Source organism: Staurois parvus, unplaced genomic scaffold, assembly GCF_062004578.1.
Source record: "Staurois parvus isolate SC_StPar_1 unplaced genomic scaffold, SC_StPar_1.0 ptg002463l, whole genome shotgun sequence".
Classification (NCBI taxonomy): Eukaryota; Metazoa; Chordata; class Amphibia; order Anura; family Ranidae; genus Staurois; species Staurois parvus.
Window position 1 is genome coordinate 63,693 of NW_028320259.1, and position 72,089 is coordinate 135,781.

A 72,089-nucleotide genomic window follows, 5' to 3' on the forward strand; every position below is an offset into this window, starting at 1 on the left:
GGGGGGTGATGTGAAGGTGGGCAGAAGAGATTACTGTAGGGGGGGTAATGTGAAGGTGGGTAGAAGAGATTACTGTGGGGGGTGATGTGAAGGTGGGCAGAAGAGATTACTGTAGGGGGGGTAATGTGAAGGTGGGCAGAAGAGATTACTGTGGGGGGTAATGTGAAGGTGGGCAGAAGAGATTACTGTGGGGGGTGATGTGAAGGTGGGTAGAGGAGATTACTGTAGGGGGGGGGGGGTAATGTGAAGGTGGGCAGAAGAGATTACTGTAGGGGGGGGGGGTAATGTGAAGGTGGGCAGAAGAGATTACTGTGGGGGGTAATGTGAAGGTGGGCAGAAGAGATTACTGTGGGGGGTGATGTGAAGGTGGGTAGAAGAGATTACTGTGGGGGGTGATGTGAAGGTGGGTAGAAGAGATTACTGTGGGGGGTGATGTGAAGGTGGGCAGAAGAGATTACTGTGGGGAGTAATGTGAAGGTGGGTAGAAGAGATTACTGTAGGGGGGGTAATGTGAAGGTGGGAAGAAGAGATTACTGTGGGGGGTGATGTGAAGGTGGGAAGAAGAGACTACTGTAGGGGGGTGATGTGAAGGTGGGCAGAAGAGATTACTGTGGGGGGTGATGTGAAGGTGGGCAGAAGAGATTACTGTGGGGGGTAATGTGAAGGTGGGCAGAAGAGATTACTGTGGGGGGTGATGTGAAGGTGGGCAGAAGAGATTACTGTAGGGGGGTGATGTGAAGGTGGGTAGAGGAGATTACTGTGGGGGGTAATGTGAAGGTGGGCAGAAGAGATTACTGTGGGGGGTGATGTGAAGGTGGGCAGAAGAGATAACTGTAGGGGGGGTAATGTGAAGGTGGGTAGAGGAGATTACTGTGGGGGGTGATGTGAAGGTGGGCAGAAGAGATTACTATGGGGGGTGATGTGAAGGTGGGTAGCAGAGATTACTGTGGGGGGTAATGTGAAGGTGGGTAGAAGAGATTACTGTGGGGGGTGATGTGAAGGTGGGCAGAAGAGATTACTGTGGGGGGGGGGGTAATGTGAAGGTGGGTAGAAGAGTTTACTGTGGGGGGTGATGTGAAGAGAGCAGAGGAAACAACTGTGACACACTATGTGTTCTTCATGCTGTCTTTTTATTGGGGCCTAATAGATATTTAATGGGTGCCTCACAGCAGGGATCTTTGATCTCTTCCATGTCGATCTGCTACTCTTCAACGTTGCATACCCCTGGCCCTTAATGTGGTCGATGTCATCCCAGCTGTGGAGAGCAGGGAAGGGAGATCTGGTGATGAAGCATGGCAGGGTAAAGGACTACAAGAACACTGCAGAGGATGCGGCTGGCTCTTGTTACAGGCAGATTGAATCCTTGGCAGAAATACAGGCGATGGTAGTTAGTAATGAAGTGGGCACAACTTTTTGTTCAACATAGAGCCAATCATTTATTCATCAAGATCCATCTCTGTTTCTCATTTTAGCGGAGGATAAACTCCGGTAAACTATTTTCCTAACAGCAGTTTTTACTTCCTGATTTCGAAGGCTGTAAATAAATGGATTCAACAGAGGAGCAATAACAGTGTACATAACAGCAACCAACTTGTCCTCATCCTTTCCATAACTTGATTTGGGCCTCAAGTACATAAAGAAGACTGAGCCATAAAAGATTGTGACCACTATGAGGTGAGAAGTACAGGTTGAGAAGGCTTTCTTCCTCTGGGACATTGAACTAATGTTCAGGATTGTTGATATTATTTTAGCGTAAGAGATTATCGTCAATATAAGTGAACCAGAAGTCATCCCACCACCGAAGATGAACACGATAAGTTCATTGAGCCATGTGTCCTTGCAGGCCAGCTTTAATAACACGGGGACATCACAAAAGAAGCTGTTCAGTTTATGAGAACTGCAGAACGGGACTGAGAAGGTGAATATAGTGTGGATTAAAGCATTTGATGCTCCAATAAGCCAAGATCCGGCAATGAGTTGAGTGCAAGTTTTCTTGTTCATAATGATGGTGTATAAAAGTGGTTGACATATGGCATTATATCGGTCATACGACATGGTTGCAAGAATGTAGAACTCAGTGCCGGCCAAAAACAAGACGCAGTACAACTGAGCAGCGCATCCGTAGAAAGAGATCCATTTATATTCCGATAGGAGATCTGATAACATTTTGGGAGAAGTTGATGAAATGTAAAAGATTTCTAAAACAGAAAAATTAGCCAGAAAGAAATACATGGGCTTCTGGAGGGTGGGGCTTAATTTATAGATCAGTATGATGAAGATGTTTCCAGCCAATGTAATTATGTACATACAAAAGAAGATAATAAAAAGAAAAATTTTAACTTCAGGAATCCCAGAAATTCCTGCGAGGTAAAAACCTGCCTTTAAACTGTGAGTTTCATTAGTCATGGTTGCCTTTTCTTCTGAGAAGGTAGAAGAGAAAAAACATAACAATTACATGCCTAAACATTAGATATCATAAACCTATGTATTTCGGGTCAGTAGCTGTACATTGACTCCCCTCAGGGCCAAACCAATGAAAAGCCAAGGGAGAAGCCCCCCTGTGATAGGAGTAGAGGGCACAGCTGGGGCAGGAGCCTCTCCTGGATTTACATTGCCAGGACTATCTGCTTTGCTCTGCAGGACTAGATGGTTAAAATGACAGCTCAACCCTTTCCTTTACACCGTGAGAGCACACACAGTTCACACAACTCTCATCCAGGATTCACACACTTTTCTAATGGATTTATTGGAAAATGGATAAAAGCTGTGTGAATCTTGTGTGAAAACATTTACAAATAGATCCCATTGTGCTTTGTTAACTACCACAGGAAAAATGTTATTGTAGAAAACAAAGAAGAGAATAGCGCTCTGTCTGCTATGAGTAGCAAGGATATAGAATGGCACTGAGAGGCCAAAGACAGCTATAGCCAGCAGTAAGAAGAATACGTCAGAATGATAGAATGTGATTAAGGAGGAAGTCAGGATCGAGTGTGGTGGAGTCTTCCTTACCTCTATACGTCCTTCAACATGTGGTGCCGCTGGCCAATTTTACCTACCTAAACCCAAGGGCTGCAACTCACATTTGTTTTTATTTTAAGACGCCTTCTTGTGTTTCTGGTTTAGGCTGATTGGTGCTGCCAAAACAAAGATGGCTGCCCAAAGTTTCTGTCTTTGCATTTGGGTCATTGGGACTGTTATCAAACTGTAATGCCACCGGCCAGGTTTTAACCACCCATACCTCAAGGTTCTAATTTGTTTGAGAAAAGTTGCAGATGGGGGGGGGGGGGGGTGAGTTGGCATTGCTCTGGTGTGTGTTTTTTTTTTTGGTGCATGTGGTTTTTATTATCCCTCCGAATTAGAACTCTTTATTGAATAAGGCCTTTTGTCTCATAAACAGATTTAAAGGGCAATTGTAAACTTTCATCTCAACATGTTTCTTGGCTGTTCCAATTCTCTTGGTGTCCTTGGAGCTTTTGTGCTCGGGTGTTCACTTGTGTCTGATGTCCTGAGAAACCCATTAAATGCAGATCAGCAGCTTCCCATTGAACTCAATGGTACGGTATGGATGGCAGTTTTGAAGCTACCTTAGATCTGTTTTGAATTGTGTTCCTTAAAGTCAGCAAGTTCTACTGGAGATGAATTTTCATTGAAGCCTTTGTGTTTGAATGCAGAGATTTGATCTTTGTTAGGTTTGAATGTATGCAATAAACAGCAATGTCCATATATACAAGCTTTTGTTTATAAAAAGTGTGCTAAAGAAAATCCCACCAATCCCATCTTCTTTCACTAAAATAATCCATATTACAGTGAGGAAGCTTTCATTTAAAGAAAGGTGAACAGCACAGACATCTGTCTCATGACCAGTTCCCATTATACTGAGTAGACAGCTGGAGCCATCTTCAGCAGCTTTGTCACAGGGCTTTACACCAGACTACATACCTTCGTCTCTTTGACTTACCTCTTATGTACATGAGCAAGGCTGTCGAGGGTTTTCAGAAAGAGGGAGAAGCTTCAGTCACAGAATACCAGGATCACAGTTTTCATTCTCAGATTCAGGATGAACAGAAGGATTTCATTAAAAGCAGAAAATCTTGATTTCAATAAGTGGGCTGCTTGGCCAAACTTTGAAAAACGTTTTACTTTTATTTGTTCTTTGGGGGGTTGTTCAGGGTAGTTTATTTTCTTTCCTTTAGTGTTCCTTATATTTGTGTTTTTTTCAGTTTTGTGTATTCATTCATTATTCCTATGTTGGTGCTTATAATGGTTTTATTTGATATTTTCCCGTCTGTGATTTCTTTCTATAAAAAGAACACTTCAAATTACAACAATAACAATGGTCTATTTGTACCGGCACAACATCAGATCTCCAATAACTAAAAGGAGCTCAAGTAAACCTCAGGCCATTTTTGGAGGACATGCTACCCTCAGAAGCCACTTTCATTTCACCTTCCTTTTGATTCTAATGTATTTTGACATATTGTTAAAATCGTCTGATTTTTTGTTTTCTGAAATTTTGGGAAAATGAAAACTCTCACGTTTTTTCATCATCCCTGATTCAGAGCATTTCTAAGCAGATGGAACTGCAAGGATTTGGCTGGTAAGGCAATTATAAATGATGGATTCTGGAACAGGAATTAGGGACAATCATCAGGTAAGTCCTGGCTCTTCTAGTCCTACTTCTATTAGACAAACCTGTAAGCTGAACATTTTCTGGTAAAGGTTAGAAAGTAAAAAAAAAAGTTTAATGCCGTAGACAAAGGTGTTGTTTTACTAAAACTGGGGGGTGCAAAATCTGGTGCAGCTCTTCATAGGAACCAAACTGCTTCCAGGTTTATTGTGAAAGCTTAACAGAACAAGCTGAAGTTAGAAGCTGATTGGCTCCCATGTACAGCTGCACCAGATTTTGCACTCTCCAATTTTAGTAAATTAATCCCAAAGTATTATCATGATCTCAGCAATCTTTGATCCACATGCCCTAAAATCCAGATATCTCACAGGGACCACAGGGGACAGGAGGACACAGACCCCAAGTTACTCCCATGACAATTACTAATGCATGTTGAAGCCTGAGACCAAGAAATCCTAAGAATGAAGCCTAGATTCCACCTCCATGTCCTGCCCGACCTATAGACAAATGATGGCTGAACAGGAGCTGTCCTGTGCCTTGAACATGCCCTTGGGACTGTGCTGCTGCCCCATCTCTCATCTGCTGTGTCCACCAGACAGTGAATGACAGATCGTTGTACCGCGACAGCCCCGGTACAATGTGATTGCTGTAAGCAATCGCAGCAATCACATGACAGCTGTACACAAATATATAAACTAAAATGGTGCGCTGTCTCTTTAAATGCACCACACTAACTGTGCAATTGTGTGCCAAACCAAAGTGCTACTGTGCCATGAGGTGATATCAATTTATGTCACAAAAGCACTTTGGGTTGGCACATATTTAGTGTGTTGCATTTAAAGAGACAGTGCACCATTTTTGTTTATTAGTCTGCATTTATCTTGTATTTGGATATAGAGGTAGCTGCAGTCTAGATTTGCAACAGGCACCATGCACAGGTTGTTTTTGTTTTTTATTGTAGACAATGAATGGCTTTCATTCGTAGTCATTCATTGTGAGCTATTTTGATGATCTCTGTTACTGGTCACAGTGGTCACATTGTACACACAGGGCATCTGTACCATGTGATAATGTGACAGCTGTGGCCAATCACAGCTATCACAATAGTACACACTGGCAATGAATGGATGTCCTTCATAAAGATGATTGCTTATAACAGTGATCTGTTATAAGCAATTATAGTGTAAAAAAAATCTTGATTACTTCCCCCCGATCAGTACAGGGTCACTATGGTAGCACTGCACTGCTCTGGTGACAACATGTATAAAAATTTTGAAAAAATGTATTTATACATTTCCAAAAAATTTAAAAAAAAATGAAACTTCAAAAAGCTCACCATGCCTCTTACTAAATACCCTGGACTGTCTACTTTCCAAAAAAGGGTAATTTGGGGGGATTTGTACTATCCTGACATTTGGGGGGTATTTGGGCTGTCCTGACATTTAGGGGGTATTTGTGCTGTCCTGACATTTGGGGGGTATTTGTACTGTCCTGACATTTGGGGGGTATTTATACTGTCCTGACATTTGGGTGGTATTTGTACTGTCCTGAAATTTGGGGGTGTTTGTACTGTCCTGACATTTGGGGGGATTTGTACTGTACTGACATTTGGGGGGGTATTTGGGCTGTCCTGACATTTGGGGGTGTTTGTACTGTCCTGATATTTGGGGGTGTTTGTACTCTCCTGACATTTGGGGAGGATTTGTACTCTCCTGACATTTGGGGGGGATTTTTACAGTCCTGACATTCAGGACATATTTGTACTGTCCTGGCATTTGGGGGTATTTTTATTGTCCTGGCATTTGGGGGTATTTGTACTGTCCTGATATTTTCAGGCCTCAAGTAAGGAGATTGTCAGTACATCAAGACTGATCAGTTTTCAGATATATATCCCATGGCTTGTAGACTCTATAACTTTCATACAGAATAATAATAATAATATACTGGGCCAGTGCTAAACTATTTTGCACCCCCCCCCAAAAAAAAGGCAAGACCAGCTACTTGTACCCCCCAAAAAAAGATAAAGCTTCAAATGTTTTTTAAATACCAGCAACATCGGTGGCAGCCATCATCAGAGTAAGTGCAGTATTAAATGACCAAATTAATAAGCAAGCGATGTTGTTAAACACTCACAAGAAAGAATTAAAATGTCACTTCTCATTGACAATGGTCACTGACAGCCCTTCCCATCCTAAGAATCAGCCGGAGTGGGTCTGGAGCTGTGGATGGAGTGAGAGTTGCCAGGATGCTGCTGGATGACTGTAAGTGCCTGAGGTGGCTTGGAACGCACACGAGGTGGAAGTGACGTCATAGGGGGAAGGTTCTTGGTGCCTTGGAGGACAGACTTTGCGCTCAGGGCTCTCTGCTCCTTCTAGAGTCCTGGAAGCACACTGTTGTATTCCACCACCTAAGGGCACAGCAGCGGCTAGCGGACTACAAATACCAGCATTACATTTTGTGCAACAATTAAATTAAATAAGTAGAAAAAGCAAAGTGAACATAAATCCAAAGGTAAAAAACACTCTGTGTGACACAATTCTCAGCAAGCAGGAAAGTAGGGAAACCAGCGGCCATGGCTGCGCCCGAGACAGCAGTGCGCCCTAGGCAGCTGCCTAGTTCACCTGGTGGTAGCACTGGCCCTGATAATAAAACATTTGGATTGTGTTTACTAAAAAAATGGAGCAGGATACAGTTTGGCCTAAATTTATCAAGAACGATTATTTGTTTGCAAGTTTTATAGCAAAAAACAAAGAAAAACATGTTTTTCAAACTTTTCGCTCATTTTTTGTTTATATACCAAAAAAAGAAAACCCAGTGGTGATTAACCGCTTCCTAACCGCGTTATAGTCAAATGATGGCTACAGACTGGTTATCCAGTACACCATCCCATCCCCTCCATATACACCATCCCATCCCCTCCATATACACCATCCCATCCCCTCCATATACACCATCCTACACCCTCCATATACACCATCCCATCCCCTCCATATACACCATCCCATCCCCTCCATACATACCATCCCATCCCCTCCGTATACACCATCCCATCCCCACCATATACACCATCCCACCCCCTCCATATACACCATCCCCTCCATATACACCATCCCATCCCCTCCATATACAGCATCCCATCCCCTCCATACACACCATCCCATCCCCTCCGTATACACCATCCCATCCCCTCCGTATACACCATCCCATCCCTTCCATACACACCATCCCATCCCCTCCATATACACCATCCCATCCCCTCCGTATACACCATCCCATCCCCACCATATACACCATCCCATCCCTCCATATACACCATCCTATCCCCTCCATATACACCATCCTATACCCTCCATATACACCATCCTATACCCTCCGTGTACACCATCCCACCCCCTCCATATACACCATCCCACCCCCTCCATATACACCATCCTATACCCTCCATATACACCATCCTATACCCTCCGTGTACACCATCCCACCCCCTCCATATACACAATCCCATCCTCTCCATATACACCATCCCATCCTCTCCATATACACCATCCCATCCCCACCATATACACCATCCTATCCCCTCCATATACACCATCCTATACCCTCCATATACACCATCCTATACCCTCCGTGTACACCATCCCACCCCCTCCATATACACCATCCTACACCCTCCATATACACCATCCCACCCCTCCATTTACACCATCCCACCCCTCCATATACACCATCCTATCCCCTCCATATACACCATCCTACCCCCTCCATATGCACCATCCCATCCCTCCATATAAACCATCCTATCCCCTCCATATACACAATCCCCTCCCCCCCTCCATATACACCATCCCATCCCCTCCATATACACCATCCCATCCCTCCATATACACCATCCCACCCCCTCCATATAAACCATCCCAACCCCTCCATATACACCATCCCATCCCCTCCATATACACCATCCCATACCCTCCGTATACACCATCCCACCCCCTCCGTATACACCATCCCATCCCCTCCGTAATACACCATCCCATCCCCTCCATATACACCATCCTACCTCCTCCATATACACCATCCTACCCCTCCATATACACCATCCCCTCCATATACACCATCCCATCCCCTCCATATACACCATCCTATACCCTCCATATACACCATCCCATCCCTCCATATACACCATCCTATACCCTCCATATACACCATCCCATCCCTCCATATACACCACCCCCTCCATATACACCATGCCATCCCCTCTACATACACCATCCCATCCCTCCATATACACCAACCCATCCCCTCCATATACACCATCCCCTCCATATACACCATCCTACCCCCTCCATATACACCATCCCCTCCATATACACCATCCCATCCCCTCCATATACACCATCCCATCCCCTCCATATACACCATCCTACCCCCTCCATATACACCATCCCATCCCTCCATATACACCATCCCATCCCACTCCATATACACCATCCTACACCCGCCATATACACCATCCTACACCCTCCATATACACCATCCCATCCCCTCCATATACACCATCCCATCCCTCCCATATACACCATCCCATCCCCTCCATATACACCATCCCATCCCCTCTATATACTCCATCCCATCCCCTCTATATACACCATCCCATCCCTCCATATACACCATCCCATCCCTCCATATACACCATCCCATCCCACTCCATATACACCATCCCATCCCCTCCATATACACTATCCTATCCCCTCCATATACACCATCCTACACCCTCCATATACACTATCCTATCCCCTCCATATACACCATCCTACACCCTCCATATACACTATCCTATCCCCTCCATATACACCATCCCATCCCCTCCATATACACCATCCCATCCCCTCCATATACAGCATCCCATCCCCTCCATATACACCATCCCATCCATATACAGCATCCCATCCCCTCCATATACACCATCCCATCCCCTCCATATACACCATCCTATCCCCTCCATATACACCATCCCATCCCCTCCATATACACCATCCCATCCCCTCCATATACACCATACTATACCCTCCATATACACAATCCCATCCCCTCCATATACACCATCCTATATCCTCCATATACACCATCCTATACCCTCCATATACACCATCCCATCCCCTCCAGATACACCATCCCATCACTTTCATATAAACCATCCCATCCCCTCCATATACACCATCCCACCCCCTCCATATACACCATCCTACACCCTCCATAAACATCATCACATCCCCTCCATATACACCATCCTATACCCTCCATATACACAATCCCATCCTCTCCATATACACCATCCCATCCCCTCCATATACACCATCCCATCCCCTCCATATACACCATCCCATCCCTCCATATACACCATCCCATCCCTCCATATACACCATCCCATCCCCTCCATATACACCATCCCATCCCCTCCATATACACCATCCTATCCCCTCCATATACACCATCCTATGCCCTCCATATACACCATCTCATCCCTTCTGTATACACCATCCCATCCCCTCCGTATACACCATCCTACACCTTCCATATACACCATCCCATCCCACCATTTACACCATCCCATCGATTCCATATAAACCATCCCATCCTCTCCATATACACCATCCCATCCCCTCCATATACACCATCCCATCCCCCCCATATACACCATCCCATCCCTCCATATACACCATCCCATCCCCTCCATATACACCATCCCATCCCCTCCATATACACCATTCCATCCCTCCATATACACCATCCCATCCCCTCCATATACACCATCCTATACCCTCCATATACACCATCCCATCCCCTCCATATACACCATCCCATCCCCTCCATATACACCATCCCATCCCCCCATATACACCATCCCATCCCCTCCGTATACACCATCCCATCCCCTCCATATACACCATCCCATCCCCTCCATATACACCATCCTATATCCTCTATATACACCATCCTATACCCTCCATATACACCATCTCATCCCCTCCAGATACACCATCCCATCCCTTTCATATAAACCATCCCATCCCCTCCATATACACCATCCCACCCCCTCCATATACACCATCCTATACCCTCCATAAACATCATCACATCCCCTCCATATACACCATCCTATCCCCTCCATATACACCATCCTATACCCTCCATATACACAATCCCATCCTCTCCATATACACCATCCCATCCCCTCCATATACACCATCCTACACCTTCCATATACACCATCCCATCCCCTCCATATACACCATCCCATCCCCTCCATATACACCATCCCACCCCCTCCATATACACCATCCTATACCCTCCATATACACCATCCCATCCCCTCCATATACACCATCCCACCCCCTCCATATACACCATCCTATACCCTCCATATATACCATCCCACCCCCTCCATATACACCATCCTATGCCCTCCATATACACCATCTCATCCCCTCCATATACACCATCCTATATACACCATCTCCTCCCCTCCATATACACCATCCTATATACACCCTCCATATACACCATCCCATCCCCTCCATATACACCATCCCACCCCCTCCATATACACCATCCTATACCCTCCATATATACCATCCCATCCCCTCCATATACACCATCTCATCCCCTCCATATACACCATCCTATATACACCCTCCATATACACCATCCTATGCCCTCCATATACACCATCTCATTCGCTCCATATACACCATCCCATCCCCTCCTCCATATACACCATCCCATCCCCTCCATATATACCATCCCCTCTGTATACACCAACCCATCCCCTCCATATACACCATCCTATCCCCTCCATATACACCATCCTATACCCTCCATATACGCCATCTCATCCCCTCCATATACGCCATCCCATCCCCTCCGTATACACCATCACATCCCCTCCATATACACCATCCCATCCCCTCCATATACACCATCCCATCCCCTCTATATACACCATCCCATCCCCTCCATATACACCATCCCATCCCCTCCGTTTACACCATCCCATCCCCTCCATATACACCATCCCATCTCCTCCATATACACCATCCCATCCCCTCCATATACACCATCCCATCCCCTCCATATACACCATCCCACCCCCTCCGTATACACCATCCCATCCCCTCCATATACACCATCCCATCCCCTCCATATACACCATCCCATCCCCTCCATATACACCATCCCACCCCCTCCGTATACACCATCCCATCCCCTCCATATACACCATCCCATCCCCTCCATATACACCATCCCATCCCCTCCATATACACCATCCCACCCCCTCCGTATACACCATCCCATCCCCTCCATACACACCATCCTATCCCCTCCATACACACCATCCTGCGTTGATCCAGAGGAGGCAATTGGATATCTGTAGATTTAAGTAAAATAATACCTGGTGATCCTGTTAGGAAGGTAGTCCACGGAACATCCTGTGATGGGGTGACCGCACTGTCCCCCAATTGTGCTCCAATTGTTTTCCACCCCAGCTGAGTTTCATTAGTAAAAGCTTCAAAAAATACAAGATTTGTTTCTGTATAATTTATTTTCTAAGCAGAAATACAGATTTCAGTACAGAGTGGAGTATAAATAAAGTGGAAGATTCATTGTTGTCTCTGCATTTAATGGACAGACGGTGGAGTGTAGATAAAAGGAATAAATAATGAGAACATTTGTCAAGCAGTGGTGCTGCATGCGTTGCTGACAGAAGCATGTCTGTGGTTCCTTTTATTAGGATTCTCTCATCTGCTGGGAGATTGTAAATCTGCTTGTTGGCAAATCCCGAGTGTGACACTTTGCTATTATCACACTATCTATGTATAATAATAGCTCTGTGTGTTTCCTTCTGTTTCCCGAGGGAGCGGTAACAATAAGACGGCGTATGAGACTTGACCTGGCAATGTGTTATTATAAGTCTGCCATTAGCTGTAATTAGGCCTTTGGCAGAGTTGGGTGGGTACCGAGCCTGACTTTACAACCCCTGTCAGTTCTTTATTTCCTTTCAGGCCTCCTTTTGCTCAGAAATGTTAAAGTAGTTGTATACCTTATTTTATTCCCTAAAATATTAAACATGTCATACTTACCCGCTCTGCAATGGAATTACACAAAGCGGCTCTGAACCTCCTCTTCTCAGGTTCCCCGCTGGACTCCTGGCTCCTCCTCTTTTCAGGTTCCCTGCTGGACTCCTGGCTCCTCCTTTTCTCAGGTTCCCCGCTGGACTCCTGGCTCCTCCTCTTCTCAGGTTCCCCACTGGACTCCTGGCTCCACTTCTTCTCAAGTTCCCCGTTGGACTCCTGGCTCCTCCTCTTCTCAGGTTCCCTGCTGGACTCCTGGCTCCTCCTCTTCTCAGGCTCCCCGCTGGACTCCTGGCTCCTCCTCTTCTCAAGTTCCCTGCTGGACTCCTGGCTCCTCCTCTTCTCAGGTTCCCCGCTGGACTCCTGGCTCCTCTTCTTTTCAGGTTCCCTGCTGGACTCCTGGCTCCTCCTCTTCTCAGGTTTCCCACTGGACTCATACCTCCTCCTCTTCTCAGGTTCCCCACTGCACTCCTAGCTCCTCCTCTTCTCAGGTTCCCCACTGCACTCCTAGCTCTTCCTCTTCTCAGGTTCCCTGCTGGACTTCTGGCTCCTCCTCTTCTCCGAGTGCCCCCCTAGCAGGCTGCTTGCAAGCTCGATCCTGTGCTGGGCTGTGTGCATCCATTAACACACAGTGTTGCTTGGCCCAACCCCCTGCTCCCTCATCTCTGGTTTTGACTGACAACATCAGGAGCCAATGTCTCTTGTTGCTGTCACAATCTCTAGTGAGACCAAGAAGGGCAGAGAAGATCTGTAGCAGATGGACACAGCGCTGGATCAAGAATGGACTCCGGTAACTGTTTACCCATTTCGGCTCTCACACCTGATCACCCCCTACGGAGCACAGGAATTGTTGTAAAATTATTAATGAATAAAACAAAAAAGTTTAAATATTATTAGTTAATAAAACAAAAACTAAAAAAAACTAATTTGCGTAAACTAAGGGTTAATAAGGATGATCATGAGAAAAGTGAGGGATCAGCCCAGAACTACATGGGAGGAGCTTGTGAAGGATCTCAAGGCAATTGGGACCACGGTCACCAAACAAACCATTAGTAACACAATACGCCGCCATGGATTGAAATTCTGCAGCATCTGCAGGGTCCCCCTCCTCAGGAAGGCACATGTACAGGCCCATCTGAAGTTTGCCAATGAACATCTAAATGATTGAGAGAAGGATTGGGAGAACGTACTGTGGTCAGAGGAGACCAAAATTGTGCTTTTTGGCATTACCTCGACTTGCCGTGTTTGGAGGAAGAAAAATGCAGACTATGACCCTAAGAACACCATCCCTACAGTCCAGCATGGAGGTGGAAACATTATGCTTTGGGGCTGTTTCTCTGCTAAAGGTACAGGTTGACTTTGCTGCACTGAGGGGCCAATGGACGGAGCCATGTATTGTAAAATCTTGGATGAGAACCTTCTTCCCTGAGCCAGAACACTGAAGATGGATTGTGGATGGGTCTTCCAGCATGACAATGACCCAAAACATACTACCAAGGCAACAATGGAATGCCTCGAGAAGTAGCACATTAAGGTCATGGAGTGGCCTGGCCAGTCTCCAGACCTTAAACCCATAGAACATTTATGGAGGGAGCTGAAACTTTGAGTTGCAAAGTGACAGCCAAGAAACCTTAAGGATTTATAGAAGACCTGAGATGTGTGTGCGATACCCCCGAAGGGGCTGCTTAAGTTTGTTCACTCCGCCACTCTGCCTCTCAACCCCAAGAACTGTCTCAGCCCCAACTGACACACCTGGCAATAGTGTAAGTGCAAGGACCAATGAAAAACACACACGTTATAATAAAACACAGAGATCAGCTTTACTGTAAGACCTCTATGGGAAGTAATAAACATTAACAACAGGTATATGTTAGGTGAATCAAGTGAACAGCAAATACTGTGACCGAAAGCAATATAGCTCACTTTTACACTCAGGCTGCTTTCAGGGGATTCCAACTGTGAATAACCCCAAGAGCAGAGGAAACACTTAAATGGCAATCTCAAAGTGGGTCTAAACCACTTTACATAAATTTGGCTCTGTGATGTCCAAGCAGGAGGAGAGCAGAAGAATGACTCTCTGTTGTGTCAGACTTCTCCCTTCCAACCCCCGACACCACAAACCCATTAATCAAACACTGTACCCAACTGATGCTTAATAGCTACTTTCCAAGGTAAAGCTATTCCTTCACACACCATGCAATATAGAGGCCTGAATACGCATGCGCATGCCCGTATGGCACCAGTAACGTCAGTGTCTTGGTAACAGGATGAATGTTGGGATCTTCAGCGAGCCACTTTCGTTGGTGCACTTAAACTCCTATGGTAAAGTATATTTGTAATCCTGTGGCAGTATTTGTATAGCAAAGCAAACACTGTGTCTGTTTATCAGGGCCATCTACACAACCCCGTGCCTGGTGAGTATGGGCAAAGTGTAATGTCTCTTTGTGCAGTGTTCCTGTCAGGGCCTGGACTTGAACCCAGGACTTCTACTGTGTCAGGCAGTAACTCTTCTCACTGGGCTACCTGGGATGCTGGGCAACACTCTGCCTGATCTATTGGACAATCCTGCCTTGTGCCTTGTTTTCTGATGAACCTTGAACTCCTTGCTCCTCCCATGAACTTCCTCCTTGCCAGATTATTGTGCCTTCCAGCAAATATCCCGCTTATTCTTACTGCTGCCGTCTGTATCGTTTGTGACCGACCCTTGGCTTGTGACTGACTCCGCTTCTGTCTGATCCCTAAACTGTTTGATCCGCTCTTGGTTTCCAGCTTGTTCATTCCCTGGTGGGGTGATCCTGAGATCTGTGACCTGGTATTTACATGCAGCCAAATCCATCTCCATCATTAGGAGCTCTGTTGAAGACCAGTTAATACTTAGACCCCTCACCTCAGGTGAACGTTCGTCATTCCCAGGGTGACCCGCTGGTGTACCTATCCTTCTGGTTTCAGGTAAGCCTTACACTGCTCTAACAACTGGTCTCTGAACCTGACCTCACACCGTGACAGTTCCTGTCATCTACCAGTGGGTAAAATCCCTCTCACCAGATCCTGTGACTAAGGCCCAAACGATTGTCCTGGAAATGACAGGCTTCTCTGGTCACCTCATGATGAGCGCTTCACCCTGTCGGTGTAGGCACTGTATTGTAGGTCCACATCTCTCAGTTTGGATGTTCCGCTGACTGATGCAGATAACTCAGCCTGCTGTGAACTGACCCTAAGCACTTCTCTGCTAGGTCCAGCCTGTTCCCTTGCCACATGCAGACTGCTTCCCCTCAGGAAAAAACAAGATAGAGTCCTTCACGCTGCTCTCACTAAGCATTTTGGCCTTTGTAGTTCTATTTCTATATAAGCCTATCAGGCCTTTTCTGTTCAAGACTGCATATTCCACAATGCTTTGCAGCTGCACCTTCTGCTTGAGAAAGTCCCTGTCATTGGTTCCTTTAATGGCTGTTCTGATTGTCTCTCTCTCTATTACAGTCTGAGTGGAGAAGGGAGGGGCTGAAATCCCTCACGGTGTTGCTTGTGTCAGGGTTCAGAGGGGATGCAAGTCAGCAGGTTACAGCAGTCACAGATAGGATTAATTTCCTCCACTACACACTCCCCCCACCAAAGAACCCTTGGTCCTCCAAAGGCAGCAACAATCCTTGACCTGGTACATGCTTGATATATACACGAGGAGAAAAAACAAGTTAGTACACACAGGAAACCAAACAATTTACATTCTCATAAAATCTTGGCAGGGGAACCTCCCACCAGTTAATAGCCTATAAGTCACCTTAATTGGAATTGCCCAGCCAGATGTGTGGTGAGTGAGTCAGGATTTTCAACCACCAAATCTGTGGTGGAAGGATCAGGTGCTTCAAGAGTATTTTTTGCGTTGAGAACAACCTCTTCAGAGCTCTCACCCAAAGTATCATATTTAAGTCTCTTTGGCAGGTGAATAACCCTACGCTCTCACTGTTCTTTATGCTCTGGGGTTGCAAGCACACTGGTCCTTCTTCCTGCATTTTAGCTTCATCACTAACTTCCTCTTCAATGAAGGATGGGAAGTCTGCAGGGTCTACTGTCAGCAAAGAGGACTGAGAGTCTTCCAGCACTTCAATTAATGTACTCTGAGTCACAAACTCAGGAGCTTCTGGCCTGAGTATCCCAGTGTTGATCACCGTGGAAGGAGAAGGAGGGATAACAGATTCAGGCATCTGAGACAACCACAGCCAATCCATTCTAATCTCTTCATCTTCGCTGTCCCCATCTTCTGCAGGCTGGAGCACAGACTGAGACCGAGTCACTGGCCGAGATGTCTGGGAGGCCCTTGATGATGACTGTGGATCTGGCTGTAGTGGCACACGAACTGCTTCAGATAGTGGCAACAAATTATTATGATGCCAAGTCTTCAGCAGGCTTGTGCTTCTCTCTGGCCGGATCTGGCACACTGGGAGCCCTGGCAGCTGTTTGCAGATGACATAGGGCTGCGAATTCCAATGGTCAGCCAATTTGTGTTTTCCAGGGACACCCAGGTTTCTGAGCAGTACCTTGTCACCGGCTGTAAGTCCTGCACTCGCACCCTGAGGTCAAAGTTTCTTTTGTTTCTCTGTCCTCAAGCATCTAAGGCAGCTTGGGCCTTGTCATAGGCAGCCTTCAGACTTTTCTGCATGCGGTCCACATATCCTCTGTGTGAGGCTGCAGAGGTATGGTCTATGGACATATGGTCTATGGACAAAAGCCAAATCTACTGGCAGCCGGGCCTCCCGACCGAACATCAGACGATAGGGAGAGTATCCTGTGGCATCGTTTATGGTGCTGTTATAAGCATGCACGATAGCTGCTATGTGCTTGCTCCAGTGCTGCTTTTTCTCAGAAGTCAGAGTCCCAAGCATATCCAAGAGGGTTCTGTTTAATTTCTCTGGTTGGGGATCTCCCTGAGGATGGTATGGGGTAGTTCTAGACTTCTTGATACCTAATAGGTCTAGCAGTTTCTTGATGAGGCTGCTTTAAAAGTCCCTTCCTTGATCAGAATGGATGCGTTGAGGTAGACCATAGTGTACAAAGAATTTCTCCACCAAGATCTTGGCCACCATGGATGCTTGTTGGTCTCTCGTGGGAAATGCCTGGTCATACCTAGTGAAGTGATCAGTTACTACTAGGATATTTCCCTGTCCACTCAAATCAGGCTCCAAGCTCAGAAAATCAATGCACAACAGCTCCATGGAGCTCTGACTCTGAAGGTGGCCCATTGGGGCAGCTCGGTGAGGCAAAGTCTTCCTTTGGATGCACCTAATGCAGGAGTGACAGTAACCCTCAACTTCAGCCCGCATGCAGGGCCAGTAGAATCTGTCCCTTACCAGGTGGAAGGTCCTGTCGGGTCCTAAGTGACCATGACTATCATGCAAGGCAGTTAATACTGTCTCATTGTGTTTTTCTGGCAGAAACAACTGCCATCTTTCTTCAGGATCACCAGAGGGGCCCCTTCGGTAGACCACCCCGTGGTGCAACTGCAACCGATCCCACTCTCGGTGTAGTAGACGGGCTTCCTTAAGGGAGTCAGTGAGGAGCAAATCAGGGTGTTTGGCTCTCCAAGGCTTTCAATGCCAAGCTACAGAGAGGGTCTTCCAACTGATCCCTTCGCAAGTCTTTTTTGGAGAGTTTTGGCAGGCCTTCATCCCCGACTTGGGTGACGTTGCAGTAACATCTGGGAACACCAGCGGCTGACACTCCAACGTCTTTGGCCCTGGATCCACCTCCAGCTTTGTGTTCTGCTCCTTGACATAGGGCTCGTACCCCTTCAGGAGTTAGCTGAGTCCAGTCTTCAGGATAGTCCCTGGAACAATGAGGTCTTCTTGACAATGCATCCGCATCTTTGTTTCCAACTCCTGGTCGATATTTCAGACTGAAAGTGAATTCAGATAGGGCAACCAGCCATCTGTGACCTGTGGCATCTAACTTCGTTGTACTGAGGATATAGGTGAGAGGGTTATTGTCGGTCTTGATCACGAATTCAGCCCCGTACAAGTAATCTCTCAGCGTATCCACTACTGCCCACTTTACTGCCAGAAATTCGAGCTTGTCTGTGGGATAGTTCTTCTGAGTGGGTGACAAGCTCCAACTCACATAGGCAACAGGCCGAAGGTGCCTATCATGCTCTTGATACAGCACCCCGCCTAACTCATCTCTGCTAGCATCAACATACAGTTTGTATGGCTTGGTTGGGTCCGCATAGGCTAGAACTGGAGCAGTGGTTAGATGCCATTTCAGCTGTCTGAAAGCCTCTTCACACTGAGCAGTCCACTGTTCTTGAATGGACTCTCTGGGTTTCCTGGGACCTCCAGCTGATCCGACAGGTTTAGTCAGATCTGGGTCATCATCTTCCTCTTTGCTCTTCATATCAAGGTCCTACCTTTCCTCAGGGCTTGTGCTGCTCCATCTTAGGTCTGCAAAGCATTGTGGGATCCTTTATGCTTTCAGCCCTCTGCGGCTCCTCCCAGGAGGTGGCGGCTTATCACATTTAAGTCTGCTGTTTGCAGCTGTTCATTGCATTCGTGTCCTGTCTTTTGCACAGCAGCAATCTCCTGTTCAGTTAACTCTTTGCTCTCCTGGATACCGACTCAGCTTTTGCTAAGACTCCTCCTGGCTTCTGACCCCGGCTCTGGCGACCATTCTTCCTGGCTTCTGACCCCGGCTCTGGCGACCATTCTTCCTGGCTTCTGACCCCGGCTTTGGCTACAATTCCCTCTGGTTCTCGACTTGATTATCCTGGAAGACGACCTCGGCAGGATAACTTCTGTCCTACCAAGTCATCCGCTGTTGCCGTCAGACTTGCACAGACTCTTGCCTTGTTTCTGTGTAAATAAACCTACCTTTAATTGCACCTCCTTGTGTGTCTGGCTCCTCGCTCCCTGACACTTCAGTAGTTCATTGAGTGGGTGAGCTATTTTAGCGAATCCCTTGATGAATCTTCTATAGTAGGAACAGAATCCCAGAAATTACCTAAGCTCGGTCACATTAGTAGGCCTTGGCCAAGAAGTGATTGCCTCCAGCTTCTGGAGGTCGGTGACTACTCCATCAGCAGACACAATGTGGCCAAGGTAGTTAACCGAGGGTTGATAGAACTGGCACTTCTCCAGGGATAACTTCAACCCCTCGTTGTGGAGTCTCTTCAGTACCTTCTCTAGATGCTCTTCGTGCTCCTCCAGAGTCTTGCCAAAGACAATGATATCATCTAGGTACACCAATACCTCTATCAGGTTCATGTCACCCACCGTCTTTTCCATAAACCTCTGGAAAGTGGCTTCGGCACTGGACAGGCCTTGTGGCATGCGGTCGAATTCAAAAACCCCACCGAGGTAATGAAAGTGGTCTTCTCCCGGTCTTCAGGGTGCATGGGAATTTGGTAGTATCCGCTCTTCAAATCCAACACGCTAAACCACTTGGCTCCTGATAAACTCTGCGAGGCGTCTTCTATTCTTGGGGTGGTGTATTGGTCAGGAATGGTCCTCCTGTTCAGCATCCAATAATCAATACACAGCCTCAATGCCCCATTCTTCTTCCGTACCACCACAATTGGAGAAGCGTATGGACTCCGGGACTCTCGCATGATACCTGCCCCTTTCAACTCTGCCAGTTGCTCACGCAGGTCTTCCAGGTCCCCTAAAGGAATCCATCGAACTCTCTCCCTGAATGGCTTATCCTCCTTTAAGACGGATTCGGTGTTTGGCACTTTTTGCACATCCCACATCGAATTCACTCTTGGAGAATGCGACCTTCCATCCCTGAAGCTGAGCCTCTTCCCTTTCCTTCCATTCAGGTGGAAGGGGAGTATTTCCAGATAAAATTCCTTGACAGGGATCCCACCTTTTGTGCTCCCCCACCAAATCAGATAGTGAGACTGGGGTGGCTGGGTTAACTTGTCCCAACAACATTCGTGCTAGTATTTTCACAGGCAAGGCCGTTATGTTGCAGACACTATCTGAGATTTTTCCATGACTTCTTTGTAATGCTTTAGTTGAAACAACTTCAGGAATTATCTCTACTCCCAAACCTTCTGCTTCGACGACGATGAAAGGGCCTGGTTGCTTCCAGTTCAACTTGATGGATGCTTGTAAACAAGCCACTTCACCAGGCAGTAACATCTTCTCCCTTCGGTCCAAACGCCAGATCTTCCCCACTCCCTCAGCTGGAGCCTTCTGTTCTTGTACCAGGCGCTGATAGGCCTGTCTCAACATGGGGTGCACACTTGTAGTTAAAGTGCCTGATTCCAGAACAACAGGCGTCAACAGTCTTCTGACCAGATCAGTATTGGTTCCTATGATGAGGGAACTCGTACTGACCCCTGGAAACGACAGGAGCAGGTCCCACCAGCCTGTCTGGAAGCTTGGGGGTGGTGGGGATCCGAGTCTGTTTGGTGGCCTGAATCCACACTACTTTCTTGTGGAAATTCTGATCTGGTTTGAGTCTCCTTTGAGTGCTGGGCATCTGGTGTGCATTGACCATCCGCTGCTGGGCTGCAAAGGTTTGGACTTCCGCTGCTGTCTCCTTGCATCTTTTTTTATGAAGCTCACTACTTCAGATGGGCACCCGGTTTGCTCCTTTACCGGGGCCCTCTGAAGGTTTTTCCAAGAGACAGCTTCTTTAATGCTCTCAACAACTCTGCTGTAAGGTCTGTCAAGTTCTCTTCATTTGGGCAATGAGCGATTAAATGTCCTACCTCTCCACAGCAATAACACTTCTTGCCGTTAGAGGAGACAACACCCCTTCTTTCCTTCATCAGGGTGGACACTGTCTGCTTCACTTCCTCAAGTGATTGTTGCATATCAGCATGGGCTTCCATCACTTGTCCTACTGTTTTCTGAATTCCACAGAATGTTTGCTGTAGAATAGTTTGTGCCTGTGCCAACTGAACTATAGTTTGTGTCAAAGTGTCAATAGAGGTGCCGGGCCCTCCATCTGAGCTGGTCTCCGATGCAGACCCAGACTGTATGATGTAAGCTGTAGCGCCATGTTTAAGAGCCTTGGCGGACTCAGGTCTCGGTGCCTTGGCTGCAATGAGAGCTTCCTCCTCTCTAATAGCCTTCATAAATTTGGAGTAAGTAAGGAGGTCATTTGGACTCCTGGCTCAAAGCTGTAGCACAATGGGATCCAGTGGCTGGGCTCCCCCTTGCACCTGTAGCATTAAGGCTTGATTGGCCTCTTCAGCTTTCATCCCACCCTTCATTAAGAATTATTGAAGGGTTTGATCCAGCCGTGTGCCATAGCTTATTAACTTCTCACCCTCCATTTGATAAGTGTGATGAAAGAGAGAGAGATTCATTCCGTGCAATCTTCAACTCTCCCATAAATCTCACAGAGTGCTTCTAGACACTCAGAAACTGACAGGTGGGTTTATCCCGTTTCAAGTTTTGATCTACACCAGAAGCTGGTGCCCACAGGCTCTCTACCACCCTCTGTCTCTTTACCATGTCAATCACATCCCACTCTTCCACTGCTTGGATGGCTTGATCCATCCAAGTATCAAAGTCATCTTCTCCTGAGGGTGTGGGAACTTTCCCCGAGAAGAACTGTAGTTTACGATACCCGTAATTGGTTTACCCTACTGAGTTCTTGAGAAGCCCTGTGACAAGTTTGCCAAACTCAGCCATTAGCAGAGAAAAGGATTCTTCTGAGGATATCACTGGCTTTGAGGTGCTGACTTCTGGGTCCAGCATGGCGCTTCCTGAGTTCACCGGAACAGAGTTTGATTCATCTGGATGAATTAGTATAGCACTGACATCTGCGGTCAGTTGGAAACTGTCTTTCTGCAGAACATCAGGAACTCCCTTCTTCCACTCAGTTAGGGCATAGGTATGATTTGAGCTAAGATCTGCCCTCACATCCAGCACAGATGTTCTTTTGTCTATGCCTGAGGCAGCCCGTGCTTGACAGATTCGGTCCTCGGTCCAGTCACTGCCAGGGACACTGATCACTACACACAACTCCACCTGCCCGTTTTCTTCGCCGCACCACTCAATCGCAGCTGCAGGGTCCATGCTGACGTTGTCTTTAAGAGTTGATTGCAGAGTATTGGAAATGATCCCGGAGAGCCTTCACATGTAGCGATACCCCCAAAGGGGCTGCTTAAGTTTGTTCACTCAGCCACTCTACCTCTCAACCCCAAGAACTGTCTGAGCCCCAACTGACGCACCTGGCAATAGTGTAAGTGCAAGGACCAATGAAAAGCACACACTTTATAATAAAACACAGAGATCAGCTTTACTGTAAGACCTCTATGGGAAGTAATAAACATTAACAAAGGTACTTTCAGGGGATTCCAACTGTGAATAACCCCAAGAGCAGAGGCAAACACTTAAATGGCAATCTCAAAGTGGGTCTAAACCGTTGACGGGAGTGACTTTGGGAGGGGGCCCATAGAACACAGCCCCCTTTGGAGAGGCAGGGAGACCCCTGTCTCCGCTCGCAATATCCCTATTATGTGTAAGTCACCCTGTGCCTGTTAGGGGTACAGGGTGGAATGTTCTAATATTGGGGGGAGTGTTCATTGTTCACTGCCATGCGGCTGCATCCCATTGTTCTATTGTGTGTCTTGCTTAAGAGCAAACTATTATGGGATATATGTGTTTGTACTGGCTTGGTGGGGGTTGTTTCCGACAGCCCTTCCCCCTGATGGGACGGCCTGCTGATGTGTTTCCTGTTACTTGGTGTATTTCCCTGCCCTGTGTATATATCTTGTATCTATGTTAAAATAAAGCAGTCCATTTCCTGTTTTAATACGAGTCTGGTGCTGTTTCGTCTTGTATGGTCAGCGGTGGTGTCCGTGGATATGTGTTCGGACAGGGAAGCGGGAGTCCAATAGAAATACCCTAGTGCAGTCGGGGTCCAGTTCCGTTACATTGGTGGCAAGCGGTGGGATTGTGCTTCCAAGCTGTGAACACGTCCAAACCACCTCCGGGATTCAAGATCAGGAAAGGAGACGTCGGTCACCCCAGTGGAGAGATGGATCTGGCATCAGAGTTCCCAGGGCTGCTGCAGACCGTTCTTGCAGCATACCCCAGGACTTTGTCTGTGGATCAGTACCTGTAGCTCAGGCAGCGGATTTGGGAGGTGCTTTGGAGAGGAGCTCTCCAGGTTGCTGTATGGACAAGGGCAAGTGCTATCCAATCCCAGGGGAACAGGCCAGGGACCATCGGAAGTTACGGATGCCGTTCCTGGGAGTGCAACCCCAGGAGCAATGTGTGACTGAGCTGGACAACAGATATCGGGCTCTGCAATGGTACGCAGAGCAGGAATATTTAGGGGTGACAACAGAGTGCTCTCCTGAGGGATATGACTTTGGTGGCCCTGGATTGCTGTGGGAGAGCCTTACAGATCATTTTGTGTTTGGTGATGAAGGAGAACCTACCCTGGAGGAGTTGCGAGAAGACAGAGAGGCTATATTCGATCTCACAGGGGACTCAGACCTTGAACCAGATCTGGAATACCTGCTGAAGAATTGCATCTGTAAAGGGCATACAGGCAACTTCTAAAACATGTTCGGCAGCATGCCAAAGAATCGGCAGTGGAAATTCCAGAGACTGGGGATTTGATAGACTTCTCTGCTGAGGAAAAACAACCTGGTAAACCTCCAGCAGAAGACCTGGCAACAGGGCCAAACATTACTGAACTCTGCCCAGCACTGGTAATGTCTTCTGGGTTCCACGGACAGGAGATGGTGAACCCCTATCCTCAGACACCAGTTCCAGAGACTGGGGATTTGATTGACTTTTCTGCTGAGGAGGAACCAGCCGGCAAGCCTCCAGCAGAAGAACTGGTATCAGGGCATGGCGTGGTTGACCTCTGCCCACAACAATCAGCACCGCAGGAGCTACAGGAAGATGATGCAATCGGCACCTCACAACGGCAGCTTGAGCTGATGTTCGTGGATGAGACTTCGGTCTCCACTGACACAACCCCAGAAAAGGGTCTGGCATTGGGACAGGAGGATGTCAGCCTTACTTTGCAAACATTGGGGGATGTCCATCAAATCAAAGTGGATGAGACTACATTCACCACCTGGATACCCCAGGGATGCTGGGCAGTTGGCCCAGATCCCCCACAGCATTATGGAGCCGGCCCAGATCCCCCACCGCATGATGGAGTCGGCCCAGCCACCCTGTCTTCTCTACAGCGGCTGAGAGGACTTTAGGGAGAAGGACCAGTCCGTACTTCTCCCCAGCGGTGGGTATGTTCTACGAGAGAGGCAGAGGTTGGCTGGGTGAGTAATGCTTTGTTTGGGACAATTTGTTTGGGGTACTGTGTGGGTGCCGGCATTGGGGGACTGGAAGTACAGACTAACTGTTAGTCTCCTGCCGAAAGGGGAGATATGTGACGGGAGCGACTTTGGGTAGGGGGTCCATGGAACACAGCCCCCTTTGGAGAGGTGGGGAGACCCCTGTCTCAGCTCCCTGTATCCCTATTATGTGTAAGTCACCCTGTGCCTGTTAGGGGTACATGGTGGAATGTTCTAATATTGGGGTGGGGGGGGTGTTCATTGTTCACTGCCATACAGCTGCATCCCATTGTTCTATTGTGTGTCTTGCTTGGGAGCAAACTATTATGGGATATATGTGTTTGTACTGGCTTGGTGGGGGGGTATTTCCAGCAGCCCTTCCCCCTGATGGGACGGCCTGCTGATGTGTTTCCTGTTACTGGGTGTATTTCCCCACCCTGTGTATATATCTTGTATTTATGTTAAAAAAAGCAGTCCATTTCCTGCTTTAATACGAGTCTGGTGCTGTTTCATCTTGTATGGTCAGCGGTGGTGTCCGTGGATCTGTGTTCGGACAGGGAAGCGGAAGTCTAACAGAAATACTCTAGTGCAGTTGGGGTCTGGTTCTGTTACAAAACCCTTTTACATAAATTTGGCTCTATGATGTCCAAGCAGGAGGAGAGCAGAAGAATGACTCTCTGTTGTGTCAGACTTCTCCCTTCCAACCCCCGACACCACAAGCCCATTAATCAAACACTGTACCGAACTGACACTTTATAGCTACTTTTCAAGGTAAAGCTATTCCTTCACACACCATGCAATATAGAGGCCTGAATACGCATGCGCATGCCCGTATGGCACCAGTAACGTCAGTGTCTTGGTAACAGGATGAATGTTGGGATCTTCAGCGAGCCACTTTCATTGGTGCACTTAAACTCCTATGGTAAAGTATAATTGTAATCCCGTGGCAGTATTTGTATAGCAAAGCAAACACTGTGTCTGTTTATCAGGGCCATCTATACAGCCCTGTGCCTGGTGAGTATGGGCAAAGTGTCATGTCTCTGTCTGTGTGCAGTGTTCCTGTCATCTGCCAGTGGGTAAAATCCCTCTCACCAGATCCTGTGACTAAGGCCCAAACGATCGTCCTGGAAATGAAAGGCTTCTCTGGTCACCTCATGATGAGCGCTTCACCCTGTCGGTGTAGGCACTGTATTGTAGGTCCACATCTCTCAGTTTGGATGTTCCCCTGACTGATGCAGATAACTCAGCCTGCTGTGAACTGACCCTAAGCACTTCTCTGCTAGGTCCAGACTGTTCCCTTGCCACATGCAGACTGCTTCCCCTCAGGAAAAAACAAGATGGAGTCCTTCACTCTGCTCTCACTAAGCATAATGGCCTTTGTAGTTCTATTTCTATATAAGCCTATCAGGCCTTTTCAAGACTGCATATTCCACAATGCTTTGCAGCTGCACCTCCTGCTTGAGAAAGTCCCTGTCATTGGCTCCTTTAATGGCTCTTCTGATTGGCGCTCTCTCTATTACAGTCTGAGTGGAGAAGGGAGGGGCTGAAATCCCTCACGGTGTTGCTTGTGTCAGGGTTCAGAGGGGATGCAAGTCAGCAGGTTACAGCAGTACAGATAGGATTAATTTCCTCCGCTACATGCAAACCTGCAAACCTGGTAACCAACTACAAGGAACATCTTACCTCAGTACTTGGTGGAGAAACCCTTGTTGGCAAGCACAAAGTCATGTTCTGCGTGGGGATCAAATACTTATTCTACTCACTGAACTGCAACTCCATTTATAACATTTGTAGCATGTGTTGTTTCTGGATTTTGGTTGATATTATGTCTCTATAATTTAAAATACACCAATGATAACATTGATAGAGCCTTCAATTCTTTGTAAGTGGGCAAACGTACAAAATCAGCAGGAGGTCAAAAATTATTTTCTCCACTGTATCACCAGTGAACGTGCCACATACAGGGTGAAGTTATACAAACCTTGAGAGCAGACCACAGAGTACATATGTGACTTCTGGGTTTATGAAGGAAAAGACAACCAGCTGGACCCCCTGGATGCCCAACCAATATGGGGGCAGTGGAAAAATAGTGTGATACCTTGTGTCACCCCCATTCCATTAGTGATACTATCATACATGGATAATTTTTACACCTGCCCATGCCAAAGGCCTAGAAAACCAAAGAAGGCACAGTCCAATCCCCTGATTGAATACAGGACTACAATCAGTTCATGGGAGGTGTAGATTATAATGACCAAATGTTACAGTCCTAACTAGCCACCAGAAGATCCATCCATCGGTAAAAAAAGTATCTGTATACCTGTTCCTATAGGCTGTGTACAATTTCTATGTCATATATTACAGTCCACAGAAAGACCGGGCTCCTACCTAAAGAATTAAAAGGAGATTGTAACATTATCCATCAGGTTGGCCCACCACCTGAACAGCTTTGTTCTGATGCAGTGAGCAGGCTGCACGAGAGATAATATTCCTACCAGAACCCCCCAAAAATGCCATGTATGCCCCAGTAATAGAATAAGGAGTGACACCCATTACTAATGGCCACAATATCCCTCCTAGGCAGGCATCGGTATAGGAGACTGCTTCCATCACTAACATACGTTACGATGATATTAGTGAAGGTGTGGTGAATATATTACTCATGTATCAGACTACCTGCATTTCTCTGTATCTGATGTCCTATGTACTGACCATTTGCCTGTTTTCTCAGTCACATTTCTGCCTGCTGCTTGGACCAATCATTTGCCTGCACATTGACCATGTCAATGCCTGCTGACACTGGCCAGTTTACTCATGACATTGATTTTCTTCTGTACTGACCTCGGCCTGTTGATTGACCATTTTTGTCACCTGCAGCCTTGATTGGTCTATTGCCTGCTGTGACAGTGTCCCTGCCACTGTAGTGGTGAAATTGAAGACAATACAGGGGTCTCACATATGCAGAATGAGGGGCTACCGGGTTATTGCTTCAGAGCAGAGAACACTATGCTGTAGGTTTCTCTGGGAATTCCAGACCAGCATCTGTAGTCTGAAGGCTTCAAACAACTTTGGGTGGAAGAAGCCTCTATCCCTTTTTCTAGGTCTTACCTAACTGAGGCCCTAAGCCTGATGTTTCTGACAACTTACAAGCCGACCTCAATGCACTGTTTAGTTGGGCAACTATGTGGCCAATGAGGTCTAATGTTGATAAATGTAAGGTTCTGCACTAGGGGGCTAAGAATATGCATGTATTATAGATACTAGGTGGAGTACAACTGGGGGAATCAATGATGGAGAAGGATCTGGGGTTTCTGATAGATCACAAGCTTAATAACAGCATGCAATGCCAAGCTGCGGGTTCTAAAGTGAGCAAAATCATCTCTTGTATTAAGAGAGGTATAGACTCCAGAGAGAGAGATATCACCCCCCCCCCCCCCCCGGTACAAATCATTAGTAATACCTCATCTGGAATATGCAGTTCAGTTTTGGGCTCCAATTCACAAAAAGAACATTGGGGAACTGGAGAAAGTACAGAGAAGGGCAACTATGATATGAGGCATGGAGGGGATCAGCTATGAGGAAAGATTAGAGGAACAGTGAGAGCTGTGAGAATGTGGAATAGACTCCCTCAAGAGTTGGTTGTGGCCAGCTCAGTGGATTGCTGTAGGAAAGTCCTGGATTCTTTCTTGGAACCACAGAATATAACTGAATATAACATTTATAGGGAAAGTTGATCCAGGTAATATCCGATTTCCTCTCGGGAGATCAGGAAGGATTTTTTTCCCCTGCAGGAGCAAATTGGATTGTGCTTTGCTGGTCTTTTTGCCTTCCTCTGGATCAACTGTGGGTGTAGGATCATAACTTTTTTTTAATGGTTGTACTGGATGGACTTTTGTCTTTTTTCAGCCAGACTAACTATGTAACATTCTCCTTCAACAGAAGTCGATCCAATGATTGACTTCTGTTAAGTAGGAACAGTCACCTAGCGATTGAAATTCAACTGGTCCCTGCTGAACGTATGGCCTGATTTAGATAGTCCTCTCATTCTAATTGGTCTTTTCTTGGAACCTTGACTTGACTTTAGCCAGCCATAGATGGATAGAGATTTGGACAGTTCAGCAGGGACCATGTATGGGCAGCCTGGATGTAAAGTCAATCTCTCTGTACTTCTCTACAACCAGCCAACTGGAAAATGTTCTCTCAATCAGAACTGCTGGCAATAGCCTGCAATGCTGATCAGTGTATTCTGATGGCGGGTGATGGAACACCCCATCAGACCCCATCAGTGAACTCCCTATCAGATCCAGTCAGTATTCTGCTCTCTATGGCCCCAATCACAGGTGGAGGGCTCCTGAACTTCCCTGTACTAAGCGGAGTCAGCAGTCTGTATAGATGGTAAAAAGTTCATACATCTATAGGTTCACATGTATGTGCCTGTCTGCCTGTCTGCCTGTCTGCCTGTCTGCCTGTCTGGAGTTCGGCTCTTAATGGAATTTAGAAAATTATTTAGTTGTCTTTAGTTGAGATTAATCAGAATTCACAAATGCCTATTATAACAGTCCCAGAGGAATGGCTGCCACGGTGGACCCAATCTATAATATTGTATTACTCGCTGGAAAACCTCCCCAGAGATCGCTGCAATCATCACAAAGACAAACAATGGTGCCTTGCTTTCTTTAATTATATTGTGTCAGGGAAAAGCAATCCCTCGGGTCTAATTGCCATATGCACCACAAACAGCTTACACTATTTACCACTGGAAAGAAAACCAAATCAGAACTTATTTGAATTCTCCATGTTTTGTGTTTCTATTAAAAAATATCTAAACCCAAGAGGAAAATTGTCATCTGTTGCAGTTTACTGACCCCTCGATGTGTCTGCACTAGGATCCTTTGACATGGATATTCTTATCAGGTCTGCCTGTGCATTTTGACAGATTGAAAGTCACCTGCAGCTCTAAGGACTTGTGTCCATTTACACCCTCCTACCTCCAAGTCGGTCCAAGTTCAGAAAAAAAACACATTTCCATTCCTAAACACGCCTGTCAGGATCCAGATCTGAACCTGATACCTTTGCAGTATCTGGCTGCAGCTCTTCCCTCTGTGCCACCAGAATACTGGAAGCTGTCTGACATTCTGACATTCTTTATACTTTATCTCAAATATCTCCAATCAAATTCCTCCAAGTCACAAATCTCTTTCCTGTTTTTAATTTTTCACTAAATGTGGAGGAGTCACTCTATTAAAAATATAAAAAAAACACGAAGACCTGGTTTGGACCCAAAACTTACATCATTATTCTTTTTGAAAAAAAAAAGCAAAAAAAGGAATGCAAAGAAAAAAACAAAAAATGATTTACAAGCTGCCAGATATTAACCCCCAAATTACAAATATCAGAAGTATTTGTATTCCATATAACACAACATATAGAAAATTGGTTTAAAGCAGCTTGGCCTAACCCTAAAAAAACCTTATAGATCGCCCCACTTTAAACAAATGTTACCTGTATAGTACTGCATAACAAAAAGACTAGTGCGCCCCCTGTAATACATCCACGTGGGTTGGAGCCCCTGTGAATCCAGAAATAAAACCACATGGTGTGTGATGCATTCATATTGTGAATGATGGCAGATATTTTACTCAGTACCGGTCCTATATCCTCAACCCTGGAGATAAGAAATGACCTACGTAAGACACAATGGATATATATATATATATATATATATATATATATATATATATATATATATATATATACACTATACAGTGGGGAAAATAATTATTTGATCGCCTGCAGATTTTGTAAGTTTGCCCACTTACAAAGAAATAAAGGGTCTATAATTCTTATCACAGGTGTATTTTAAGTGATAGAGACAGAATATCAACCTAAAATCCAAAAACAACAGGATACAAATGTTATAAATGGAGTTGCAGTTCAGTGAGTAAGATAAGTATTTGATTTCCAAGCAAAACATGACTTAGTTGGTGGAGGAATCCTTGTTGGTGAGCACAGAGCTAAGACGTTTCTTGTAGTTGGTTTCAAGGTTTGTACACATCTCAGGAGGGATTTTGGTCCACTCTTCTTTACAGATTTTCTCTAAATCCTTGGGTTTCTTGCAGGGGCGGACTGACAACTCATGGGGCCCCCGGGCAATAGGGGATAATGGGGTCCTGTGTCCTTGCCCAAACTCAAAAAAGCCTATGAAAAAGGTACCAGGGGCATCTCATGGGGCCCCCTACTGACCCCGGGCCCTCGGGCAGTGCCCGAGTTTCCAAATGGTTAGTCCGCCCCTGGTTTCTTGGCTGTTGCTTGGCAACTCAAAGTTTCTGCTCCCTCCATGACCTTAATGTGCTTCTTCTTCAGCCACTCCTTTGTTGTCTTGGCGGCATGTTTTGGGTCATTGTCATGCTGGAAGACCCATCCATGATCCATCTTCAGTGTTCTCGCTGAGGGAAGAAGGTTCTCATCCAAGATTTTACAATACATGGCCCCGTCCATTGGCCTCTCAATGTGACAAAGTCAACCTGTACCTTTTAGCAAAGAAACAGTCCCAAAGCATAATGTTTCCACCTCCGTGCTGGACTGTAGGGATGGTGTTCTTAGGTCATAGTCTACATTTTTCTTCCTCCAAACACGATGAGTCGAGTTAATGCCAAAGAGCTCAATTTTGGTCTCATCTGACCACAGCACTTTCTCCCAATTCTTCTCTCAATCATTTAGATGTTCATTGGCAAACGTCAGATGGGACTGTACATGTGCCTTCCTGAGGAGGGGAACTTTGCAGGTGCTGCAGAAGTTCAATCCATGGCGGCGTATTGTGTTACCAATGGTTTGTTTGGTGACTGTGGTCCCAACTGCCTTGAGATCCTTCACTATCTCCTCTCATGTAGTTCTGGGCTGATACCTCATCTTTCAAATGATTATCCTTACCGCATGAGGTGATATCTTTCATGGAGCTCCAAACTGGGGACGACTGAGGGTTATTTTGTATTTCTTCCATTTGTGAATAATCGCTCCAACAGTTGTCTCCTTCTCACCAAGCTTCATGCTGGTGGTCTTGTAGCCCATTCCAGCCTTGTGCAGGTCTAAAGTTTTGTCCCTGATGTCCTTTGACAGCTCTTTGGTCTTGCCCATGGTGGTAAGGTTTGACTGGAAGAGATTCTGTGGACAGGTGTCTTTGTGTCTTATTGTCTTTTATACACATACAGTGCCTTGAAAAAGTATTCATACCCCTTGAAATTTTCCACATTTTGTCACGTTACACCCAAAAACGTAAATGTATTTCATTGGAATTTAATGTGATAGACCAACACAAAGTGGCACATAATTGTGAAGTGGAAAGAAAATAAGAAATGGTTTTCAACATTTTTGACAAATAAATCTGTGAAAAGTGTGGCAGCATTTGTATTCAGCCTCCCAGCGTCAATACTTTAAAGGACCACCTTTCGCTGCAATACCAGCTGCAAGTCTTTTTGGGGATGTCTCTACCAGCTTTAAACATCTAGAGAGGGACATTTTTGTCTGTTCTTCTTTGCAGAATCGCTCAAGCTCTGTCAGAATGGATGGAGAGCGTCTGGGAACAGCAATTTTCAGGTCTGGCCACAGATTCTCCATTGGATTTGGGTCTGGACTTCGACTGGGCCATTCTAACACATGAAGATGCTTTGATCGGAACCATTCCATTGTAGCTCTGGCTGGATGTTTTGGGTCGTTGTCCTGCTGGAAGGGGAACCTCCGCCCCGGTCTCAAGTCTTCTGCAGACTCTAACAGGTTTTCTTCTAAGATTGCCCTGTATTTGGCTCCATCCATCTTCCCATCAACTCTGACCAGCTTCCCTGTCCCTGCTGAAGAAAAGCATCCCCACAACATGATGCTGCCACCACCATGTTTCACAGTGGGGATGGTGTGTTCAGGGTGATGTGCAGTGTTAGTTTTCTGCCACACATAGTGTTTTGCTTTTAGGCCAAGAAGTTAAATTTTGGTCTCCTCTGACCAGAGCCCCTTCTTCCACATTTGCTGTGTCCTCCACATGGCTTCTTGCAAACTGCAAACGGGACTTCTTATGACTTTCTTTCAGCAATGACTTTCTTCTTGCTATTCTTTCATAAAGGCCAGATTTGTGGAATGCTCGACTAACAGTTGTACTGTAGACAGATTCCCCCACCTGAGCTGTGGATCTCTGCAGCACCTACAGAGTTCCCATGGGCCTCTTGGCTGCTTCTCTGAATGCTCTCCTTGCCCGGCCTGTCAGTTTAGGTGGGCGGCCATGTCTTAGTAGGGTTGCAGTTGTGCCCTACTCTTTCCATTTTTGGATGATGGATTGAACAGTGCTCCATGAGATGTGATTGTGATTGGGAGATTTGTTTATAAGCTAACCCTGCTTTAACCTTCTCCACAACTTTATCCCTGACCTGACTGGTATGTTCCTTGGTCTTCAAAATGCTGTTTGTTCACTAATGTTCTCTAACAAACCTCTGAGGGCTTCACAGAACAGCTGGATTTATACTGAGAATAAATTACACACAGGGGGTCTCTATTTACTAATTAGGTGACTTCTGAAGGGAATTGGTTCCACTGGATTTTAGTTAGGGGTATCAGAGTAAAGGGGGCTGAATACAAATGCACGTTACATTTTGCAGATATTTATTTGTAAAAAATTTTGAAAACCATTTCTCATTTTTCTTCCACATCACAATTATGTGCCACTTTGTGTTGGTCTATCACATACAATCCCAATAAAATACATTGACGGTTCTGGTTGTAACATGACAAAATGTGGAAACTTTCAAGAGATATGAATTCTTTTTCAAGGCGCTGTAAGCAGAGGAGCACCTTCTTACATTGACAGGAACTAATCTGTGTACTACATGAGCAAATAGCCAGTCTGTGGGAGCCAGAATCATTGTTGGTTGGTAGGGAATCAAATACTTATTTTACTCACTGAACTGCAACTCAATTCATAATATTTGTATCATGTTTTTTTTCTATTATAGTCCCTTCATTTCTTTGTAAATGAGCAAACATACAAAATCTGTAGGGGATCAAATAATTATTTTCCCCACTGTATTGCCAAAAGTATTGGGCCAGCCCTTCAAATCATTGAATTCAGGTGTTCCAATCCCCTCCATATCATGTGATTCAGGTGTTCCAATCCCCTCCATATCATGTGATTCAGGTGTTCCAATCCCCTCCATATTATTATATTATTATTATTATACAGTATTTATAAAGCGCCAATAGTTCGCTCAGTGCTGTACATTACAAATCACATGATTCAGGTGTTCCAATCCCCTCCATGGACACACATGTATACAATCAAGCCCCTAGGCATGCAGACTGCTTCTACAAACATTGGTGAAAGAATGGGTTGCTCTCAGGAGCTCAGTGACTCCAAGCGTGGTCCCGTGATAGGTGGCCACCTGGGCAATAAGTCCATCCGGGACATTTCCTGGCTGCTAAATATTCCACGCTCAACTGTTAGTGGGATTATAACAAAGTGGAACAACAGCAACTCAGCCACCAAGTGGTAGGCCACGTCACATGACAGGGCGGGGTCAGCGCATGCTGAAGCGCACAGTGCGCAAAAGTCACCAACTGTCTGCAGAGTCAATAGCTAAAGACCTCCAAACTTGGTGTGGCCTTCAGATGAGCCCAACAACAGTGCGTAGAGAGCTTCATGGAATGGGTTTCCATGGCCGAGCAGCTGCATCCAAGCCTTCCATCACCAAGTGCAATGCAAAGCGTCAGATGTAAGCACACCGCCACTGGACTCTAGAGCAGGGGAGGTGTGTTCTCTGGAGTGACCAATCACGCTTCTCTTCTCTGACTCTGCAGACAGTTGGTGACTTCTGCGCACTGTGCGCTTCAGCATGCACTGACCCCGCCCTGTCATGTGACGTGGCCTACCACTTGGTGGCTGAGTGGCTGTTGTTCCCAGTTGCTTCCACTTTGTTATAATCCCACTAACAGTTGAGCGTGGAATATTTAGTAGCCAGGAAATGTCACGGATGGTCTTATTGCCCAGGTGGCCACCTATCACGGGACCACGCTTGGAGTCACTGAGCTCCTGAGAGCGACCCATTCTTTCACCAATGTTTGTAGAAGCCGTCTGCATGCCTAGGGGCTTGATTGTATACACCTGTGTCCATGGAGGGGATTGGAGCACCTGAATCACATGATATGGAGGGGATTGGAACACCTGAATCACATGATATGGAGGGGATTGGAACACCTGAATCACATGATTTGGAGGGCGGGGACAATACTTTTGGCAGTATAGTGTATATATATTGTAGAGGACTCCAGGAGTTTGTCCTGGATGGTAGATACATTTCTCCGATATTTGTGGTGTTTTCTCTTTAAGGGAGACCATTGCAGAGACCACCAAGACTTTGGTCCCAAGGGGGTTAAATCCCAGATGAGGGAGGCTTAAATGGCAGCAGAGGGAAATTGGCCGGTGTGTCAGGGAAGTGGAGAGAGAGACTCACAGGCTGTGTGGCAAGTGGGAGCTCTCAGACAAACTGAGATGGGCTGTTGATCCCCCAATGTGGCCTGCTTGGCACCCTTGTATGGAGGAGACTAACCCCCTGTATGGGACTGAAGATTGCAGTGAGCTTATGATTTAGCTTCTGAAACCAGCTTTTGGGACTGTTTATAGACTTTTGCTGAAGTAAGCTGTCTTTTGTTTTTCATGAACCAAATAAATGAACTGTTTTGCTTTTACCAAACTGGCTGGAGCTCATTCCTGACCTACCCCATATCAACATATCAATATATATATAATATCAACCACTGGGGACAAATATTATCATGCAGCCCCTGTGGGGGTAACGCTACACTAGTCACTGGCCAGTGAACTGGATGCCTAAAGTTCTGCTGGTGTTGGGGCCCCTACTGATATTGAAGAGATGAACAAAGAACAGTTACCACACGGCGGACATTAGCAGGATACATTATGGCACACAAACACTATAAGGTGGTGGACAGGCCTTCAACCAATCCCAGACTATGGTTGGGGAAGAGAATGAGTCTTGGCCCCTGAGTTGTGAAAGGTAGCCTGAAGCTCTGGGTCACCTCTTCAACCTGTAGGAGTCCTGAGAACCCCTAGGAAATAGGAACATGGAGACACACTGGAAGGAGAGGCCACCGGTGGACACACACTGCAGGAGTAGCAGAGTTTAGTGACATGTGGCCCTGGGGGGTTTCAAGCACACTCACCTCAGATGCACCAACAATGGCCCGGGCTCTCAGCAGCCAGACCCTCAGTCACTTTCTCAGGATCCTCAGCCCTGTTACTCCTGCAGATTGGGCCTGGGCTCAGCTCTCAGGTGCATTCTATGGGGGGCCGAGAAAAGTGTCCACGGGTCCAAGCAGATGGGCACTTTTCCCGGCCCCCCCATGTGGGTCTCAAATTTCCCCAAATGGGCCCAAGGTCTCCTCCAGGGTACAGCTGGCCACCATGTGGGTCCCCAGAGACTGTCCTCTATTGGTTTTTGGGGAGGGCTTCACTTCCCACCAGCCTAGCCAATCATAATTATCCTTGGACTACCAGCCAATCAGTAGTCTATTACGGGGGGTGTCCTCTTTGACTGTGGTGGCAGCCAATCAGGGTATACAGTGTCTGTTTTCCTCTCTTTTCCTGCCTTTGCACCACCGGGAAGAGAATGAAAAGAGTTCCGTGCAGCACAGGATAAGCTCTGCCAGGCAAAATGTAACAAACGCTGCAACGCTTGAGGGTCAGTCTCTATGACTCCTGGATCCATATCCCGCTTCCTGGATGACTTCTCCTCCTGGCTACCCTTCTTCCTCTCCTCTGAGCTACCCACCATCATCCTTGGGGATTTCAACATCCCTGTCAACCTCGACAACCCAGACACATCCCATCTCCTCCACTTAACCTCCTCCTTTACACTTGCACAGTGCATACAATCCACCACCCACTTCAACGGTAATATCCTTGTCCTCGTCTTCTCCAACCGCTGTGCTCCCCACAACCTCACTAACACCCCCTTCCCTCTCTCTGACCACAACCTGATTACCTTCTCTATCTCCTCGTCCTCCAACGCCTACCCCTCCAAATGTCACACTACTACCAGCCGTAACCTCCGCAACCTTAACCCTGCCCCCCTCCACTCTGCAGCTGATCAACTCCATGACAGCATCCTTCCCCTGTCCTGCCCCGACTTGGCTATGACTGCCTATAACAACACGCTGTCAACAGCCCTTGACTCACTAGCGCCTTTAACCACACGCAACATCAGACCCCGACCGCTCCAGCCCTGGCAGACTGATCACACCAAAACCCTCAAACGACACGGTCGTGCCCTGGAGCGACTATGGCGCAAAACCAAATCCCAACAAGCCTTCACCCGCTACAAATCTGCCTTCCGCACCTACACCTCCTCCCTCCACGCAGCCAAACAAGCCTGCTTCCTGACCCTCATCAAGGCCCTCTCCTCCAATCCTCGCCGACTCTTCTCCACCTTCAACTCTCTACTCTCTCCACCCCCACCTCTACCCAGCACCTCACTCACTGCCCTTGAGATTGCCAATCACTTCAAAAACAAGATTGACACAATTTGCAGGGACTTCGTCGCTGCTCAAACTCGCTCCAACCCCGTTCCCCCTTACACAGCTACCCCCTCATCCCCCCTCTCCCTCGGCCCCACCACTGCTCTGACCTCCACTTCCACCCCACCCCACATTCCTCATACTGAAGCCCCCTCAACACTCCGCACCTTTGACCTTACTACCATCGAGGAAGTCTCCAAGGTCCTCTCTGATGCCCGCCCCATCACCTGCCCCCTCGACTCTATCCCCTCACAACTCCTACGACCTCCTTCCCCCTCCATCCTATGCTCCCTCACCCACATCTTTAATCTCTCCCTCTCCTCCGGCACTTTCCCCTCCCCTCTGAAACATGCACACATCACCCCCATACTTAAAAAGCACTCCCTGGACCCCAATGACCCGAACAACCTCAGACCCATCTCCCTGCTCCCATTCACATCCAAACTCCTCGAGCGCCTAGTCTACACCCGCCTAAGCTCTCACCTCAATGACAACAACCTCCTCGATCCCCTACAGTCCGGCTTCCGCCCCCTACACTCCACCGAAACTGCCTTACTCAAACTCTCCAACGACCTGCTAACCACCAAAGCTAATGGCCACTATTCAGTGCTCCTACTCCTTGACCTCTCTGCGGCCTTCGACACAGTCGACCACCCCCTCCTCCTCAAAAAACTACAATCCCTCGGCCTCAGAGATTCTGCTTTCTCCTGGCTCTCATCCTACCTGTCACAACGCTCTTTCAGCGTTACCTATAATGCTACCACGTCCCCCTCACTTCCCCTCTCTGTTGGGGTCCCACAAGGCTCCATCCCCCAGCCCCTTCTCTTCTCCATCTACACCTCCTCCCTTGGCCAACTCATACACTCTCACGGCTTCAACTACCACCTCTATGCCTATGACACACAAATCTATCTCTCAACCCCCGACCTCACCCCCTCAGTCTCCGCCCGAATCACATGATTTAGTCAAGGACTGAATTGTCCAGTGCTTATCTGTTCCTGTCCAAATTTATGATGCTAGCTTTGGAATGTACGCACACTGAAAGAGACTCACGCTGACACACAAGTTCAGTCTATGAACACTTCTAGTTTATTATAATGAGAAAGTGATCTTATATATGCAAAATTATGTGAAAGTCATGTGACAACAGCATAAGCATTATATTAGTCTTTGATTGGTCATTTCCACACGAAAACAATCTCCGTCATGGTATAGGTGTGATCTTCTTCCAGGCCTTATCTTATAGGAAAACATTCTTTTGTCTTCCAAATCACACGGTGGGAGGGGGTCTGTGTGTGTGAGCAGACATTTCTTAAGCAAGGATTTCTTATAGTACCACAAAGCCCAGCAGGCAGAAAACATTCACACAACATATGTATTAAAGTATAAAAGTAAATATGTATAAAAATGTGTATAAAAATAGTGTATATATATATATTCAATAGGAAACGAAATAGACATTTTACCAAATCCATCACAGTCCCCCCTTAAAATGACTATTTCCCTCTGTCCCTATAAGACCTCGCTCATCTGTCCTTATGTACCTTGGAACTCTTTTATGCTGTACGTTAGACAAGTGATGACTATTTCATCACCCCCCTTGCCACAGACTTTGTACATAAGGAAGTCAGATGCTATCCCTACAAAATTGTGAGATTACTATTGGCGGGGAGGGACCGTAATGGGGTATAAGGTTTTTTTCTTCATCTATCATATGGAGATCCTCTTGCTCCTGGTTCAGGAAGGTAGGTGTTCTGTTGTCTACTGCTTTGCTCATCAATTTCCTCACACATGGTATAAGACAGCATACAACCAGGACCAGGAGAATCAGAATTATTAGTACAGTTACCCCTATTTGGGCAAGTATCTTTTGCCACCCACTCATCTAACTGAAATATTGATCCCACAAATCTGTGATCCCTGAATTCTTTTTCAACTCAACTGACAGGTCTTCCAATTTCTTTTTAGCCAGAGTAACCTTACCATTCGGGCCAGTATTGTCAGGAATATATGTACAACATGTTTCGGTTCCTTCTATCATTTTACAGACACCTCCTTTTTCCGCTAAAATCATGTCCAGAGCCATCCTATTCTGGAATGTCATGTAGGATGTAGGGGCTAGCTGGTCAACGATTCCTTGAAGGGCATCCCTGGTGTAATTCACAAACCTCTGTTGGTTGTAGGATATGTAATTTATCCAATCTACATTTTTATTAACAGTTATCATGGGAATCAGGGATTCAAAGCCTGCTTTACTTGGTCTCTGGCTTTAAATTCATTAGGCACCCCCCTTGGGACTCCAATAGCATCTATATACACATGTGGGTCAAAACTACCAGAAGGAGCTTTTCGCTTCCTCCTACGGCCAGGCGTTGGGTCAGGGGTATTCTCTGCTAGGATGTGGAGAGGCATAATGGCCTTTGCAAGAGCATACTCACCAGTCCAAATCCCTTCCAATCTGATTCTAATCTTTTGGTCCCCAGTAATCATTCATGACACATATGTATACCTGGTCACTACTATCGGAAACATGCTCGTTGTGTCAAGATCATATGGATCATGGTCATAGCACCACATGGGATCTATACTACAGAAATCAAAGGTGAAAATAGCTACATGAGTGTTGGATGAGTTGTACCAAAATATAGTGGTGTTGCCTATTTTGGTGATAGCCACCTGTTGAGCCTCTGTCAGACTCATTAGAAAAAGGATATACAACATAGTAGTCATGGTGTAGATAACACCTTTCCCTCAGGGTTCGGGACTTTCTTGCAGTGGGAGGCGTGTATCCAAGTGTTCTTCCCGGCCACCTTGTCAGAAGGGGCTGTGGTCAGCAGAACTTGAAATGGATCATCATATCTTGGACTAATACCCACTCTTCGGGTAATAGGCTGTGAATTCCTGTATCTGACTCAGAATCTGGAATGGAGAAAACACTTGGACATAGATACGGGTTAATTCACGTGATAATACAGTCACATAATCAGTTAACACATCAGATTGTAATTGCAACTGTTGTGGAAAATAACAACCAAGTCTGGGGCTGAGCTAAACAAAATCTCATAAGGGGATAGGGAGTGTTCTCTCTTGGTGTGTATCTGACACTAAATAGGGCAATAGGCAGACTGTCTGGCCAACTCATGCCAGTCTCTTGGGCTAATTTTAGCATTCTGGCTTTCAGAGTGCCATTCATTCTTTCTACTTTCCCACTACTTTGGGGGTGATAGGGGGTATGAAACGCCAGAGTGACTCCTAATGCCGCCCATATTTCTTTGGTTACTGAAGCTGTGAAGGCGGGGCCCTGGTCACTCTCTATCACCTCTGAAAGCCCATATCTGCATACAACCTCAGTGGGGAGTTTCTTCGCAGTTGTTTTAGCAGTCCTGTTAGTTACAGCAAAGGCCTCTGGCCAACTGGAAAACATGTCCACCACCACTAGGGTGTACTCAACCGCCCACTCTTTGGCATCTGGATATGATCAATTTGTATCCTTTGAAAAGGGTATAGGGGTTTGGCCAAGTGTTTCTGTGGTGTCTTCTCTGTGCGTCCCGCATTGCATTTTGCACAGATGGCACATGTTTTGCAAAAATTGTTCGTCAATGTGGTGATTCCAGGCGCTATATAGTACTTGTTGATGAGAGAGTTCATGAGGCTCTTTGACAGATGGGCTGCTCCGTGTGCCCACTGGACTACAGCTGGAAACATATTCTTGGGTGAACAAAGCCTCTTGTTGCACTCAAACAGACCGTCTTTGAGAATAGCTCCTCTCCGTCTCCAGCTCTCTTTCTCTTCTGGACTTGCTGCTTCTTGGAGTTCCTTGAGGTAGCTTCTGTCCACAGGTAAGGTCTGTAAGGTGAATATTGGTTCCCACTCTCCAGTCACCTCTCCTTCCATTTCTGGTGGTCCCATGGCCGCTCGTTTTGCCGCCAAATCTGCCAGATTATTGCCTTTGCCTTCTGAGGAGATTAATTTCCCATGAGCTTTTACCTTCAGAATAGCCACTTTGATGGGTAGAAGTAGTGCTTCCAGCAGTCGTCCAATGGCCGATGGATGTCTTATGGATGTACCTGCTGCAGTCATAAATCCTCTTGCCTTCCATATGGGTCCAAAGTCATGGGCAATCCCAAAGGCATATCTGGAGTCTATGTAGATGTTGGCCCTTTTTCCTTCCGCCATCTGGCCTGCTGTTGTGAGTGCTTGAAGTTCAGCTCCCTGTGCAGATATTGCTGGCGATAGGGCTCTTGCCTGTAGGACTGTGTCTGCAGTAGTGACTGCAAATCCTGTATAATATTTGCCTCCATCGTCTGCATATCTGGAACCATCAACAAAAAAGGTGACGTCTGGGTCCTGCAGTGGTGTTTCACTCACTGTGGGGAGATGGAAGGTTTCCATTTTCATCACTTCAAGACAATTATGAGGCTCAGTGGCTCCATCATCCTCTCCACTTTCTGCATTATCTTTATTACCCCCCTCAGCAATTGGGAGGAGAGTGGCCGGATTCAGGGTTTGGCAACGTAGGAGAGTGACGTTATCAGGAAGTTGGAGGGAACACTGTAGTCAAAGATGCCTCGCTGTGGACAAATGTTAAGGTTGGACTTGGTTTAAAATGGCAGCAATGTCATGCGGCGCCAAAAGAACAAGTTCATGTCCCAGACCAATATCAGAGGTCTTATCCAGCAGAGCTTGAGCAGCGAAGACAACTCTTGGACATGAAGAACCACCCCTAGCTACAGGGTCCAAATGGCAAGAATAGTACCCAATGGGTCTGGTTTGCCTTCCATGTTCCTGAGCTAGGACCCCCGTGGCGTGGCCTTGGCGTTCAGACACGAACAGTTTGAAAAAAATTTCTCGTAGTCTGGTAGACCTAGGGCTGGGGCTGAAGAAAGTAAGCATTTTAGAGCCAAAAAGTTGGAGGCGGCCTCTTCAGACAGATGGAAGGGCTTAGACTTGAGAGCATCGTAGAGTGGTTGCATAAACCAAGAAACATCAGGAATCCATGACCTACAGTACGATATGAGGCCAAGAAAGGCGTGGAGTGGCTTCTGGCCTAGCGGCAGTGGCAGGTTCTGGATGGCCTTAACTCTTTCCTCCATAAGATGCCTTGTTCCATGTAAGAGGCAGTGGCCCAAGAACATAACTGTTGTAGAGCACCATTACAACTTCGGTTTAGAGGCCTTACAGCCTTGGTGTGCCAAGTAACATAATAAACTCTCCGAGGCTTCTTCAGCCATGGGCAGCTCATCAGCACAGAGGAGAAAGTCATCCACATATTGAAGAAGGACCACTGCCGAATGTTCCTTTTGCCACGTGTCCAGTATGGTGGTCATGGATGAGTGTAGGTGGGATCTTCGTCATTGACCACCATGAGGGGCACTGTTTTTTTTTCCCTTTTTGGTTTTCTATGCCTCTGGCCACCAACAGTAAGTCAGACATCTTCATAGAGTGGTACTCAGGGCGGGCAACCATCAGACCTTTCCTGATATCCTCTTTGAGCCCTGAGATAAAAGCAGCTGAGAGCATGTGTGTGTGTGCCTTTTCATATTGAGAGAAGCCCAGATCATCAAAGGCCTGTATGAGTCTGGCATAATACTTCTCCACAGACTCCCCTTTATCTTGGGTGATGTCTTGAATTGTGGTAGTCTGATCCGCCAATTTCTCCTTTGCCCAGTCATGGAGCTGGGCACAGAACTCCACGCCTGAAGAATAGGAAATAACACTTGTCAGGCAGGCATCATTGAAGGCCGTCTGCATAACTGGCCAGAAAACATGTCCTGCTTTAATTTGGCATAGACTGAGCAAGTCTTTCCAAGCAGCTGAGTAAGTTTCTTGTATCTGCACTACCCTGCGGTAAAAGGGTATTGGCTGTTTCTCTGGGTCAGACAGACTCGTCACTAAAGCCACTGCTTGTGATGGGGTAAAAGCGACATACATTACTGGTGCCCCTTCCGGTAATCTTGAATGTCGGGGCTGTCTTGTGTACTGTTCCTGTTTAGGTTGTACTCCACTGCGCGTGGGTTTGGGAGTCAAATCTATTGGCGCCCTTGTCGCTTGCAGCCGTTGATCACTCCATTCAGATGCATCGTCATTCAATTGGACATCTGGCATAGGTTTGGGAGTCATACCTATCGGCATCCTTCCTGCTTGCGGTTGTTGATCATCCGGCTCGAATGCATTGTCATTCATGTATCCGGCTTGTGCAGGTGACGCTTCCATATTGGGGAAAATGGGAGTGTGGTAGGAACCATCCTGGTTTAGAACAGGGAGAACTGGGTATATGCCTTATTAAGGCCTTCCTGGTGTACCAAGATGGCCGCCAGGCGGAAGTGCACTGGGCTGGGCAGGAACTGACAATGCGGGTGCAACAAGATGGCTGCCATCAGGAAGTGCACTGGGCTGGGCAGGAACTGTTCCTGGCCTCCTTTGTTCTGAATTCTATCGTCATAGGGCAGTGGTTTTAGCACACTTCCATTTTCAATTTTATGATACACATACATTATACAATCGCCATTTTCTTGAATTTCTTCCAACCATCCTTCTTTTTGCAACGCTTTTGCAGTTTTTTTTTTCTACCAAGCTTCTTGCTGTCTTCAGCACATTTTTGTCAACTAAGACACCTTTCTTCTCTTCTCTTTTTTTTTTTTTTTTTTAAACCTCCTTATCTTTAATTCCACATACTTTTCCTCTTCTCTCTGTGCAACCTGGTTACATGGTAACATTCCTTTCTAGGGGTCTTATCAGCATCTGACCCATCTCCTCCCCCCTTCTCTGTCCTTCCTAACAGAAATCTAAGACACTTCACAGGCTGCTGTCCAGACTTTCCTTAACCCTTAACAAACCCCAACCTTCTGTTATGAATGGCAAACATTAGCTCACAGACACACATTTAGGACATAACATAACAGTCTATCTTGGTGGGCTATGAGTACAGATCACTGAGTAACTCTTCCTAGCCCAAAACATGGCTAAGGCACCCCGCTGCCACACTACCGTGACGCGTACCCGACACCTCCTCTCTTGTGGTCAACACACAAGGTTACCACACACCCAAGAGAAATTATGTGTCAAAACCCTCAGTAGGTCCACTCCTCTTCCACCTCAAGACTGATACATAAAAAAACAAACACACAACAGAGAACCAGGCAACAGATAAGCAGTGCAGGTAGATTTAAATAAACTCTGGGCAAGCAATGTTACCTGCCTTTAGTGACCTTAAGCAGCCATACCAGGCACAGGAATGAATCAACAACAAAGACAGGATAAGCACTGGTAAGATAGCAAAATATATCTTACCATGCTCCGAGAGGTGATCAAGCTCTTGTCCCATCTGTTGCGACTGACACCTAATGCCCTTTCTGGTCGGCTGGCCGCGGGTTCATGACCCAGAGTTCCCAGGTTTCGGCATCAGCTGATTTAGTCAAGGACTGAATCTTCCAGTGCTTATCTGTTCCTGTCCTAATTTATGATGCTAGCTTTGGAATGTGCGCACACTGCTCACACGCGCACACGCTCACAAGTTCAGTCTATGAACACTTCTAGTTTATTATAATGAGAAAGTGATCTTATATATGCAAAATTATGTGAAAGTCATGTGACAACAGCATAAGCATTATATTAGTCTTTGATTGGTCATTTCCACACGAAAACAATCTCCGTCATGGTATAGGTGTGATCTTCTTCCATCTTATCTTATAGGAAAACATTCTTTTGTCTTCCAAATCACACGGTGGGAGGGGGTCTGTGTGTGTGAGCAGACATTTCTTAAGCAAGGATTTTTTATAGTACCACAAAGCCCAGCAGGCAGAAAATATTCACACAACATATGTATTAAAGTATAAAAGTAAATATGTATAAAAATGTGTATAAAAATAGTGTATATATATATATATTCAATAGGAAACGAAATAGACATTTTACCAAATCCATCACACACACACCTACTGAGCGACATATCAGACTGGATGTCGCTCCACTTCCTTAAACTGAACCTCTCCAAAACCGAGTTTCTTGTCTTCCCCCCAGCCTGGACCCCCCCCCATTGACTTCTCCATCATGTCCAACAACGCCACCATCAAACCCACCCCGCAGGCCAGAGTACTTGGTGTCATTCTGGACTCCAACCTATCCTTCCAGCCCCAAGTCCAATCTTTAACAAACTCATGCAGACTCCACCTCCGCAACATGCAGACTCCACCTCCGCAACATCGCCAAAATACGCACGTTCCTAACCCCAGAAACCACTAAACAGCTCATCCACTGATGTACAAAGCTGTCCACCATACTGCCCCGAACTACATCACCGACCTAATATCCAAGTACCACTCAACACACACTCTCCGCTCCTCACAAGACCTCCTTCTCTCTAGTTCCCTGGTCTCCTCCTCCCATGCCCGCCTCCAGGACTTCTCCAGGGTGTCACCCATCCTCTGGAACTCCCTGCCCCAACCCATCAGATTATCACCTACTCTCCTCTCCTTTAGGCGCACCCTGAAAATCCATCTCTTCAGGGAAGCCTACCCCACCCCCTGCTAACTTGCCGACCTCCTACACTCTTCCTACCACTCCATCCCCCACAGCTATCTCCTCCTGTGCCACCATCCCCTCCCTCCTAGATTGTAAGCTCCCAGGATCAGGGCCCTCGATCCCCTCATATTTTGCATTGTATTGTATTGTTATTGTTCTGTCACATGTTCTGTCCCCCTTTGTAATGTACAGAGCTGAGCGAACTATCGGCGCTTTATAAATACTGTATAATAATAATAATAATAATGACCACCACGTCTGTCTCCTTAGTTACAGTATGATGAGTGAGCGTAGTCACCCGTGGACAGGAAATGAGCTATTCAAAGGATTACCAGGTGAAAAGAGAGCCTGAAATAAGAACATGAATGGATGGATGGATGGGGGAACACACTTGGTGTCACTGACATCCCCTGTGATCAGTGCTTATCAAAAGCCCTGACACTGTACTAATGGCACTGGGCAGGAAGGGGTTAACATCTGGGGCCATCAAAGGGTTAACCGTGTGCTGTGTGTGTTTCACTGTAAACATGCTGCTTTGTATGGCTCTGCTATGCCTACACGGAACGGCAAAAGCACGTATATATGCAGTATACATATACACAGGATTTTGCACCCCGTGCCGCATTGTAGAAGTATTTCCACTATAGGGCAGCGTAGAATCGGTTTACCCCTTTCCATACCGGGCACTGTCACCCCCTTCCTGCCAAGGCCAATTTTCAGGTTTCAGCGCTTTCACACTTTGAATGACAATTGCGCGGTCATACAACATTGTACCCAAACAAACTTTTTATCATTTTGTTCACACAACTAGAGCTTTCTTTTGGTGGTATTTAATCACCACTGGGGTTTTTATTTTTTGCTAAATTAACAAAAAAAGACCAAACATTTTGAAAAAACCCACCTTTTTCTTTGTTTCTGTTATAAAAGTTTGCAAATAAATAATTGTTCTTCACAAATTTAGGCCGAGATGTATTCTGCTACAATTCTTTGGGGAAAATAACCCAAATTAGTATTTATTATTTAGTCTGTAGGAAAGTTATAGAGTTCACAAACTATGGGATATATCTGATAATCGATCAATCCTGAAGTACTGATGAATCTAATTTCTTGAGGTCCAAGAATGTCAGAACAGTACAGATATCCCCCAAATGTCAGGACAGTACAGATATCCCCCAAATGTGAGGACAGTACAGATATCCCCCAAATGTCAGAACAGTACAGATATCCCCCAAATGTCAGGACAGTACAGATATCCCCCAAATGTGACGACAGTACAGATATCCCCCAAATGTCAGGACAGTACAGATATCCCCCAAATGTGAGGACAGTACAGATATCCCCCAAATGTCAGAACAGTACAGATATCCCCCAAATGTCAGGACAGTACAGATATCCCCCAAATGTGAGGACAGTACAGATATCCCCCAAATGTCAGAACAGTACAGATATCCCCCAAATGTCAGGACAGTACAGATATCCCCCAAATGTGAGGACAGTACAGATATCCCCCAAATGTCAGAACAGTACAGATATCCCCCAAATGTCAGAACAGTACAGATATCCCCCCAAATGCAGGACAGTACAAATCCCCCCAAATGTCAGGCTGGTACAGATATCCCCAAAATGTCAGAACGGTACAGATATCCCCCAAATTTCAGGACAGTAAAGATATCCCCCCAAATGTCAGGACGGTACAAATCCCCCAAATGTCAGGACGGTACAAATCTCCCCAAATGTCAGGATGGTACAAATCCCCCCAAATGTCAGGATGGTACAGATATCCCCCAAATGTCAGGATGGTACAGGTATCACCCAAATCACCCCCTTTTTGCAAAGTAGACAGTCCAAGGTATTTAATAAGAGGCATGGAGAGTTTATTGAAGTTGTAATTTTATTGTCATAATTTTTTAGAAAATGAAGAAATTAAAAAAATTATTTTCACAAATTGTTTTTTACATACTGTCATCAGTGCAGTACAGCGTCCTCATATAACTGGTGTGGCGGTGATCAGGGACATTGACTGGTGACAGTACAAAAAAAAAAAAGAATTTTTTAAAACATTTTTTAATTTTATTTTTTTTTTTATTAAATTTTTTTCTCTTTTTTTAAGATTTTTTTTCATATTGCACTATGATCAAAGTAGTATATTGTTAACATAGTAACATTGTACTACTGTACTTCCTGTTCTGTGAACCAATGAAAATGTGAAGAAAGCAAGACATTGGGAGATTTCCCCTCCTATTCCTCTTCTGGTGACAGTCCCAGGAACAGAGAGATTATGGGGGTTCTAATACCTCCACACTCTGATGTCAGGGAAATATAAATCGTCTCTGGGTACTAGGGGAGAGAACGGGGTATCAGCTCAGCCTAGGGGAGAGAACCCGGGTACAGGGGCAGACTGACCATTCAAGCACTCAGGCACTGCCCGAGGGCCCGGGGTCAGTAGGGGGCCCCATGAAATGCCCCTGGTACCTTTTTTATAGGCTTTTTTGAGTGTGGGCAAGGACACAGGGGTCCCATGATCCCCTATTGCCCGGGGGCCCCATGAGTTGTCAGTCCGCCCCTGCCCGGGTATCAGCTCAGCCTAGGGGGGAGAACCCGGGTATAGTTCAGCCTAGGGGAGAGAACCCGGGTATCAGCTCAGCCTAGGGGAGAGAACCCGGGTATCAGCTCAGCCTAGGGGAGAGAACCCGGGTATAGTTCAGCCTAGGGGAGAGAACCCGGGTATCAGCTCAGCCTAGCGGAGAGAACCCGGGTATAGTTCAGCCTAGGGGAGAGAACCCGGGTATCAGCTCAGCCTAGGGGAGAGAACCCGGGTATTGTTCAGCCTGTTAGTCTTATCTGCTGTAAAGGACCTCTGGAGCTGCAGTTGGTCGGGAGACAAGCCATGTCTCACTGAGGAGGATTTTCTGACAATTGTGGCAATGGTGGACAACTTGTGTATATCTTAGACATGGCTGACAGATTTCACATTTCATTGTAATCTCTGGGCTCAGGATTGTGGCTCAACAATCACATAAAAACATGCAGCCATGCCCTGAATGCCGTACTTTTCATTGCCAAGTCCACCACTCGGCACCTTCCCAGCCCTGAAGAAGGGGTACTCTCACGTTTGCACTGTGTGGACTTTCCCTGATAAGGACCTCTAAGTGTCCAATTGTCCTTTGGAGCTCCTTTCTTTTTTCCATTTCAGGACTTCCCAGCAGCTAATCTCTCGCAAACTAACCTCCTAACTGCCACCTTAACATCATTATTCCTGAGACTGTATATAAAAGGGTTGAGTAGTGGTGCAATGACGGTGTACATGACGGCCACCAGTCGGTCGTAGTCCATGATATAATTTGATTTTGGTTTCAGATATATAAAAATTCCAGAACCATAAAATATTGTGACAACAGTAAAATGAGACACACAGGTGGAGAATGCTTTCATTTGTCCGGAGCTTGAATGGATCTTCACTATGGTGGAGATAATCATTGAGTACGAGATTATAGTCAGCAGAAGAGAGCCCATGGTGACAACTCCACCAATAATAAAAGTGGAAAGTTCATTGATCCTGGTGTCCACTTCAACCAAGCTGAGCAATGGAGGGATATCACAAAAAAAGTAATTAATTTTGGTGGAAGCACAGAATGGTAAGGTGAAGGTAAGGGTGGTGTGTATAACTGAGTTAACTATTCCGATAATCCATGACCCAAACACATAGTTTGTACATGAAACTTTATTCATAATAACAGTGTACAGAAGTGGACGGCATATGGCGTTATAGCGGTCATAGGCCATTGCTGCTAGAATATAACACTCTGTACTGCCCAGTAACATCAGAAAGTACAACTGTACAACACATCCGTGAAAGGATATGGTATTGTGCCCATGAAGAAAGTTGGACAACATGTTGGGGACAGTGGTGGAGATGTAACATATGTCCAGGAAAGAGAAGTTTGCCAGGAAGAAGTACATAGGAGTGTGGAGGATGGAGCTGTGGTGATAAGCAAAAATAATACATGCATTTCCAAGTAACGTCACAATATAAATACTGAAAAACATCACAAAAAACACACTTTGTAGACCAGGAATTTCAGAAAGGCCAACAAGCTTGAAATCTGTTGGTGGGGTGCAGTTTATCCGGCTCATCACACTACTTTGACCGTCTGGAAAGAAATTCTGGTCTTAGTTTCAGGTTAACTTAAAAAAAAAAAACTCAGTAAAATGCAGAACATTGTACTCATAGGTGGTGATGGGACCTCCAGACATCTTCAATAATTAGAGGGCTCTTTGTGGGAGAAGGTCTGGCTACAATGGACCTGTTACTTCATGGAGACCCTACATGGGAAATAACTGAAGGGTTGCTCCGCCCAATGCTGTAATTTTAGTTCTATGGTGAGTGAAGCCCACTGGTCCTAATGATTCCCATCTCTGTTCCTGGTCAGCTGGGAGGAGGTGGACTAAGGGACGCTCTGGGCAAATCTTAAATTCCAGATGGTATCTGCTGAACATACGCCAAGAAGAGACACCCTGCTATCAGCGAAGGCAATATATGATGTGATGCAAGTCAAGACTTCTTTGTAATACAGGTAATATGTAACTTAGAAGGGATGTGACCAGACAGCCACGTTAAAGAGACCCTGTCAGGAGAAAAATATAGGAGCTGCATTTGCCTTCTTTTTGAATGTTCAAGCTTAAAGCAGAGCTCCACCCAAAAGGGGAAGATTCTCTTGTTTGCACCCTCCCCACCTCCACTGCCACATTTGGAACTATTTTGGGGGGGGAGGGGGAGCGGATACCTGTTTTTGACAGGTTCCCGCTCCCACTTGTGGCTCAGTTCGGCCCCACCTTCTTCCTCCTGCAGTCTTCTGGGACACCTCAGAGGTCCCAGAAGGCTACAAGGTAATTCACAAGGCGCAACGCCACTTGCACATGTGCAGTAGGAAAACCGCTGTGAAGTAGGAAAGGCTTCACTTCCTCTTTCCCTTGATTGGTACGCCGGCGCCGGGAACCCGAAGGCAAGTGAAGAACTAGCTCAGGTGAGGACGGCACTGACCCCTGGACACGTAAGTGTCCTAATAGTAAAAGTCAGCAGCTACAGTACTTTAAGTTGCAGGATTTTAGTTTTTCGGGGACAGCCCGGAGCTCCTCTTTAAATGATTGTAAAGCCCCATCTTGAAAAAAAACCTTTCTGTTTAAAATAGAAATGAAAGGCAAATCATTTGTGTAAATATCTCCACTCAGCGGACACTATATCAGGTCCACCTGTTCAATGGCTTGGTAACACAAATTGCTAATCAGCCAATCACATGGCAGCGACTCAATGCATTTAGGCATCTAGACGTGGTGAAGACGACTTACTGAAGTTCAAACCGAGCATCAGAATGGGGAAGAAAGGGAATTTAAGTGACTTTGAACATGGCATGGTTGTTGGTGCCAGATGGGCTGGTCGGAGTATTTAAAAAAAACTGCTGATCTCCTGGGATTTTCCCACACAACCATCTCTAGGGTTTACAGAGAATGGTCCAAAAAGAGAAAATATCCAGTGAGGGGCAGTTGTGTGGAGGAATATGCCTTGTTGAGGTCAGAGGAGAATGGGCAGACTGGTTCCAGATGTTAGAAAGGCAACAGTAACTCCAATAACCACTCGTTACATCCGAGGTATGCAGAATACCATCTCTGAACGCACAACATGTCCAACCTTGAAGAAGTTGGGCTACAGCAGCAGAAGACCACACCGGGTGCCACTCCTGTCAGCTGAGACCACACCGGGTGCCACTCCTGTCAGCTAAGAACAGGAAACAGAGGCTACAATTCACACAGGGTCACCAAAATTGGATAATGGAAGATTGGAAAAACATTGCCTGGTCTGATAAGTCTGGATTTCAGCTGCAACATTCAGATGGTGGGGTCAGAATTTGGAGTAAACAACATGAAAGCATGGATCCATCCTGCCTTGTACCAACGGTTCAGGCTGGTGGTGGGGGTGTCATGGTGTGGGGGATCCATCCTGCCTTGTACCAACGGTTCAGGCTGGTGGTGGTGGTGTCATGGTGTGGGGGATCCATCCTGCCTTGTATCAATGGTTCAGGCTGGTGGTGGTGGTGTCCTGGTGTCATGGTGTGGGGATCCCTTCTGCCTTGTATCCATGGTTCATGGATGTGCAGCCCACAAATCTGCAGCAACTGCGTGATGCTAACACGACAATATGGACCAAAATCTCTGAGGAATGTTTCCAACATTTAATCTATTGCCACGAAGAATGAAGGCAAAAGGGGGTCCAAGCCGGGACTAGCAAAGTGGACCTGATAAAGTGGGGGGGGGGTGAGCGTATAAAACATTATAAATACCTTTTTCCCCTTAGTTATAAGTGATCACATTCCCTGTGTTCTCAGCTGCATAGAGAGCTGTGCGAGGAGAAATGGCAGCACTTTAGTCTTCACAGTAAATCGTTGTGCGGGGGAAGTGGAGGGTTTCAGCAAAAGTCTGATCATTGGAGGAGAGCAGGCAGAGTTCCAAGCACAGCTAGAGAACTGACCGCTGTGTTCTCATGCCTAGTGTGGTCAATTTTTAATAGGAAAACAGAGGGACTAGCACTGTTTTGATACAAGCAAGGGTCTCAAAGACGCACATAAACCCTATTTAAAGTGATACTAAACCCTGGACCCCGCATTCACTATGTCCGCTCTCCCCGGACCCCGCATTCACTATATCCGGTCTCCCTGGACCCCGCATTCACTACATCAGTCTCCCAGGACCTCGCATTTACTATATCTGGTCTCCCAGGACCCTGCATTCACTATATCCGCTCTCCCCGGACCCCGCATTCACTATATCCGCTCTCCCCGGACCCCGCATTCACTATATCCGCTCTCCCCGGACCCTGCATTCACTGTATCCGCTCTCCCCGGACCCCGCATTCACTATATCCGCTCTCCCCGGACCTCGCATTCGCTATATCCGCTCTCCCCCGGCCCAGCATTCACTATATCCGCTCTCCCCGGACCCCGCATTCACTATATCCGCTCTCCCCGGACCCCGCATTCACTATCCGCTCTCCCCGGACCCAGCATTCACTATATCCGCTCTCCCTGGACCCCGCATTCACTATATCCGCTCTCCCCGGACCCAGCATTCACTGTATCCGCTCTCCCCGGACCCCGCATTCACTATATCCGCTCTCCCCGGACCCTGCATTCACTATATCCCCTCTCCCCGGACCCCGCATTCACTATATCCGCTCTCCCCGGACCCCGCATTCACTATATCCGCTCTCCCCGGACCCCGCATTCCCTATATCCGCTCTCCCCGGACCCCGCATTCACTATATCTGCTCTCCCTGGACCCCGCATTCACTATATCCGCTCTCCCCGGACCCCCCATTCACTATATCCGCTCTCCCCGGACCCCGCATTCACTATATCCGCTCTCCCCGGACCCCGCATTCACTATATCCGCTCTCCCCGGACCCCGCATTCACTATATCTGCTCTCCCTGGACCCCGCATTCACTATATCCCCTCTCCCCGGACCCCGCATTCACTGTATCCTCTCTCCCCGGACCCCGCATTCACTATATCTGCTCTCCCCGGACCCCGCATTCATTATATCTGGTCTCTCCAGACCCCGCATTCACTATATCCTCTCCCCTGACCCCGCATTCACTACATCCGGTCTCCCCGGACCCCGCATTCACTGATATTCACCCATACACATATATACATTCAGTCATGTCCGTATATTCACTCATACACTGATATTCACCAATACACGTCTATTCACCCATATGCTTACATTTGCCCATAATGAACACACATGTAATATCTCTTGGCCCCGCTGGCTGGGTGAACCTACAGAAGACGGTGGCAGTACTCTGCAGCGTTCAGTCCTTCTGTCTTCTGGGAAGTGATGATTTCTTTTGCTTTATATATTTCCTGTCCTTTGTTATCCGAGTTGAGAATCCTGCAGAGAATAGTTCTCCCCCCCCAGGAAAGAGATAATTCTGTTCCATGAACACACAACTAGAATTCAGTAGGGAATGGTATTCATCTGAGGAGGTGGCAGGAACCAGATGCTCCGACCCGGTGAAGCCGCACCCGGCAATCATTCCTGACTGATGTCATTCCTTCAATAACTTTAGCTTTGTTGTTTAAGAATATATAAAGTTTTATTTGGACCGGTTGGATTGTTTTTTAGTTTTTGTTTGCTAAAGGCAGGTGCAATCTGTGTTCTCCACTGTCAGTGGCGCTCGACCCGAATGGTAACAGCCTGGAGAGGAAGTCCATGGGAAGCATAGTTACATAGTCAGTCTGGCTGAAAAGAGACATGTCCATCCAGTTCAACCATTAAAAAAAACCCCCAAAAAACGTTTTCTCTATGGTTTCCTGGGTAAATGGAGCAGCAATCCAGTTGGCTATGCCGTGGCCATGCAATGCTTGGCGGCCATCTTGGGTCAGCAGAGTCTATTAAACCCATTCACACCTAAGGGTAAAACAAATCTTAATGCCTAAGCACAATTTTGCAACGTTGACGATTTTGCAACGTGTTAGTAAATCCGTACATATCATCACAACTACTTTGTACATTCAGGTGGATTATACCACAATTGGGCTTTCATATGGTGGTGAATGGTAATGGATATCTCCTGATTTTTTTTAATATCAAAGAAAAACTGGCCCAAAATAGTAAAAAAAAAATTATTTTTTTAAATGTAGCTGTGTGTTTCTTGTTATTACTAGAGATGAGCGAATCGAAGTATCCGAAGTGGAATTCGAGTCGAATATCTGAAAAATTTCGATTCGTGCCGAATCCGAAAAATAGCCTAATTCGGACGCGCGAATCGAAATTTTTCAGAAAATGGCGGCTGACATGTGCGGCGACGGAGCGGGGATGTCTGGGAAGGCGCGCAGACAAGGCGCGCTGCCCCATAATGCATTCCTCAACGACATGTGATCGCATCAGCCAATCAGCAGCCAGCCAGCCAGCACTGTGTAATGGTCGAGCTATAAATAGCGGCCATTTTGGAAATCTTCATTTGCCTGCAGTTATTGAACAGAGGCAGACCGCTCTGTACTAGGGACAGGGACAGAGTTAGGGCCACAGAAACGAGAATTGGGGACAGAGAAAAGTTACTTAGGGACAGAGAACCATTACTCAGGGACACAGACTTGTTATTGAGGGCCACAGAATCGTTATTTAGGGACAAAGAAACGCTAGTTAGGGCCACAGAATTCATACTCAGGGACAGACAGAATTGTTACTCAGTGCCAGAGAATTGTTACTTAGGGCCACAGAAACGTTATTAGGGCCACAGAATTTTTACTCAGGGACAGACAGAATTGTTACTGAGTGCCAGAGAATTGTTACTCAGGGACAGACAGAATTGTTACTGAGTGCCAGAGAATTGTTACTCGCACAGACACAAAATTGTTACTCGCACAGACACAGAATTGTTACTCGCACAGACACAGAATTGTTACTCGCACAGACACAGAATTGTTACTCAGGGCCACAGAATTCATACTCAGGGACAGACAGAATTGTTACTCAGGGACAGACAGAATTGTTACTGAGTGCCAGAGAATTGTTACTCAGGGACAGACAGAATTGTTACTGAGTGCCAGAGAATTGTTACTCGCACAGACACAAAATTGTTACTCGCACAGACACAGAATTGTTACTCGCACAGACACAGAATTGTTACTCGCACAGACACAGAATTGTTACTCAGGGCCACAGAATTCATACTCAGGGACAGACAGAATTGTTACTCAGGGACAGACAGAATTGTTACTGAGTGCCAGAGAATTGTTACTCAGGGACAGACAGAATTGTTACTGAGTGCCAGAGAATTGTTACTCGCACAGACACAAAATTGTTACTCGCACAGACACAGAATTGTTACTCGCACAGACACAGAATTGTTACTCGCACAGACACAGAATTGTTACTCAGGGCCACAGAATTCATACTCAGGGACAGACAGAATTGTTACTCAGGGACAGACAGAATTGTTACTGAGTGCCAGAGAATTGTTACTCAGGGACAGACAGAATTGTTACTGAGTGCCAGAGAATTGTTACTCGCACAGACACAAAATTGTTACTCGCACAGACACAGAATTGTTACTCGCACAGACACAGAATTGTTACTCAGGGCCACAGAATTCATACTCAGGGACAGACAGAATTGTTACTCAGGGACAGACAGAATTGTTACTGAGTGCCAGAGAATTGTTACTCAGGGACAGACAGAATTGTTACTGAGTGCCAGAGAATTGTTACTCAGGGACAGACAGAATTGTTACTGAGTGCCAGAGAATTGTTACTCGCACAGACACAAAATTGTTACTCGCACAGACACAGAATTGTTACTCGCACAGACACAGAATTGTTACTCGCACAGACACAGAATTGTTACTCGCACAGACACAGAATTGTTACTCGGGGCCACAGAATTCATACTCAGGGACAGACAGAATTGTTACTCAGGGACAGACAGAATTGTTACTGAGTGCCAGAGAATTGTTACTCAGGGACAGACAGAATTGTTACTGAGTGCCAGAGAATTGTTACTCAGGGACAGACAGAATTGTTACTGAGTGCCAGAGAATTGTTACTCGCACAGACACAAAATTGTTACTCGCACAGACACAGAATTGTTACTCAGGGCCACAGAATTCATACTCAGGGACAGACAGAATTGTTACTCAGGGACAGACAGAATTGTTACTGAGTGCCAGAGAATTGTTACTCAGGGACAGACAGAATTGTTACTGAGTGCCAGAGAATTGTTACTCAGGGACAGACAGAATTGTTACTGAGTGCCAGAGAATTGTTACTCGCACAGACACAAAATTGTTACTCGCACAGACACAGAATTGTTACTCGCACAGACACAGAATTGTTACTGAAGGCCACAGAACTGTTACTTAGGGCCACAGAATTGTTACTCGCACAGACACAGAATTGTTACTCGCACAGACACAGAACTGTTACTGAGGGCCACAGAACTGTTACTTAGGGCCACAGAATTGTTACTCGCACAGACACAGAATTGTTACTCAGGGACACAGAATTGTTACTCAGGGACACCTAATCGTTGAATTAAAGAGTATGTCAGACAACATGCAGAGGAGTGGCAGAGGAGGCAATGTTTTAGGAGCGAGCAGACGTGGCAGCAGAGGAAGGGGTCGAGGCAGCAGTATTCGCAGCCAGAGGCCAGTGCTCCCGGTGTCATCCAGCGGTCGTGTCTCCACCGACAACCCTGCCGTCATTGATTGGTTGGCTCGGTCGTCTTCCTCTTCCCAGGTCACCTCTGACACCTACAGCCAACGGTCGGTGGGTACGTCAGACACAACCGTTAGTTGGCATGGCCCGGGAGCAAGCCCACTGAAATCACGTGTCCTCTACCTGCCCCTGTCCTTTGCTGTTCCCTCACCAAGCGAAGTATCGCATGCTGTGGGCTCAGCCCCACTGTACAGTGAGGAAGAGCTAACAGAGGGCGGTCAGGAACGGGGGGAGACATCGGCCTTTTCAGCAGCCAAGCGAACAAGTACTGGCGAGGAGAGTGGCTCGGTAGCCGGTCTAGAGACAGGTCTGTCTCCTGACCCAGACGCAGCCGAGGGGGCTAGTAGTGAGGCGGAGACCGTACTTGATGATGAGGAGGTTGATCGCACTTGGCTGCCTCGTCGTCATCAGGCAATTTCTTCCGCATCATCAGGAGAAGAGGGTGCCAGCTTGGCAGCGAGCGAAACAGTCGGTGGGTTGCCCAGGAGGCAGCAGGGTCGCATCAGTGTCAGTGGAGCCAAACGGCCACGGAGTAGAGCACCAGCTCCACTGCAGCCTACCACCACGGCCAGTAGTGGTGCCGGTGCGCACGGAGGAAGTAGCAGTCAGCCAGTGAAGAGTAGCGGGGGCAAAGTTTCCTACTCGGTGGTGTGGCAATTTTTCGTCAAGCCGCCCGAGGAAGTAAACGTAGCCGTATGTCGACTATGTGGCCAGAAATGCAAGCGTGGCCAGGGGGCCCATGTTGGGACTACAGCGTTGCGTCAGCATATGCAGCGTCACCATTCGGTGGCCTGGGAAAACCGTGATAAAGATACGGCGGTTCTGCCTGCCCCAGCCCCCGCTCCATCACCCGCTCCGTTACTTGCTCCGTCACCCGACGTCGTCAATCACCCTCTATCAGCCAGTCAAGGCTCCAACACCTCTGCTGAGGGGAGTTGTCGCTCGTTGGCATCTTCCGCTCGTTCAGATGCTCCTTCTCCTGCTACTCCTCTTCTCGGATTCCGTCAACAGTCTTTCTTGGAATCCGTATCCAAGAGACAACAGTTTGCGAGCACGCACCCGACGGTGCAAAAGCTGAACGTCCTCCTGTCCAAGTTGCTGGTGCTGCAGTCCCTCCCTTTCCAACTGGTGGACTCAGCACCTTTCCGAGAAATGATGGCTTGTGCCGCGCCGCGGTGGAGAGTGCCAAGCCGTCATTTCTTTGCCCAAAAGGCAGTGCCAGCCCTGCATTCACATGTAGAAGAGATGGTGGGCCAGTCTTTGAGCATGTCGGTCTCTGCCAAAGTGCACGGCAGCGCCGACGTGTGGAGCTGTAACTACGGTCAGGGACAGTACATGTCATTTACGGCCCACTGGGTGAACGTGGTGCCGGCACAGCCGCACCAGCAACTTGGACAGGTCACGACGCTTTTGCCTCCACGTTTGCACGTCCTTGGTCCAGCAAGCATGTCCGCCTCTACCACCTCTTTTTCCGCCGTGTCCTCAGCCGCCACCCCCGTGCCAAGTCCCATTACCCGACAGGCATATCACATGTGCAGGGCGCAACGGTGTCACGCTGTGCTGCACCTGGTATGCCTTGGCGAACGTAGTCACACAGGGGAGGAACTTCTGAGTGTAATGAACAGAGAAATCGACAGATGGCTGTCTCCGCGCAAACTGAAAATCGGAACCATGTTGACCGACAACGGAAAGAACATGGTGTCTGCTCTGCGTCAAGGAAGGTTGTGCCATGCGCCATGCATGGCTCACGTGTTCAATCTGGTTGTCAAGCGGTTCCTAAAATCCACCATCCCACTGCAAGACATCCTTAAAATGTCACGTAAACTGTGCATGCATTTCAGCCATTCCTACAGCGCAAAGCACACCCTCCTTGAGCTGCAGCGGCAGAACGGAATTCCACAGCATCGCCTGATCTGCGACGTTGCAACAAGGTGGAATTCAACCCTACACATGTTAGACCGCCTTTACGAACAGCGAAAGGCCATCACCGATTTCCTGATGTTACAAGCGGATAAAGGTACTCCCCTGTGTAACTTCGATGTCAGCCATTGGCAGCTCATGCGTGACACCTGCCGCTTGCTCAGGCCCTTTGAGGAGGCCACGCTATTCGTGAGTCGGCAGGACTATGGGATGAACGACGTCATTCCTCTGTTGCACGTCCTGGAACAAATGCTGTTAACAATGGCTGGTCAGGGTGCGGTAGACGTGGCGCACAGATCTCAACGCCACATGACCCCTGTGGGGGCAGGACAGGAAGAAGAGGAGGAGGTAGAGGAGGACATTGGTGCTCAGGAATTATTGAGTGAAATGGGTGGTTTTTCCACTCAGCGGACAGGAGTGGAGGAGCAGGAGCATCTGGTAGAGGAGGAGGAGGAGGAGACAGAGGACCCAGACGCACCGTGGCAGTATGCTGTGGAGATGGAGGCAGGGAGTCCCTCGCATTCCTTGGCACAAATGGCCCATAGCATGCTCGGTTGCTTGCGTAGCGACAGCCGAATAATAACCATCAGACAGAGGGATGACTTTTGGCTGTCCACCTTGTTGGACCCTCGCTACCGGTCCAAAATGGTGGCCTTTTTCACACCTGCTGAGAGGGAGGCCAAAATTACGTACTATAAAAACCACCTATGTAGTCAGTTGGTCTCTGCCTTTGTGCGCCAACGTCCATCCTCAGACACTGTGGGCCCTGTGCGCTCGCGTTCCGCTGGCATGGCAGCAGGGGAGGGGTGGGGTGGTAGGAGCAGTGGCAGCTCCACCAGCAGCGGCTGCCTCAGTCTGCAGTCGATGATGAGTAGCTTTCTTCACCAGCGCAGTGAGGAAACTACTAACCAGCCGCAGCAGCAGCAGCAGCATCAGGTGGACCTGGAGCAGGAGCTCAAACAACAGGCTTGGGCCTACTTGGACAGCACCCTGCCAACCGAGGTAGACAATCCCCTTGACTACTGGGCAACGAAACTTGACCTTTGGCCCCAACTAGCTGAATTTGCCCTTGAAAGGCTGTCATGCCCGGCCAGTAGCGTGGCATCGGAGCGCGTGTTTAGTGCGGCAGGAGGTATTGTAACTCCGCGGAGGACACGACTGTCCACCCAAAGTGTGGAGAGACTCACGTTTGTGAAAATGAATCAGGCGTGGATTAGTCTGGATTTCAAACCACCAGTTCCTGACACAACTGACTAAATCCGCCATGAATCATGCCTCAAACATGTGCCACTTTCAGGTCTCCTCACACTGCTGGTGTGTTGAATTTTTTGACATAGGGTGCTGGCAGATTACGGGCCTCCTATAGCTGCTGCCAGGCCCCTAATCTGCCATAGGCCCCTATATACCACCTCCTCCTGCTGCTGCCAGGTCCAGAGTCTCTCATGGGTCCCTGTACGGCCTCCCATTGCTGCTGTCTCCATCGCCACACTCTGCTGCCATGTGCCACTTTCAGGTCTCCTCACACTGCTGTTGTGTTTAATTTTTTTAAAATAGGGTGCTGCAAGATAACGGGCCTCCTATAGCTGCTGCCAGGCCCCTAATCTGCCATGGGCCCCTATATACCGCCTCCTCATGCTGCTGCCAAGTCTAGAGTCTCTCATGGGTCCCTGTACGGCCTCCCATTGCTGCTGTCTCCATCGCCACACTCTGCTGCCATGTGCCACTTTCAGGTCTCTTCACACTTTAGTTGTGTTGAATTTTTTGACATAGGGTGCTGGCAGATTACGGGCCTCACATAGCTGCTGCCAGGCCCCTAATCTGCCATGGGCCCCTATATACCGCCTCCTCATGCTGCTGCCAAGTCTAGAGTCTCTCATGGGTCCCTGTACGGCCTCCCATTGCTGCTGTCTCCATCGCCACACTCTGCTGCCATGTGCCACTTTCAGGTCTCTTCACACTGCTGGTGTGTTTAATTTTTTGACATAGGGTGCAGGCAGATTACGGGCCTCACATAGCTGCTGCCAGGCCCCTAATCTGCCATGGGCCCCTATATACCGCCTCCTCATGCTGCTGCCAAGTCTAGAGTCTCTCATGGGTCTCTGTACGGCCTCCCATTGCTGCTGTCTCCATCGCCACACTCTGCTGCCATGTGCCACTTTCAGGTCTCTTCACACTTTAGTTGTGTTGAATTTTTTGACATAGGGTGCTGGCAGATTACGGGCCTCACATAGCTGCTGCCAGGCCCCTAATCTGCCATGGGCCCCTATATACCGCCTCCTCATGCTGCTGCCAAGTCTAGAGTCTCTCATGGGTCCCTGTACGGCCTCCCATTGCTGCTGTCTCCATCGCCACACTCTGCTGCCATGTGCCACTTTCAGGTCTCTTCACACTTTAGTTGTGTTGAATTTTTTGACATAGGGTGCTGGCAGATTACGGGCCTCACATAGCTGCTGCCAGGCCCCTAATCTGCCATGGGCCCCTATATACCGCCTCCTCATGCTGCTGCCAAGTCTAGAGTCTCTCATGGGTCCCTGTACGGCCTCCCATTGCTGCTGTCTCCATCGCCACACTCTGCTGCCATGTGCCACTTTCAGGTCTCTTCACACTGCTGGTGTGTTTAATTTTTTGACATAGGGTGCAGGCAGATTACGGGCCTCACATAGCTGCTGCCAGGCCCCTAATCTGCCATGGGCCCCTATATACCGCCTCCTCATGCTGCTGCCAAGTCTAGAGTCTCTCATGGGTCCCTGTACGGCCTCCCATTGCTGCTGTCTCCATCGCCACACTCTGCTGCCATGTGCCACTTTCAGGTCTCTTCACACTTTAGTTGTGTTGAATTTTTTGACATAGGGTGCTGGCAGATTACGGGCCTCACATAGCTGCTGCCAGGCCCCTAATCTGCCATGGGCCCCTATATACCGCCTCCTCATGCTGCTGCCAAGTCTAGAGTCTCTCATGGGTCCCTGTACGGCCTCCCATTGCTGCTGTCTCCATCGCCACACTCTGCTGCCATGTGCCACTTTCAGGTCTCTTCACACTGCTGGTGTGTTTAATTTTTTGACATAGGGTGCAGGCAGATTACGGGCCTCACATAGCTGCTGCCAGGCCCCTAATCTGCCATGGGCCCCTATATACCGCCTCCTCATGCTGCTGCCAAGTCTAGAGTCTCTCATGGGTCTCTGTACGGCCTCCCATTGCTGCTGTCTCCATCGCCACACTCTGCTGCCATGTGCCACTTTCAGGTCTCTTCACACTTTAGTTGTGTTGAATTTTTTGACATAGGGTGCTGGCAGATTACGGGCCTCACATAGCTGCTGCCAGGCCCCTAATCTGCCATGGGCCCCTATATACCGCCTCCTCATGCTGCTGCCAAGTCTAGAGTCTCTCATGGGTCCCTGTACGGCCTCCCATTGCTGCTGTCTCCATCGCCACACTCTGCTGCCATGTGCCACTTTCAGGTCTCTTCACACTTTAGTTGTGTTGAATTTTTTGACATAGGGTGCTGGCAGATTACGGGCCTCACATAGCTGCTGCCAGGCCCCTAATCTGCCATGGGCCCCTATATACCGCCTCCTCATGCTGCTGCCAAGTCTAGAGTCTCTCATGGGTCCCTGTACGGCCTCCCATTGCTGCTGTCTCCATCGCCACACTCTGCTGCCATGTGCCACTTTCAGGTCTCTTCACACTTTAGTTGTGTTGAATTTTTTGACATAGGGTGCTGGCAGATTACGGGCCTCACATAGCTGCTGCCAGGCCCCTAATCTGCCATGGGCCCCTATATACCGCCTCCTCATGCTGCTGCCAAGTCTAGAGTCTCTCATGGGTCCCTGTACGGCCTCCCATTGCTGCTGTCTCCATCGCCACACTCTGCTGCCATGTGCCACTTTCAGGTCTCTTCACACTGCTGGTGTGTTTAATTTTTTGACATAGGGTGCAGGCAGATTACGGGCCTCACATAGCTGCTGCCAGGCCCCTAATCTGCCATGGGCCCCTATATACCGCCTCCTCATGCTGCTGCCAAGTCTAGAGTCTCTCATGGGTCTCTGTACGGCCTCCCATTGCTGCTGTCTCCATCGCCACACTCTGCTGCCATGTGCCACTTTCAGGTCTCTTCACACTTTAGTTGTGTTGAATTTTTTGACATAGGGTGCTGGCAGATTACGGGCCTCACATAGCTGCTGCCAGGCCCCTAATCTGCCATGGGCCCCTATATACCGCCTCCTCATGCTGCTGCCAAGTCTAGAGTCTCTCATGGGTCCCTGTACGGCCTCCCATTGCTGCTGTCTCCATCGCCACACTCTGCTGCCATGTGCCACTTTCAGGTCTCTTCACACTTTAGTTGTGTTGAATTTTTTGACATAGGGTGCTGGCAGATTACGGGCCTCACATAGCTGCTGCCAGGCCCCTAATCTGCCATGGGCCCCTATATACCGCCTCCTCATGCTGCTGCCAAGTCTAGAGTCTCTCATGGGTCCCTGTACGGCCTCCCATTGCTGCTGTCTCCATCGCCACACTCTGCTGCCATGTGCCACTTTCAGGTCTCTTCACACTGCTGGTGTGTTTAATTTTTTGACATAGGGTGCAGGCAGATTACGGGCCTCACATAGCTGCTGCCAGGCCCCTAATCTGCCATGGGCCCCTATATACCGCCTCCTCATGCTGCTGCCAAGTCTAGAGTCTCTCATGGGTCCCTGTACGGCCTCCCATTGCTGCTGTCTCCATCGCCACACTCTGCTGCCATGTGCCACTTTCAGGTCTCTTCACACTTTAGTTGTGTTGAATTTTTTGACATAGGGTGCTGGCAGATTACGGGCCTCACATAGCTGCTGCCAGGCCCCTAATCTGCCATGGGCCCCTATATACCGCCTCCTCATGCTGCTGCCAAGTCTAGAGTCTCTCATGGGTCCCTGTACGGCCTCCCATTGCTGCTGTCTCCATCGCCACACTCTGCTGCCATGTGCCACTTTCAGGTCTCTTCACACTTTAGTTGTGTTGAATTTTTTGACATAGGGTGCTGGCAGATTACGGGCCTCACATAGCTGCTGCCAGGCCCCTAATCTGCCATGGGCCCCTATATACCGCCTCCTCATGCTGCTGCCAAGTCTAGAGTCTGTCATGGGTCCCTGTACGGCCTCCCATTGCTGCTGTCTCCATCGCCACACTCTGCTGCCATGTGCCACTTTCAGGTCTCTTCACACTGCTGGTGTGTTTAATTTTTTGACATAGGGTGCAGGCAGATTACGGGCCTCACATAGCTGCTGCCAGGCCCCTAATCTGCCATGGGCCCCTATATACCGCCTCCTCATGCTGCTGCCAAGTCTAGAGTCTCTCATGGGTCCCTGTACGGCCTCCCATTGCTGCTGTCTCCATCGCCACACTCTGCTGCCATGTGCCACTTTCAGGTCTCTTCACACTTTAGTTGTGTTGAATTTTTTGACATAGGGTGCTGGCAGATTACGGGCCTCACATAGCTGCTGCCAGGCCCCTAATCTGCCATGGGCCCCTATATACCGCCTCCTCATGCTGCTGCCAAGTCTAGAGTCTCTCATGGGTCCCTGTACGGCCTCCCATTTCTGCTGCCAGGAGGCAGCAGGGTCGCAGCAGTGTCAGTGGAGGCAAACGGCCACGGAGTAGAGCAGCAGCTCCACTGCAGCCTACCACCACGGCCAGTAGTGGTGCCGGTGCGCACGGAGGAAGTAGCAGTCAGCCAGTGAGGAGTAGCGGGTGCAAAGTTTCCTACTCGGCGGTGTGGCAAGTTTTCGTCAAGCCGCCCGAGGAAGTAAACGTAGCCTAATGTCGACTATGTGGCCAGAAAGTCAAGCGTGGCCAGGGGGCCCATGTTGGGACTACAGCGTTGCGTCAGCATATGCAGCGTCGCCATTCGGTGGCCTGTGAAAAACGTGATAAAGATACGGCGGTTCTGCCTGCCCCAGCCCAGGGTTCCATTTTGTCATAGGTTGCTGGCAGATTAGCGGCCTCCCATAGGTGCCGCCAGGCCCCATATCGGCCATGGGCCCCCGTACCTCCTGGTCACGCTGCTGCTGAGCCCACAGTGTGACCTGGGTCCCTGTACGGCCTCCCATTGCTTCCACTTTGCCATGTGCCACTTTGAAATCTCCTCACACTCCTGCGGTTGTCCATTTTGTCATAGGTTGCTGGCAGATTAGCGGCCTCCCATAGGTGCCGCCAGGCCCCATATCGGCCATGGGCCCCCGTACCTCCTGGTCACGCTGCTGCTGAGCCCACAGTGTGACCTGGGTCCCTGTACGGCCTCCCATTGCTTCCACTTTGCCATGTGCCACTTTGAAATCTCCTCACACTCCTGCGGTTGTCCATTTTGTCATAGGTTGCTGGCAGATTAGCGGCCTCCCATAGGTGCCGCCAGGCCCCATATCGGCCATGGGCCCCCGTACCTCCTGGTCACGCTGCTGCTGAGCCCACAGTGTGACCTGGGTCCCTGTACGGCCTCCCATTGCTTCCACTCTGCCATGTGCCACTTTGAAATCTCCTCACACTGCTGCGGTTGTCCATTTTGTCATAGGTTGCTGGCAGATTACAGGCCTTCCATAGGTGCCACCAAGCCCCATATCGGCCATGGGCCCCCGTACCGCCTGGTCACGCTGCTGCTGGGCCCACAGTGTGACCTGGGTCCCTGTACCGCCTCCCATTGCTCCCACTCTGCCATGTGCCATTTTCAGGTCTCCTCACGCTCCTGCTGGTTTCCATTTTGTCATAGGTTGCTGTATGGCCTCCCATTGCTGCTGCCTCCACCGCCACACTGTGGCTCCAAACACTGGTTTTGGCCCCGTGACTGGCCAAAGGAGTGAAGTGTGCAGTGATTCTAAGATCGACGGCACTCATCTGCATGTCATACTGACTGTCAGTATTATTTCTCTTCCCCAGCAGACTCCAAGGGCATTTAAATTAAAGGTACAGTGTTCTGCACTAATATTAAGTCTCTCTGAAGCCTAGAAACACCCTTTTTTAAGTTAAATTCACAGCGAATTTATTCGACTCGAATCGAATATTGTCCACGAATTCGCCGAATCAGTCGAATCGAATTTTTCATTTCTTCGCTCATCTCTAGTTATTACCATAACCAACCACCAAAGAACAACTCAAAATACATTTTCCAGCTCTTGACGATCGCAGCGATATCATATATGTGTATGTCATTTGTTGTTTGTACCCAGAGTACAGCCCAGAAACAATAGTGCGCATTTTGTTTTTGTTTTTTGGGGGGGGGGGGGGGTTACCTAAAACACAGTGACACTGATACCAATTTAAAAAAAAAAAAATCCTGACCTTTGACCCTGACCTTGACCCAAACACTAACCCTGGCACTGAACCAGATCAAACCTTCATCTAGATATTTTTTCTTTCTTTTTTTTTTTTTAACAAACATTTTTTTCCTCTCTATGCCAGGAATGAGAGATAAAATGTATAATGGAATGTTTACAAGGATACAATGTATCTCTCTCCTCCATTCATAGAGAGAGAAAAGAAAATCAAGGGGGCTGGGCTGTACAGTGACTGATCACTGTGATAGCCAATCAGAGGCTATCACAGCGATCATGTGACCCGGAATCGGGATTTGAGTCTGGCCACAGATTTTCCATTGGATTTGGGTCTGGACTCTGACTGGGCCATTCTAACACATGAAGATGCTTTGATCTGAATCATTCCATTGTAGCTTTGGATGGATGTTTCGGGTCGTTGTCCTGCTGGAAGGGGAACCTCCGCCCCGGTCTCAAGTCTTCTGCAGACTCTAATAGGTTTCCTTCTAAGATTGCCCTGTATTTGACTCCATCCATCTTTCCATTAACTCTGACCAGCTTCCCTGTCCCTGCTGAAGAAAAGCATCCCCACCACATGATGCTGCCACCACCATGTTTCACAGTGGGGATGGTGTGTTCAGGGGGATGTGCAGTGTTAGTTTTCCGCCACACATAGCATTTTGCTTTTTGGCCGTAAAGTCCCATTTTGGTCTCCTCTGACCAGAGCCCCTTCTTCCACATGTTGCTGTGTCCTCCACATGGCTTCTCACCAACTGCAGACGGGACTTCTTATGGCTTTCCTCCAACAATGGCTTCTTCTTGCCACTCTTCCATAAAGGACAGATTTGTGGAGTGACGACTAATAGTTGTCCTATGGACAGATTCTCCCATCTGAGCTGTGGATCTCTGCAGTTCCTCCAGAGTTCCCATGAGCCTCTTGGCTGCTTCTCTGATGAATGCTCTCCTTGCCCGGCTGGTCAGTTTAGGTGGACGGCCATGTCTTGGTAGGTTGGCAGTTGCGCCGTACTCTTCCCATTTTCGGATGATGGATTGAACAGTGCTCCGTGAGATGGTCAAAGCTTTGGAGATTTCTTTTATAACCTAACCCTGCTACTTCTCCACAACTTTATCCCTGACCTGTCTGGTGTGTTCCTTGGCCTTCATGATGCTGTTTGTTCACTAATGTTCTCTAACAAACCTCTGAGGGCTTCACAGAACAGCTGGATTTTTACTGAGATTACATTACACACAGGGGGATTCTATTTACTAATCAGGTGACTTCTGAAGGCAATTGGTTCCACTAGATTTTAGTTAGGGGTATAAGAGTAAAGGAGGTCATAATTCTAAAGGGTGCCTTGACTGAAAAAAGGTTGAGAAGCACTGCCCTAGACTGTGCGATGCTGTACCCTATACTAATACTCCACTAGTGTATGGTAGCGACAAAAGCGGTCCTTGAGGCAGAGACCACATTGGCAAGGACGGGAGGGACAAAAACACGGGTGTCACGTCATATTCCGGGTGTCTGCTACAGACACAACACGACTTTGGGGTGTACTTTGGGTTGAGGTGCCAAAGAGGACATCAGGAAAATGCCTCTCATGCAGCAGGCTCACTGCATCTGTGTTGGGGGTTTGGGGCACAGCACCTTCTGGATACAAAAGCCATGATGATCTCTTCCTGAAATTTTATGAAGGATCCACTTCATCCAGTTGCTTTGTAAAGCACAAAAGTGTTGTACAGAGCCAATTGAAATAAACACCTTTTTGTACCAGTGTTGAGCTTTCTGGGAAATAAAGTTCATCATTTGGTCATTGAAGTCCACCCCTCCCATGCTAAGGTTATAACCATGGACATGGGATTCTCGACAACGCCAGATACCGTGCTAATTTGGACTGTTGTTTCTGCGTGAATGGAATACAGGATGAAAACTTCCCATTTGTCCTTCCACTTCACTGCGAGCAATTCATCATTTCTCAAGCAGACTTTCTCCCCCTTTCAAAGTTGGGTATTTACAAACCTTTGGGGGAAGCCCTGGCAATTAGGTCACACGGTGCCACATGAGCCAATTCCAAGATTGTACAAATGTATAAATAGTGGCACACTTTTATAGAACTTGTCCACGTATAAGTGGTACCCCATATGGAAAAAGGGTGACACCAAGTCCCAAACTATCTTGCCACTGCTCTCCATGTAGTCTGGACAGTCGGGGGGGCTCTGCTTCACTGTCTCTTTCCTCATAAACCCTACAATTGTATGTATAGCCTGTGTCCCTCTCACAGAGCTCATACAACTTAACCCCATATCTGGCACGCTTTCTGGGGAGGTAGTGCTTGAATACAAGGTGGCCAGTAAAGTGAACGAGGGACTCATAGACGCAGATGTTTTGCTGGAGCATATACACATCTGCAAATTTCTCAATGAGGTGGTTTATGAGGGGCCGAATTTTGTAGTGCCTGTCATGTTCATGGTCACCCCGAGGACGAGAGTGTGTTATCACTGAAATGCATAAATTGCATTATATTCTCATATCTATTCCTGGCCATGGTAGCAGAGAAAATGGGCATATGATGAATCTGGTCTGTGGACCAATACAGCCGAAATTCCTTCTTTTTTGTAATGCCCATGTTAAAGGTTAGGCCCATAAAAATGTTAAATTTGAAAACCTAGATTGTTTTCCATGTGAATTGTCTGGCAAGAGCTGGATTTGGGTTGGTAGGAATGTATTATTGATCGATAAATTGCTTTGTCCCACAATCAATCCATACAAATCTTCTGTGAAAAACAGCTCCAATAAAAAGGGGAGGAGTTAAATGTGCTGTTTCCACCTGAATTCCAGGTTGGGCAGTGAGTGAGGGAAGTACAGGGGCTGCAGGATTTGTGGGCTGCCAATCAGGATTTCCAAGCACGTCCGGAAGGACACTTGGGGCTCTACTGGCCTGTGTGTGAATTCTTGGTGGTTGCGGGACAATACTTGCACTCACCACCACACCAGCTTGTACTGCACTTATGGGACTCACCACGTCACCAAGTGATACTGCAGTGCTGGTATGTGAAAGACCAGGATGTACTAGGCCGCTGGTGCTCGCCAGTTCACCAAAAGGTAGTGTGGCACTAGTACTGGCACTCTGCTGCCTATGAAACAAGTAATTGCAATTCTAGGATTTCAGCTACATGTCGGGTACGCCTCATCTTAACAGGAACCTCTTATCCATCATCTGAGCTACCTGACGGGGTCCCTCTGCATTCTACAGGTTTGTATTCTGAGGCGGATTCTGTCAGAGGCTTCCCCTTCACTCTCATCTAACATGCTCATAATCCTGTAGGCCTCCTCACTAGTGTACCTCTTTTGGGACATTTTGGGCTCTAAATTTACAGGTACCTAGTGCGACTCACGAGAAAAAGAGCACCTACTATGATATGCGTATAGGCGAAGCCAGGCGTGAGGATTCTGAGACCAGAAGTGACTCGAGGGCTGGAGCTGTCAGAAATTTATGTTTGTGATATTTTATTAAATGTGAGCGTTATTTTAGTTCAATAAACGGTATTATCTTAAATACTATACTATGGGGATGCCCTTGTTAGTGTGAGCCTACCACAGAAAATGGAGACTGCACATTTACAGGGTCATGCCAACAGCAATTTGAGTGCTCTCCACAGAGGATGCAGGACGGGACACCAGCATAAGGAGAGGCCATATACATGAGAGGCACCAATCCAAGGATCCCAGATAAGGGGAAAAAGCGTATATGACCTGGAAGAGGACAGCATTGAATGGTGGTGGCCAACACAATCTTTGTATGCTCTAATGCTGACACAGCAGGTGGAACACAGACACTTTGGAGAAAATAGATGCATATTTTATGAATTTATGGACATTTTTTGATTATGTATTTCTGTTCATTTCACTATAGGCTGATGAGCACAGATATTTCTGAATTGATTAATGCTCGATATGAAAGTATTGATGGTTATTCATTGGATTGAGTAATATTAGGTTGGTTATTTAGCACATTTTTGTCACTTGTCATTTTGAGAGTATATACACAGGGAGAAGCAGCAATACACACATTGGGATAGCTATGTCCAGAGATCCAGAAGATGGTGCCCTGGACCTGGTAACATCATACAAGTTGTATGGTGGGAACTGTTGTGCTTCCCTCAAGGGCCCCAACTTTGTCAGCCAACATTTTGGTTTTCCTTCTTCAGTGGGATAAAACGGGGACTGTTCAAGCAAGTTAGGACTGTCTTTGTATGCTGTTGCTGGGTAAATGCAGAGTTCTGATAGAATACTACCGGTGTTTATCCATATCTCTGAGTAACATTTTTGTCTACTTGATTGTTTGTAGACGTACACTTCTACTCCTCGCTTCTTGTAGGCTATGCTTGGCCTAATGAATTCTTTGAAATACCTTAAGGTGTGTTGGTAAATGCTGGGGGAAGGAGGTGCGTCATCTTCAGGTGTGCAGAAAAATCCGAAAACAATTCAGGCGCTCCTCTGGGGGGAGCACTGCATCAGTAGGAATCATTTAGGCATCCCATGATGGGAAAGCAAACAAGTCAACACACTCTAGTGTGGACATAGTAGTCAGTGCTGTTGCAGAACCTCAAAATCTTCGAGGAAGTCCATAAGCCCCCCTTGAATGAGACAGGTTTAAGCTAGCCATACATTGATTGTCATTTGGCAGGGACCTGAATTTTGATCCAAGTATGGCTGATCAGTGTATTCTGACAGTGGGGGAGTCCCACAATAACACAGCAGGGAGGAATCCCCAATACACATCAAATGGCTGAATGACAAAGCTCAACCATGCATGGCCAGCTTTAGGAGGGAGGAGTGCAATGATCATACTATCAATAATCTCCAAAAAAAAAATAAAATATCAGGAGTAAAATAAAAAGGTAACAAAGGAGAACATACTGTATATCCTAGGCAATGGGTAGCTTAGATAATTTATACTCATATATATCCAGGGCCGGTGCTTCCACCAGGCAAACTAGGTGGCCACTAGAGCGCACTGCCACCTAGGGGAGCCTGTGCACAGCACAGGCTGGCACTCTATCTGTGTGGGACACCGCCCATGTCATGAATCAGCTGAGGCAAGGGGCGGCAGAGGGGAGGAAGAGAGGACAGAGGAAGATGTCGGGTGTCTGGGGCCAGTGTAACAGCTGCGCTGCAGCTGCTTCCAGTGTTCCTCTCAGACTCAGTCCCTTACTGCAATCTGGCTGGCGACTGCTGATTACTGTGGAGTTCCAGCCATTCTCTTCCCATGCATCAGCAGAGGTGGAACTTTGCCTGCGAAGGAAGGTAATATCTGACTCTGATGCCTTGTGTCTGTGTGAGCATAACCCGGCTGGCCATCTATCACATGTGCAAGGTGTCAGTGAGTGATGACATCATCACAATCCCACAGCCTGTTCTTCTAGTGCCTGCTGATCTGTGTCAGTGTTGGTGGTGGTGTGTTGTGTCGGATCTGTCACTGTGTGGGATCACTCAGTTCAGCTGCCTGCTGTCACAGCA

General features: G+C 47.4%; 2 protein-coding genes across 2 annotated transcripts; both read right to left on the reverse strand.

The window, feature by feature from the left end:
- Positions 1-1,433: 1,433 nt before the first annotated feature.
- On the reverse strand, positions 1,434-2,406 carry LOC149430764 (olfactory receptor 5I1-like). Its single transcript, XM_089666005.1, has one exon. The coding sequence runs from the start codon at positions 2,404-2,406 to the stop codon at positions 1,444-1,446; it is 963 nt and encodes a 320-aa protein (XP_089522131.1). The 3' UTR covers positions 1,434-1,443.
- Positions 2,407-49,291: 46,885 nt separating this feature from the next.
- LOC149430765 (olfactory receptor 5AR1-like) lies at positions 49,292-50,236 on the reverse strand. The gene has a single exon (XM_089666006.1). It carries the CDS (start codon positions 50,234-50,236, stop codon positions 49,292-49,294), a length of 945 nt encoding a protein of 314 aa, XP_089522132.1.
- Between the last annotated feature and the right edge of the window lie 21,853 nt (positions 50,237-72,089).

Bases quoted from the DNA above. Each gene is read 5' to 3' on its own strand.
- LOC149430765 (XM_089666006.1), bottom strand. From the start codon at position 50,236: ATGAGCCGGATAAACTGCACCCCACCAACAGATTTCAAGCTTGTTGGC.
- LOC149430764 (XM_089666005.1), bottom strand. From the start codon at position 2,406: ATGACTAATGAAACTCACAGTTTAAAGGCAGGTTTTTACCTCGCAGGA.